The sequence below is a fragment of the Vigna unguiculata genome, chromosome 5 (genome assembly GCF_004118075.2).
Source record: "Vigna unguiculata cultivar IT97K-499-35 chromosome 5, ASM411807v1, whole genome shotgun sequence".
Taxonomy (NCBI): Eukaryota; Viridiplantae; Streptophyta; class Magnoliopsida; order Fabales; family Fabaceae; genus Vigna; species Vigna unguiculata.
In genome coordinates this window covers 39,057,639-39,127,186 of record NC_040283.1, presented here as the reverse complement: position 1 = coordinate 39,127,186, position 69,548 = coordinate 39,057,639, and the positions used below count along the sequence as shown (strand labels likewise).

The window sequence follows — 69,548 nt, the reverse complement described above, 5'->3', positions numbered from 1 at the left end:
TTTTTTTTTTGTTGGATTGCCCATGTGTTTCATCACTAAGAATAAAATAATTAGTTAAATATGTTTTAGGTTGGTGCACTTTTTTTTTTGTTTTGTTGAATTTTGTTTTTTTCTCCTTTATATTTTAAAATTTGACTAATTAGTTACCAAACTTAAAAAATATGTAAAGTTGATTTTTTCTATAAATTTTGAGTTAAAAGAAAGGAGAAAAAATGCTTGAAAATTTTTGTAAAAGTATAGAGTTTAAATATTCAATGTCCCGGATAAGTTAATTGCTATAAATTTGAAAAATCAAATTTTATATAAATAGTATGATAAGTTGTTACATAAGTTATAATTTTTTTTATAATAGATTTCAATTTCTTATGTGTAAACTTATTTAGAGTTTATATATATATATATATATATATATATATATATATATATATATATATATATATATATATATATATATATATATATATATATATATATATATATATATGGATACGGGTTTGGTTTGACCCCATATTTTTTATTTTTTGTTTTTAATAATTTTATTCATATGAAAAATGATTGGTATATTTTTATATATAGTAACGTTTAACGTAAATTTAAAAAAAATATCACCAAATGTTAAATTTAGTTTATCATATATTATACTAATTTAGTTCTTTTTGTAAATTTTATAAACTCAAACTAAATACTAAATTCAAATATAAATAAACTAAAAATAAATCTTTTAAAAGGTTACAAATTTAATTCTTCAATTTGAAAATACAAGGACAAAGAACAAATTTTTAAGAAAATACAAAAATCAAAAACATTTTTCGAGAAAAATAAAACGGAACAACAAATCTGAAGAAAGATAGAAATAGTTATGTGGAGGAAGTTTGTGTTATGAATAGTTCTAAGAATATTAAAAAGATGAAAGTTAAAATTAATTTCTATTCGACGCAAAACAAATTAAAAATTTTATATTAAAAATTTTCTACAAATTAACTTATATCTGGTCTTAATTTATGAAGAAAGTAATTTTAAATTCTTAGACATTTTAAAAATATTTATGAATAATTTATGTAAATATATCGAAGATTAAAATATAGTGAGTCAATGGAAAGATCACGTTGAATGATTTTATTTAATTTATTTCGTTTCTTTTCAATATTCAGCCTTAAAGACCTAAGTTAAATGTATTATAAAATCTTAAATACTTTTTAGTACATTACATCCTAATCCAAAATTGAAAATTTTATTTGATAATCTATCTATAATAAATTTTTGCATCGAATATAAAAAGTTAGGAACATAAATTTGGCAATGTAATTAAAATAATAATAAAGAAGCTAAAATATGAATTTTAGGTCAATGTCTTGGAATGGGAACACAGTGCCAGATCTCGTCTATCACAATTCCCGCACGTGATCATTTCATCGATGTTTCACATTTGTCGTTGTCACTTAAAATAATAATAATTCTTTTAAATTAATTTAAAATCAGTTCAAACTATTTTGATAGTTCTTTTTCTCTGGGGTCTGTTTATGTCCGCAGACAGAAGAGACTAATATAAGATCGACAAAGAATTAAACAAACCACATGCAAAACGAGAAACAATAAATATAAAAAATCATAAAATAATCCTTTTAAATCTTTTACACAAAAGAAAAAAAGGTTTGCTTATAAATAAGGTATATAATGAATTATGGATACTTACTATTTTATTAATGATTATGTTTTTAAATGATGAATTAAAGCAATAAATTAATTTAAATTTTCACAACATGTAAAGTAATTTATTTTAATATACTATCATTTAAAAATATTCACTTTGAATTACATTTTTAAAAGTTTAACATTTTCACATTAATTTTTTTTTTAACATTTTATTTCACAAATGTGATCTTTTTAATAAAAATGGGTTGATTTGTTTTGATCTATTTATTACAAAAATGAGTTAATTTATTAATTAAGTACATGGCAAAAACAATATACTAACGATTTGACTTTTTTTTTTTAACTTTTATATTATTTCTAAAGTTATAATATATATATATATATATATATATACTTATTTAAATAATTTTTTAATAATTTGATTAAATATTATTGTAAATTTATAATAAAATGTAATAATAAAATTTAAAATATTAAGTTTTAAAATATTAAAATTTCAATAAAATTTTATTTAAAATATTTTTAATCAAATTTTATTATTGTAAATTTTATAATAAAATGTAATAATAAAATTTAAAATATTAAGTTTTAAAATATCAAAATTTTAATAAAATTTTACTTAAAATATTTTTAATCAAATTTTATTGTTGTAAATTTTATAATAAAATGTAATAATAAAATTTAAAATATCAAAATTTTAATAAAAATTTATTTAAAATATTTTTATCTAATTATTAAAAATTTATTTTTAAAAAAATATATAAAAGTTTTAAAATTATATAAAAGTTAGAAAAAAAAATAGAGAAGTCATAGTAAACCTTTCTTGCAATATAATTAATTAGTAAACTTATCCATTTTCTAATAAATGGGTCAAAGTGACTATTTTTTAAAATAACCTACAAATGTCTTTCAAAATATATACTATTCAATTTATTATATTACATAAACATTTTTTATTTATCTTTTTTAATTCAAATAATTTTATTTATTTTTCACTTTCTCATCTATTCAATTAAGTGTTTAAGATATTACATTTCTGGATCCATAATTTTCAGTTTTTTTTTTCTTGAAAAATATGTAAGGGGTTGAAAAATATATAAGGGATTGCTAAGCGAGATATATTTATTTTTTTTAGGATGAAAGACTAAATAATAAGAATAACATGAAATTCTTCCTTTTACTTTTTTTCTTCTTCTATAAATAGTGCTAATATCAAAATATTGGGGTTGATTACAAGTGAAAGAAAAAAAAGTTCCCAAATACTTTTCTTATCTCTTAGTCTTCTATTGAAAAAAAGTATTTTATTACCTTCAATAAGTTATATCATTTAAGAGCTAAGACAAGATTAACATCATATACTTTTTTTTTTCTTAATTCACAGAAATACCTTACAAAAAGTAAATCGTGACGAAAACTTTGAAATTTGACCTACTTCACCCAAAAAAGTATCATCAATATCTTGTTATAGTCATTTTGAAAACACACATATCTCAATGCTCTCTTTATAAATTAGCAAGACTATTAAAAATATATGATAACATTACTTTTATAATTTTCCTTGACCGTTACATTGGAATTAAAAGGATTTGGATAATAAAGTGATTAACATTGGGTTTTATACTAATATGAAAGGATATTAAACCCTATTTAAGAATTTGGTGACGTGCTTATGGATTACCGACTCAACAGTGCAGAGTGTAGGCGAAATAGAAAAGCTGCGGAAAAGCACGTTTTGAAAATTTTGGGTCCCACGAATAAACAAAAGAAAAGACGAATAAATAGGAAAGATGCGTAGAATTAAAAAAAGCACGTGGAGTTAGGATTCACATTACTAATGAGTCCATTAAAAATTGAGATCTTAAGCTTATGGCTGTGGCCATTCCAACACTACACCCTCTATTCCATTCAATCAACCACTCAACCCTTTTTTGTCTTCTCATAATTAATTCTCTGTTTTTTTTATTTATTTCAATATTGGGAAAAATAAGGTATGCATCTGTTAAGTATTTTTTTATATTATAATCATTGAATTATAAAATAATATGAAAGGTGATTTTTTTTTTTCATTTGTATAATCATCTTATTAAAAGTTTGTGATAAGATGATTTTTAAATAGTTGGCCGTGTAACAAAATTATATTACTATTGTTTTAAAATAGGCTTTTTAGTACAAATGTTTTATTCTAGCCTGTGAATAATACCTTACTAGAATTTAATATTTATGCATTTAGTTTATTTTGATAACATTTAGCTTTTCTAGACTAAGAAGAATAATTTTAGTCAGAGAAAAGCTTATTATATATAGTTCTATAAATGCTGTTTGTGTCATTCTCCATTTCAAACTAAAGTTTCGTCTTTATAATAGGTGTAATGCTTTGATGCAATAGTTTTAATCGGAAAATAATACTTTGTAAGTTTTACCTCTTAGTTATTAATTGAAAAGAAAATGACAGGATTTGACCTTCTAAAGCAGTGAAAAGGTATATTTTAAGGGATAGTTAAATTATAAAACTATAAAAGAATATGTGATGATATATAAAGAAGATGAAAAGGCAAGATAACAACTATATCACCAAATTAATTCCTTAAGCTAATTATGAGTAGTTAATTTTTCTGAAACATAATAGAGATTCGTCTAAGTCAATTACTAAGATGAATTGATAGATTTTTTAGGGACGATTCATCATGAAGATATAATTAAGGGTAGTCCTTTTAAAAGATTCAAAGGAGTTTCGATTCTCCTAATGTTTTTATTTTTTTAAATTTATATATATTTTAAAATTATATTCATATATTATTTTATTATTTAAATTAATTTAGTTTAAAAATGCTTTTTCAAAATTTGAAAACTACGTTTTCTTTTTTTTCTTTAGTTGTTTATTGTTCTTTTTTATTTGGTTTCTCTCTTCTTTGTACCTCTTTTTCTCACATCTTCTTTCTATCTCAATTTTCAACTCAATTTCTCATCATTTTTAAAATCAAATTGCACAAAGGCGAAATTAAGGAGCTAAGAAACATTTTGCATTGAACAATTTCTTCTTTTGAGTAGGTTGATTTTTTACCTTTTTTTTTTGTTCGAAACAATATGTTTTCCTTTTATATGTGACTTTTCTACATTATAGGCAGGGATATCTATTTGTTACAGATGAGAAAATCATTATTAATCAAACTCTTCTTTGTGTAGATGGAGTTATTTTAGGTTTTGAAGTTGTGTAAGGGAAAAGATTGTGTAAGGGAAGAACAATATTAGGAATCTATTTAAAGTAAGGGAAGTTAATCATTTAAAGTTGTTAATTTTCTTAAAATATCAAGTTTTGGTTTTGGTTTTGAGATTTATGTTGGGGTATTCACAATTTTTTTTCCTAAATAGGTGTGAGGTGACAAATTCATATTAGAAAAATTATGATAAAGAGTAAAAAAAATTGATTTTTTTTTCAAGAAGAAGACTTGTGATGAAGATGAAAAAAATGTATCTACGTCAACTAAACTTGAGAAACTTTATGAGAAAATGACAAAAAGCTCTCTAAAGTTCCTAGAGTTACATATAATGAATTTAAAAATTCCTTAGAATGTGATTTGTGATTCGTAAGTCGGGGAAGCATCCTCAAATTTGACAATATCCACCAAATCAAATTGACAATGGACGAAGGACTTATATAAATTGAGGTCCATATTATGACTCAGTTTCTATAGCTACAACTGAAAGATATTTTTCTGCAATGAAAATAATCAAGAACAAGTTGAGAAATAAGATGAATGTTGAATTCTTAACAAGTAGTATGATAATCTATATTGAAAGGGATATTGTAACAAGTTTTAATTCTGATTCAATTATTTAAGATTTTAAGTTATTGAAATAACGTAAAGCAACACTATGATCAAAGGTGATTTGTTCTTTTTTTAATATATTCTTGTTGATGATAAACTTTATGTTTCACTTTCATACATATTATTGTATATTTTGTTGGATTCTATTATCATGTGTGTTTGTTTTAAGTAGAGAAAATGATGAGAGGAAATGAAAACTTCTTTTTTAATTAGAAAAAAATAATTTATAAATAAAAAATATAACTTGGCCCTTTAAATTTTTGCCCAAGTTCCGTCACTAGATATAATATCAATGAAATATGACTCATGAAAGATTGACATCATTTTCAACCCAAAAACATTAAAATAAGGGTTAAATATGATTTTGGTCTCTTAACTTTTAGTGAAAATTGAAATTAGTCCTTCTTGGAAACTTTGGTCCAATTTAGTTCTTCAACTTTAGAAAAACGTGGATTTAATCCTTTTAACCAAATTTTGTTAAATTTATTTGACGTTTTATGCATTTCATGATAATATTTGAGTTTATTTACACCATTTGACACATTTTCGCTTCAATGATGTTAGCTAAGAAACATATTTGAAACATCAAATAAACTTAAAAAAAATTGATTTGAAAGACTAAATCCATACATTTAAAAAGATAATGAACTAATTGGTTTAAAGTTTCCAAGAGGGACTAACTCCAATTTTCACTAAAAATTAAGAGACTAAAACATATTTAACCCTTAAAATAATCTGTTTATAGGTCTTCCTTTTATAAGGTACTCAACTTTTTCATCTCTGTCCAATACAAAACTTAGACTCAATTTTCAACAAAGTTATATGTTTTTTTAATCAATAATAAAAAATTAGGTTAAATATGTCTTAGTCCATAAACTTAGACGCAACATTGGAATTTGTCTTTGTCTCAAACTTTAATACAATTTAGTCCTCAAAATTTTAAAATTAATAAATATAGTCATTCTAATCCAATTGCACGAACCTTTTTTGATGTATTAAACGATGTTTGAGATTGACGTTTAAGTTGTTTACATTTGACACATTTTAACTCAAATGCAGGTTTGAAACACATTTTAACACGTAAAAAAAGTCAAAGTTATAAATTAAAATGACTGTATCCATTATTTTTTAAAATATGAGAACTAAAATATATCAAAATTTGGAATAGGAACAAATTCTAATTTTATGTCTAAATTTAAAAACTAAAAACATATTTATTTAATCATAAAAAGCTAATATAATATTAAGAGTAGACTTAATACCTAATTTGGTCCTTTAATTTTATTCGAATTTTTAAAAAGGCCCATAATTTTTCATTTGTTCAATTTAGTCCTCAAATTTCTTAAAAATGCTCAATGTAGTCCTTTCCATTAAATTGATGCCACATCCGTACATCGTGTTATTGTCACATGATAGTGTTTGTTTTCAATTTAGTCTCTTATTTATAATTTTGATCATCTCTTCTTTTAGAATGAAGAAATTTGGTCCTTCTTCAATTTGAGACCAAACTAATAATTAAACTTAATTACAACTTATATAAACATGTTAAAATATTTTTCAAACATTTATATAACAAATTATTCCACCTAAATATTCAAATTATTCCACCTAAAAAAAATCTCTATTTAAACTTATATATTTTTTTAAAATATTAAAAATATAAAAAGTGATACTTGTAATTTTTAAATGCTCAATGTGACAAATATTTTTAATTTGACAAATGACACTTTATATTTACATTTTTTAATATTTTTAAAATACTATAAGTTTAAATAGGATTATTTTTATGTAAAAATGTAATAATAAAATAATTTGAATTTAGATGGAGTGATTTGATATATAATTTTTTTTCAAAAAACTTAATATATATATATATATATATATATATATATATATATATATATATAAAAGTTGTAATTAAGTTTAATTACTAATTTGGTCTTAAATTTGAGAGAGATCAAATTATTTCATTTTAAGAAAAAAGATGACCAAATTGGAACAAGATTATAAATAAGGAGAAAAAATTATAAACAAACACCGTCAGCTGACAATAACATGATACATGACATTCTACGGACACGACGTTAACATCAATTTAACATAAAAGACTAAATTGAACATTAAAAAAAAATTAGAAAACTAACTTTTGAATAAATAAAAAATTAGAAATCTTTCTAAAAATTCGAGTAAAATTAGAGAAGATTAAGCTGCATATATCCTGACTCTACAAAACATATACCATTTAATTGTGAATAAACGATCTTTATACAGAAAATCAATATTGAGTTGTCTTATAACTCACCTACAGAAGAAATGTTACATTATGCATTTATTGAATTGATATGTAATGATGAAAACAATAAAAATCTCTACTATTATAATGATTAAAAGAAGTTAGACATGAAAATAATAAACGCCATTTCAATACATTTATAATTTGTTACACTTGGTTCTCCCATCAACAATTGAAATTGTTTTTATCTTTTTAAACTAGTTGCTTCAAAATGAGTTGCCCACTTTAACACAAAATGTAACATATATTTACCTAACTTCGTGATTCTTACAAATGAAAATTTCTACAAAATGAGTCGTACCCATATTACCCAATTTTAGTTTTTACATAAAGAGATTGAGTTATATACAATTCTCACACTATTTAATAAATTTTAATTAAACAATTTATTTCACAATCTATTGATAGGTTTCCTTTTTTTTTTAGAACATTACATCTATTTTTTTTCTTGGTTTAAATAGTTAGATGATACTCACTTTTATTTACATGTGTTAATTTGGTATACGCTTTTAAAAAGATATCAATTACATTCTAATTTTTTAAAAAGTGTCTCAACTAGGTCTGAATTGAAAGAAATATGTATATTATTAAAAATGATATACTCATATATTTTATTGAAAATGACGTCATAACATATTATATTTTTATAATTGTTAACCTATTTTTATTATTCATGATTTTTATCATTAAATTTTATTTTGAAAACAATTTAATTGAGATATTTTTTTAAAAGTTGGAATGTAATTAACACATCTTTAAAAACGAGTATCAATCTGACATATTTGAACAAAAATGATATCATACGCCAACTGATTAATTTTTTCTTTTTTATATAAATCATGTTCGCTGACGAAACTATGAATAAGATTCAAGCACATAACACTTATAATGGTTAATCCTTGTATTGATGCTTGCAAATAGCATAAAAAGCCACAGATTCGTACACATCCATTTGAGTTTAGATTTTAATGATGCTCATTCTTATCAAATACTCAACATTGTTCACATTTTTAATCACCATCACAATCATAATCTTTGCTTTTCCCTTTAGTAAAAATCTGATTATGAAACCACTAATTTCATTGGCACTGATGCCAAAAGCAAGATATGGTGATGCTAATCTCACCTTTTCAAAGTCCTTAGTTTAATTATTCTTAATGCATGCATCTGCGCCACTCCTTCCACGCGTTATAATTCATTTTCTTAATTCATTTCAAGACTTTTATGACATGTAATATTTTGTTTTCCATATTTGCATTCCTTTTTCTTCTCTTCATTATAGTTGTTAAATACAGATAAATGTTCACTTTTTTTCTTGATTGTGTACACGGAAACAAAATCACGATTTGACTTAAAAGAATAAAAAACACGTTTGGAATTTTCTGTACACAGATAACAAACAAAGCATCATGCTTTCAACATACAGAATGTACATTCAAATTTTAATGTACTTTCTCCAAAAGCCAAATTTCATCTCTAAATAAATGGACACGTTAGGACAAATCAAGCCACAATTTTTAGAGTAAATTTAGTTTGATAAGACTTATACTTTTGGATTTAATTTATGATAACAATATTAATAATATGTAATAAATAATTACATCAAATTATATATATATATAATAGCAAGTTAAATAATTTATTTTAATTTCATTTAATACAAAGTAAAAAGTAGTATGATCTACATTTATTAATATTTAAACTTATTTATCAATTAAATATTTAATAATTTACCGAAGCTGAAGGGCAAATTTGAAAAACTTCCGATATTACTTAGATTTAAGTATTTGTTTAAAATGCAAAATCAAACAGATGATCAAATATAATAAAAACATGTTTCGTAATCTATAACACATCTAAATTAAATTAATTATATTTTAAATTATTTTCATTTCCAAATATTTTGTATAAGAATACAATTCAAATTTTATATTTTGATTTTTTTTTCATTTATGTAAATTTTTACTTATTATCATTCACTGTAAAAATGTTATTTAAATATTAAATAATGGTTGATAATTTTAAAATATAAATATTAACGATTCTTTTAGTTTATTTGAGTTGACGTTATTTTTTGGTCAAAATTGTTAAGATTTTTTTTAATTGATTTTAATAAATGGTTTTTTTTTGTCAATGGTGTTTTATTGAGTTATATCGATTGCAATCATCTATAACAATATATGAAGATGATTCTTCTTTTTTGTTCACATTTCAAAATTCCAATTTTACCCTTTAAAATATAATTATTTATTAATTTTTTGAAAATTGATCATTATTTTTATAAATTTTTTATAAAATCGTCTATCTTTGCTTATTTTCTTTTTTCTTGTTATTCTCTTATCTTTTCTGATATATTTTGCTTTATTTTTAATAAATATAATTTAATTTTATATATTAATTTAATAACATTACGATATCATCACCTATTAATATAATATTACTCATATTTTTTTATAATATTACTCATATTTAAAAAATATGTACACAGACGAGTGCATGTGTTTAAGCTAGTTTAAACTAATTTCCATTGGAATTATTTTTATGATGCCGTTGATGGAGATTTGTTTTTAATCAATGTTAATTGCAAATTCTCCTTATACCAATTGACAAAAGAACAATCATAGTTGATATTAATCATAGATGAAAGGCATGAAAGTGTATTTTTCTTTTAACTTAACAAATTATTATACTTTTACTATACTTTATAATACAATGTAACACGAGTAAAATATCTCTTCCTTTTAGAAATATCTTATATTTTTATTACACATGTACATTTTATCTCTTTATGTTTGTCACACGAATTACTCACCAAATTATAAAATGTTATTCAAATAGAATATTTCTCCTTTGCTGGCTAAAATATCTTTGCTGCCATATAGTACTTCCTTTGAACGACATTAATTAAAGTTATGTTTACACTACAATATAAAATGCCAAATGTCCTCTTTTGTTTTTCTTCACAATTTACATGCTAAGCCATTTTATACTTGCAAATGTTCTAAATAAGTTTTTAAAGTTATGTGAAGATAAAATCTACATAAAAAATATTGGTCTTATACCATGATTTATTTGCATTGGATTTTACTCAATAATATCAGTCAAAAGCTATTTTATTGATTGATAAAATTGCAGTTATAGTAGAACATACGTAAAAATAAAAATAAAAATTCAGTAAAGTCAACATTAATAAACAAAAAGGACACTTTAACAGGTTTCACATGTGCCATATCAGCCGCCTTTATCCAAAACAGTAAATTTGTGAAATTTGAGAATCAAAAGGCATAGAACGGATCAGCCAAGAGCCGTGATCTGGTAGAAATAACGTAAAAAGTAAATATTTTATTTTAGATAAATATTTTTTTAATTCCTAAAAATTAAAATTCGTTTAAATTTGATATATTTTAGTTTTAAAATTTTAAAAATAAATAAATAAAGTTTATTTAATTTACTAATATTAATCTTTTTTACGTGTTAAAATGAAAAGAAATTAATATCATTAAATTAAAATTATTATATCAATTTAATTTTTAAAGTTGGACACCAAGTATATCAACATTTAGAAATCACAAATATATTTTACTCTTTATTTTTTTTTATGTAAAGGTAAATCAATGAAACTCCAACTTTTTTTCGTTTCCCGAATGGTTAATTTCAGAAATATCAAATATTATTATAATTGAAAATATGTTTAACAGCTGGCGATGACCAAGATTTAGCGGATAATTCGAATTGATATATGTGGGCCCGGGTCATTCAGATCCGAAAGTGTGGTGTGGGTTATACCCACAGGATTGGATATTAATGCGGTCCACGACCATAGAAAACCGTTGAAGGGAGCATGTGAGAGACTGCCACGTAAGCAAAGCAGTCAAATCATGGCTTCAGAAGCAGACACGTGTGTGACTGTGAGTGAGATTAGTGTTACGGGTATGGAGGCATTTCCGTCACGCGCTTTTCTACTGTTACAGCACCAAATACAATAAAAGTAATTTAATAATTTGATACAACGTCACCCATGAGTCATGTGGCGCGTGTGAACTCATCCTTGTTTAATGCGTTACTTCGTGCTCTTTGGACCAAGTCTTTCTTTCTTCATACAAAGCTCATCCTTTTCGCGATAACATTTACTAATTAATATTTTCTTTCATTTTATAATAATATGAAACGAACATCAAATTAGCATTTTGAATCAGCGGTAAGTAATAAAATTAAAATTAAATTAGTAGAATAATTGTGTGAGTTAATATCTAATTAATTATTTAATTAATTTATTAGTGAGGAGAGAGTGGAAGCAGGACCCGCGTGAGAAGAGAGTAGAAAAGCGAGGAATGTGGGACTACACTTTCCTAATGTGTGGTCGGCTCCGTTTAAAATACGCGCCGTGAGTAAACACTAATATTATGATGATATCATCGTAGACAACCGCCGTTACCGTCACCGTTGTTATCCGTACCAGTCTTCGGTCTTACCCAAACACTTGCTTCTTTCTCTATATAAAACATTCAGACACCCTCCTCAACTTCATCCAAACCAAAAAACACACACAACAACACAGTCGTCAATAAAACATCAACATCATCATCATCGAAGCTGCACAAATTCCCAACACTCAACAAAGCTCAATTTAGATTATCTTTTTTCAGGTAATTGCTTTAACATTCCTCAGTGAAATGGTTTTGTTTTCTGTTTCTAAAATGGGCATACCCATCCCTTGGTTTGTGTACGTTTCTGTTTTCCCTTTCTTAACCATTCTCGAATGTTTGAATTCAATACAACATGGGTGGTTCTGTGCAATAAACATGTCGATGTATCCGATTTTTTTTTTTTTTTTTTAATTTCTCTATCTTAAGAAAAAAACAAATAGTTCAGGTTTCAGCACTTGATTGTTTCTGGTCATGATTTCAGCGTTTGCTTCTTTAATTTGATTGCTTTTTTTAATGAAAAGATTACATCATGGATTTTTTTTACTACGATTTCATTGATATTAAACTATTTTTTTTATTTAATGAAGTTTTGGTTTGGATGTGATGTGAGTGATGGTAGAGGTTTGAATTAGGAGAATGATTCCTGGGTTTGGAACAATTTCTTTTGCTGTCATAGGTAGAAACCATTTTATTGTATATGCTGTATCGATATGAAAGAACAAATACGGATTATATTATTAATTTCGTAGAGGGTTTACTTCGATGTAATGATTTGGGTATAATCATCACGGAATTTTCACTTGCTGTTTGATAAATAACATGGGAGGGCCGTTGAAGTTGCTTTCTTTTGAACTTTTGATAAACTTGTGACAGTACTACGATTCCCAGTTCAGATGCTCTGCTAGTTTAACATTTTAAATACCAACAAGCTTAAACCTCTTGTTTTTGTTTTTGAGTGTTATATGTTCGTGTATGATCATTTTTCTTTTTCCTGTATGCATCACTGTAAACCCAGCCACACTCTACCTAGGCATTCCAGGCATAACTTCGATTACCTCTAGTGGTGGCAATTTTCAAACTTCATCAGCATACATTTTCTAGTGTTCGATCACTTTCTTTATTTCTTGTGTGAGCATGTCTTTATCTTCTCTACAAATTGCGGTTGCACTAGATTAGTGGTACAATGAAGCTATTATTAAAATACTCATTGGTGTCTGTCTATGTTGTTCTTGCAGGCTCATATTCTTATATTGAAACTGTTGGGGTTCCAGTCTGAAGCAAAGTTTTGAGAAGCTTGCAGAGGGTGGTGTTTTTCTGATTTGCTACTCAGATTAATAAACCTCCCCGTCACATAAATCAGCGGATGCCATCTTCATAGGATGGACTCACAACAGGTTTTCAGTTTTGGTGTTGCAAGTGCAGGATTACCTTACATACCATCTTTTCCCACTGTTCCATCCCTACCTAACAGGCTACTTGGATCCTTGAAATATGACACTGGAAACTCACCCAATTCACCCTTTTCCACTTATTTTGATTCTGACACTATTTCTGCATTGAGTGACAGCCAGGAGCAATACAGCCCCGGAGAAATCCTCTCTGGTGTCAGCTCCTCTTGTAACTCTTCACTGGAAGCCAACCAATATATGTATAAATCAATCTCTTCTGTGGATTTCATAGACAATTTCCCTCTATACTCTGCCTGGAACAACTCTCTTCCACAGAATGTGAATAGTAATCAGAAAATCCAACACGCTTTGCTAGAGCTAGAAACTGCTCTGATGGCCCCTGATGATGATCAAGTTACCACACCAAATACATTGGCTGAGAGCAGCAGACCAATGGCATCTGGCCACAGATACAGGTCCTGGAGGCATGAGAACGATGGAGCACAATATGCTCAGCCATCATATGCTCCCAGCAGTAGGCTGTCAAGTGAAGTTGTGCATGTAGAGAAACGCCAAAAGTTGATGGAGGAACCATCACTACAAGCTTTCCCACCAAACGATTTGAAGCAACTGCTGATTGCATGTGCCAAAACCCTTCATGAAAACAACCTCAAAGATTTTGATCAGTTGGTAGGAAAGGCTAGAGATGCTGTGTCCATCAATGGGGAGCCGATCCAGCGGCTTGGCGCTTACATGGTAGAAGGGCTTGTTGCAAGAAAGGAAGCGTCTGGGAAGAGCATCTATCATGCCCTTAGGTGCAGAGAGCCTGAAGGTGAAGAATTACTCTCTTACATGCAACTTCTGTTTGAGATTTGCCCCTACTTGAAATTTGGTTACATGGCTGCCAATGGAGCCATTGCGGAAGCCTGCAGAAACGAGGATCGCATACACATCATAGACTTCCAAATCGCTCAAGGATCTCAATGGATGACACTTCTTCAAGCCCTTGCAGCAAGACCAGGTGGTGCTCCACATGTTCGGATCACGGGGATTGATGATCCTGTTTCCAAATATGCACGTGGCGGCGACGGATTGGACATTGTTGGTAAAAGGTTGTCCTTGATGTCTGAGAAATTTGGCATCCCAGTTGAGTTTCATGGAGTGCCTGTTTTTGGTCCAGAAGTGACAAGGGAAATGCTAGATATTAGACCTGGAGAGGCTTTAGCAGTGAACTTTCCCTTGCAGCTTCATCACACAGCTGATGAGAGTGTTCATGTGAGTAATCCAAGGGATGGATTATTGAGATTGGTGAAGTCACTTTCTCCGAAGGTGACCACACTAGTGGAGCAGGAATCAAACACCAACACAACCCCTTTCTTCAACAGGTTTATCGAAACCTTGGATTACTACTTGGCAATCTTCGAGTCCATTGATGCTAGTCTCCTCCCAAGAGATAGCAAGGAAAGGATCAATGTGGAGCAACATTGTCTGGCCAGGGATATAGTGAATATCATTGCTTGTGAAGGCAAGGAAAGGGTTGAGAGACATGAACTATTGGGCAAGTGGAAATCCAGGTTAACAATGGCTGGATTCACTCAATCTCCTTTGAGCTCTTATGTGAATTCTGTCATAAGAATCCTTCTGAAATGTTATTCAGAACATTATACTCTGTTGGAGAAGGATGGAGCCATGTTGTTGGGGTGGAAGGATAGAAATTTGATATCAGCTTCAGCCTGGCATTGTTGAAACATAGCTGAAACATAGATAGGAAATACTGTGTAGTAGTAATGGTAGTAGAAGTATCATGATGATGTAAGCCACATGGTACTTGGAGGGGTTAAGCTTAAGGTTTATGTTCGCTTTCAGTGTCAGTGCTATGAATTTCATCATTGTTCTATAGGACTTTGCCGTACCTAAACATTTGTCCATATAAAGAGAGACCTAGTATATTGATTCTTTTATAAAATTTCAAGTATATCAATTGTTCTTGTTCTTTAGATATTTTGAACTTGCGCCTGAGTTTGAATTACTAATTATGGGAATCTCAAAATTTTGAACTGAGTAGCTTCACATATTTACGGATGGAAAATATTATTTAATATTTTATTCATGAATATTCACCGAATTTTATTTATATACTTTTTAAAATTTGAGTAATTAAAATAATATTATTAATTACAATATATTAATTATGAAAGAATTATTTAACAATTTAATTCTGATATATATATTTTTTGTTTAGATTTAGTAAATTAAAGTTATTTTATAAAAAAATGGTTTTTAAAATTTATATTTTAGTGTAATTTATTTAATTTTCTTTTTGTAAAAAAATTGGTATTAATATTTTATTAATAAATTTGTATTTAAATATTATTTTATCTAAACTTATATTTTAAAATTTATTTTTCGATAAATTTATTTAAATTTTAAAAATAAAATATAAAAATATTCAAATCTACAGATTTTGTTTTTCGAGTATTTAACAAGAAAAAAAAAAAACGGGTGACAAAATAAATTTTTCTAGAAAGAGCAGGTAACATACAGGCCCTATCATACAAAAAATCTACCAGTTGTCACCTTTACATATATTCTTAGGTCATACATTTGGGGTTCCTTCTTATCTTGAAAGATAAAATTGCCAGCATAACTAATGACGGTGATGTGTATCATTTTGACAGATTTTAAATTATGCTATATATATATATATATATTATTTATTTATGTTAACTGAAAATCACAACACCGAATGTCGTAAAGAATACAAACTAAAAGAAAAATGTGTCAGATATTGACATTATCGAATGTCAACATTACTTGAAAGTAAATCAGTTAGAAAGAAAAATTAAAAAATATTTTGGGTGCAGAAGAGTGTTTGGAAACGTAGGAAGAAGCCCCAATAATAATTACTTTATAAAGTGTTTGGAAATGTAGGAAGAAGGCCCAATATCACATGAGAGTAAAGCAAGCCGGCCCAATGCCAAGTCCATAACACGTCTTATAATTGGAACTTTCTTTATGCACCCCCTTTATCTTTCGTGCATACCCTAAATTAACATATTCCCATTTTACCTTTATAAATTTATATTTAAAGGTAAAATTCTTCAATTGCAGCGCCAAACCCTTTATTTCTGTTTCAGAAAAACCCAAATCATCTTAGACCCTATCACCACTAGAGAAGGTCTGGGACGAGAGCAAAAGTTGAAAAAGGTGACTTGAAGGTTAATTTTTCATATTTTATTATAAATTTATAAGGATATAATGGAATATGTTAATTTAGGTGTGTTGGAAAAAAAACCCTTCTAATGACATTGGAATTAGATAGGCCCAAAATCTCCAAGCCGTCACATTACATTGATCAGTGATAGGCCCTAAAGATAAAATAAAGGCAAAGACAGATTGATATAAAGGCATATATGAGTATGTTGGTAAATTAAAGTTATTCTATGATATATGTATATGTTTCCTTAATATACGAATATAAAAAATATTCATAAATGTTATCCGTAAACATTCATTTATAATATTGATTTTTGATTTGTGACGAGTTTTACATATAGATATTTACGGATATGATAATTTTTGACATTTTTAAGAAAGATAGATTAAAATGAGATTGTTTAGATTAAGAAAATGATACAAAGAAATGAAAAGATTTGAAATAAAAATTTATTAAAGTTGGCCAATGATATGATAAATTAAAATATATTTAAATTGATAAGAAACAAAAGAGTACCATTGATCATAAAAGTAATTTAAAATAAAATGTAATTAATATAAATTATATTAAAATGTAAATTGTTATTTAAAATAAAAAATTAAAATTAACGAAATTAAAACAACATTAGTAAATTTTAGTTAAAATAAATTATTATATATATATATATATATAATATAATAAATTAGATTTGAGTTTTTCTAACATATTTGAATCGGTCTTAAAAAAACATATCATAAGAGTGTAATAAATAAAAGAGATAATCAAAAACAAAAATAAATAGTTATAAAAAATATAACTACTCTAACATATTATTGAAAAGTTACATATAATAAAAATTTATGTGTTATATATGTATCTTCAAATACTTTTTATGCACCTCAATTTTTATTTATTTTTTTAAATTCTCACTTTACCTTACCCCTGAGTTAAAATTAATTACTTTTTTTCTTTAACCGATTCACCTCCAATTTTTGTTTTTCAATCAATGTCGACATATGGTAGTACGCTATTTTGTTTTATGGGTGTCCATATCTAGTATCTTTTACTTTTTAAGTTTTTGCCGTTATGAATATCAACATCTGATATTATGATTTCTTTTATTTGCGGATGCTCACACTAATTTATAATTTTGTTATACAAATGTGACATCTGGAACTATTTTTTTTATTATCAGTTTATATATATACATATATACTTTTTTCAATTTTAATTCTATCTTTTAATTTGATTTTTCTTATTTACTTATTTTTTACGGTTAATATTTTAAAAAATTATTTTTATTTTTAATTTTCAATTTTTCAATTTATATTTTAAGAATAAAATAAAGTATTATTATATATGTTTAATTTTATTTATATAATTTATAAAAACTAAACAATATTTCAAAAAAAATTAAAGTAAAAAACATAATTTTTAACAAAACTAATAGAAAAAAATAAAAGAGACAAGTTTTATATATATATATATATATATATATATATATATATATATAAATAAATAAATAAATATATATATATATATATATTTATATATATATATATATATATATATATATATATATATATATATATATATAAACTGATTTTGAAATCCGTTGTTATGTTTTTATTGGACGTCAAATTCAATATATATTATTATTTTTTAATTATTTTCTTTAATTTATTTTTTTACTGTTAATGTTTTTAATTTTTTAACTTATTTAAAAAATATATTAAAAATCAAATAAAATATTTATATATTTTATAACAAAAATAAAAGTAATTAAAAAGTAAAGTATATATATATATATATATATATATATATATATATATATATATATATATATATATATATAAATATAAAATTTTTTAAATAGATATTAACTGGATGTCGTCATCTAGTATATGAAAATTTTTAAATATATATTAATCCAAAATTTATAAATGAAGAAAATAAAAGGTTAAAATACCTTTTTTATTTCAATTTTCGTTAAATTTTTTTAAATAAGTTCTAATTTTGGTTTTGTGTTCAAATAGGTTACAATTTTCATCAATTTTGTTCAATTAATTCATTTTTTGCTAACACAGTTTAAATCATTAATGGCCATCAACAGTGACTGCCACGTGTCACTTCGTGGTTTTTTTGATTTTTATTATTTTAAATTTTTTTAAATTTTTTTTAAATCTGTACATGTCAACCCAATAGCGTGCCATAGGGGTTTATAAAAAATTAGTGGATTATGTGTTTCCTCATGCTGTGAAATACAAATGATGTAGAAAACACTTGAAAATATTTCGAACGGTGAAATACAAATGATATGGGAAACACTTGAAAATATTTCCAATTTTTAAGTACCATACACTTTGTCATTAATTGGCAAACACAGTACAATATTTTGCACACAAGGTTTCCCAAATGAAGATGCATAATTTACTCCAAAGTGTACTTTAGCTGTGTCACATGTTCAAGTGGGTTTATATAAATTTAATGGGTTGTGGATTCCCCATGCTGTGAAATACAAAAATGATGTAGAAAAAATACTTGAAAATATTTCGAATATTCAAATAACATACACATTGACATTAAGTGGCAAACGCAACACACATTTTGGCGCATAAGGTTAACCAAATCAAGAGAAAAAATTTATTTCAAAAGTGTATTTGACTTGGGTCACATGTCCATGGGGGTTTATAAAAATTTAGTGGGTTTTTGTGTTTCCCCATGTAGTGAAATACAAATGACGTGGAAAAAACACTAGAAAATATTTCCAATTTTTAAGTACCATACACATTCTCATTAAATGACAAACATAATACAAATGTTTGCACAAAAGGTTAACCATTTCAAAGTGTATTTGACTTGGACCACATGTCCTTGGGGGTTTATAAAAATTTAGTGGGTTTCTGTTTTTTCCCATGCTATGAAATAGAAATGATGTGGAAAAAACACTAGAAAATATTTCCTCTTTTGAAGTACTATACACTTTGTCATTAAGTGGCAAACACAATACATGTTTTGGCACATAGGGTTAACCAGATCAAGATGAACAATGACAAATAATTATGTGGTAGTTTTTTGAAGTTGACATGAGTTAATTAAAAAAGAAGCAATCAAATGTGTTCCAAGAACAAAGTTCCAAATATATTTTCAAAGTATTAGGTACCAAACATAGAATAATTATGTGGCAAACACAATATTACTTTTTCATAATTATAATAAATAAGTGGTTAAGTATGTTGTGTACGTTATGAACAACATTTACACGGTCATAATTGAATGATATTAAGAAAATGTGTAGGCGTGGACTCTTGCAATTGAGAAAAAAATAATTTAAAACCTATATTAACTATTTCTCTAAAGTATTAAGTATCAAACATAGAGTAATTATGTAACAAATGCAGTGTTACTTTTTTCATAATTATAATAAATTAGTGGTAAACTACTTTGTATACATTATGAAGAACTTTTTCGCATTCATAATTGAATGATATATACAAAATATGTAGACTTGAACTTTTGCAATTGGAAAAAAATTAATTTAAAAAATATAAATTAAATATTTTTTCCAAAGTATTAGGTACCAAACATAAGTAATTATGTGGCAAATGCAATATTACTTTTTTCATAATTATAATAAATAGGTGGTTAACTATCTTGTATACGTTATAAACAACTTTTACAAGGTCACACTTGAATGATATTTAGAAAAAGTGTAGGTTTGAACTCTTCCAATTGGGAAAAAAATAATTTAAAATATATATTTATTTTTCCAAGTATTAGGTATCAAACATAGAGTGTTAACTATATTTTCAATATGAATATGTTTAACGTGTTGTCCAAAAACTATAATTTTGTTTGCCACTTAATTATAACGTTTTTGGTACATAGTTATTGGAAATATTTTGGTATTTTTCTTGCACATGATTTTAATTTTAAATAATGGAGAAACCCACAACTTTTGTTGGATTCCACATGGATTTGTCACCTACCTCAAATACATTATGAAATATATTGTCAATATGAATATGTTTAACTTGTGCAAAAACTATAATTACGTTTGCCACTTAATTATAACATTTGTGGAACATAGTTATTGAAAATATTTTAGAGTTTTTCTTGCACATGATGTTAATTTCAGATCACAGGGGAATTCCACACCCCACAACCTTTGTTAGATTCCACATGGACTTGTCACCCACCTCAAATATAATGTAAAATATATTGTCAATATGAATCTGTTTAATCTGTTATGCAAAAACTCTAATTACATTTGCCACTTAATTACAATATGTTTAGTACATAGTTATTGAAAATATTTTGGAGTGTTCTTTTTTTCTTCACATCATTTTAATTGCATATCACAAGGAAACCCACACCCCAGACCTACCATATTTAGATGACTAACAACAAGAAGATTCTCATTTAACTGGTTTGTTTTTGTCTCTTCAAGGAGTTTAACAAAGTATTCATAGAAGACAAAAGACAGATCCAAAAACAACACTTCGTAAAAAAACCTAAAAAAAAAGTACAAAGAAAAAGGAAAACTTATCTATGATATCTTCCAAATATAAGACAAAAGTGCGATCCATAAAACAACACATCAAACTCTATAGAGAACCAATGCGAGAGAGACATAAAGCAACTTTACATGGAAGAGAAACATAAAAAGAACAAAAAAAAACTTGGGAGAAACGCGACAGAGAGAGTGGAGCGTGACAGTTGAAAAGAAAAATTGAGAAAAGACAATTTGGCAAGGGATTTCTTCCTTTCCTAGCATGGAAAATTTATTAAAATAAAAAGAATTAAAATTACTTAAATGTGACCGTCAACTTTATTAAAAGTTTGTCAAATAATGGTTTTCGAATCCTTTATTCTTCGTACACACCCTAAATTAACATATCCCCATTTTACCTTTATAAATTTATATTAAAAGGTCAAATTCTTCAATTGCTGCGCCTAACCTTTTCTGGTGGAGGTGGGGCGTGGAATTTCTCAAAACACTTCACTGAGTTAGTCAAAGGATACTAAAATAATTTTTTCACACTTTAAAAGAATTGATACGAAGAAATTAGAAAACAATACAGAAAGTACATTTCAGAAAATTTATTTCTGTTTCGGAAAACCCAAGTCAATGCTGAATAAATAATATTATTTTCTTCGGTTAGGATTTTTCTTATTTATTTTTCGACCATTTGATGATAAAACTACAATTCATTTTTATTAAAAAATGATTAATCTATTTTTTCATTTTTTAGAAGAAAAAATACTGACATTTGAATATTTATCAAGCCATCGAATTTGAATGAGACGATCCACACAATTAAGCACGTAATTTAAATACTTTTGATACAAATTCTCAACATTGAAGAATTGTAAACTATTTGTAATCTACATCATTGGAAGGTATATAGTAGAAAAACAAAGACTTTATTTTTTATTATAATAAAGATAATAGCTACTTGAGGTAATAGAAGATATAAAAAGTAACAAGTTACAGATAAAAAGAATGTAGGGTTATATGTGATTATATAAAGTGGAGCTTATGAAGCATTTGCATTTTGATAAAATTAGTGATACGAAAAATGATAGTATTATAATCAGAATATTGTCCTTACACAATCTTACAATGACATACCAACAACTTTCTCATTATTCTTCAGTTGGATCAGAGTCATCCGCAATTATCATTATTCTTATATATCTATAACACCAAACTCAGTTAACAAATGTAAGCATTCATATCTATGTTAATAAATTCATTACATAGAAGAAGTTCTCTAATTTAAAAAATACGTGATGTTCTCCCATTCAAACCATGCATGTAATGACACCTCATCATTATCCTGTTCTCACTTCTGCTGACATTAGTTGCATAAATTATATAAATTTTTCTACCTTCATCTCACATTATGGGTTGAATTAATCAAACTCTGATTCATATTTATGCTTTGTTTGTGTTTCATTAAAATTATACCTTGTATGATGCATGTAAATCTCATTTCTTTTATCAAAGCTATGACCATACTCCAAGACTCAATAGTACACAAATTTTAATCAACTTATCATATTTTTCACAAAAAATCTGGACATAATTTTTTATTGATGTCCAAGTGACATAAAATATACATAAGCATGTACCTCAAGATTAACGCAAAAAGCAAAGAACAAAAATTCATAAAATATATGAAATTTACATTATGACATATATGTAATAATCAATATTAAAAGGTGATCATAATCTTTTGAAATTGTCCAACTAGACAATTCAAGATTTATTAGTGCAATAATAGGTCAAACAGAACAACCGGCTACTTCTTTTAACATGATGAAATTGATCTTTGTAAGAACTTAACCATATAACCAATAATGTTATTTTTTATTGATTGATCACCAAACCAATCAAATTTCAATAATCAACCAATTAACCCTTTTTCTACTTCATTTTGTTAGGAAACAATACACTATATATACTCTAGTGTATCTTAGATGCATCTCAAAATTCTCTTTCTTATTCAACAACTGATTCTTTTTCATATTGAACATTTTTTCATATTGAACATATATCTACAAATTAATCCAACAAAGAAAGCAATATCAGATCTGCTGATGGGAAAAACAACAACACAAACAACATACCAGAGAATGCAACAGATATAATTTCCTCTAACTTGCAAGAATCAAAGAGCAGGAATAATAAATCACGAAAGGCACAAATAAAGACACCAAGATTTTTAATGTGGAAAACCCTTCAAATCAATGGTAAAAACCACGAGTCGTCCAGACAAAAAAAAAGCTCTACTATGATCAACAAGAGTACAAAAGAGTCTCCATCAACAATACAAATTAGTGCCAACACCCAACCAAATAACAAAGCAAAAAAACTTTCAAAATAGAGAAGAAAAAGGGAGGAAAACCTATAAAATCACTGCTGCAGTGCGAAATTAATATCTCTCAACTTAGATCTCGTATCAACGATCCGACCGGTCAGAATGAAGAGCAATGAGTTCCGAACCTGTTGTAAAAATTTCAGTCCGATCCAACGGGGAAAGAATCAACAGTGCCGAATTTACGGTGACAACTTTGTGAAAAAACGTGAACAAAATTTTCCCTCCCCACTAAGTTAAGTGAGACATGGACTTCTCAAGTTTTGGGCCTTTTCTCCACATAGGAAGGGAACCCAATACCCAACATCTGCCAACACAAGTACCTTAAACAACCAAACATTAACCCCTTTGTCACTATCACATGCAACTTCTAATCTCAAATTAAATTTTGCTGCTGTAGTAATTGAATTACATTCAATCATGCAAAATCTCTTTTCAACGCATTAGGTACATATTCTTTCATGTACAGCAATTTCCTCAATTATTCCCACAAACTTCATGCCTCGGAAATAAGCCAAATCTGTCGTATTAAAGTTGCCATAATCACAGCTGTGAATCTCCTTATTTATTCGTCAAGTCTTTCGATCACAAACATATCATCAACATATAGGTTAAGTAGGATAATAACATGTCCGGAGCCAAAATAAGTTGTACAACAAGAACTGATAGTAAGACCTCATATGAATAACAATGAAAATATACATTAATCACTTCCAACTAAAATATGGAATGCATTCAAACAAAATAGATGCAAAATAAATATGTAAATAGTTATGTATGATGAATATCACTTCTGTTACTTGTCCTCCTCCATGCTTATGGGATCCACAAGTAACGCAACAATGCAATCTTTCAATAGTTTCCCATTTGTGTATCTGTCCTCAAAGTTTTCATACACAATTTCCAGTATGCGGGCCATATTAAGAATACAATCAAGCACGGGCTTGAGGACAAGGTCTGACTTGAGATACTCTTCATTTATAACCTTCCACAAATCTTCAATCTCTTCTTTAATCAATTTGTACGCATCTTCCTCTGAAATCTCATATTGCTTCATACAACATTCAACTGCTGAAACCACGTTCGTTCTTTGCTGTTCAAACTACAAAACATCAATCACCATCAAATATGCCATACAATTTCCGTGTCTATGGAAATAAGCCAATAGATTTGAGTTACAATAAAATATATTGTACCTTATGTGAGGATATGTCATTGATTAGTCTGCCAATAAGTGAAACAGCTGCAATGATTGTTGGCTTACTCAAAATCCAATCAAACATGTCTTGGACTGAAGATTTTGCCAGGAGAAGAAATGACTTCATTATAATAAGACATGCAGAAGATATAACTCCATTATCCTTATACTCTTCATATGTTGGAACATAAACCTCATGCCTCCATTTTTCTTCATTCAAGTAGGCTCGGGCCAAGTTATAAAACTGGAAGTAACACATCTGATTATTAATCAATTACTTAATAAAACAAATGATGTAAAACAACATTAGTGGGCTAGTTTGAAAGTATATGAATGAAAAACCTACATCTTCTTGAACACATTGCACCACTATGCTTGATTTTTCACTCTCTAAGGTACTCAACCTTACTTCATCACACACTTCTACAATTGCATTAAACACTACTTTCATGCTATCTGGGAGAGATTGAATTGAATTACTATCCCATCTGAAATTCATACAAATAAAAGGAGGATTATGAAGGAATACTTAAGAACTACAAATTCATGAGTGTGAAGGATTTTCAAATCATAAATTTTTCCATTGTGGTATAGCATGATATAAAATTGATCGATCATATAATTTGGATTGAGATAAACCTTTGAATTGCCTGTGTGAAGAGTTCAAGTTCTTCTACTGTGCCGTAGGAATCATAAGTATCATCTAGAAGAGAGATACAACCAATCAATTTGCTCTCTATCTTTCTTGCAATACTATATTCAGCTTCGTGAGTCATGGTCACTGTCCACAAATAAAACTCAACTACCCTATCTCTTGCGTAAGGCACCTTTGTCGCAAATTCTGACATTTTCCACCATCTGCAATATACGAGAAACACAACTAATACCATATTAATAGTTATTATTTAATAGAAACTTAACTATTACAACTTTTATGATTTTAAAGTTTTGTTGTGTAAGCATATAGTTACGCATATAGTAAGTAATGGATGTTTCATTATTGTAAAGAATCCTATATTTCTGTCTAGAAATCCTTTTTTACACTACAAGAAAATGTCTTATTAATAAGCAATTTTAGTAACAAAAAAATGTTAGTTATTATAGTGATAAATTTAGATACCAATTTATAAAATAAAAAATTATTGATTACTGAAACAATCATCCTTATGAATAAAAAACTATAATTGATCTCTAAATTAGTTTCTAAAATTTAGTTACAAATGTTTTAGCTAACAAAGGAAATGAGTTATTAAACATTAGTTACCAATGTTTTTACTATCAAAGGGATTGATTTCTAAATTAGTATTTAATTAACTAGTGATCAATTTAATAACCAATTATAATTTTTTATTGATAATAGTGACTAATTTAATAATTAGTAATTTTTTATTTTGTAAATTAATATTTAAACTGGTTATTAGAGTAAATAACTACTTTTGGTGGTTACTAATTAAAAGTAGTTATAAATGAGGTATTTTTTTGTAGTATTAGTTTCTAAGAGAAAAACATCTGCAAAACACTCTTTACCTTCATCTCTTCTAATAAAACTTTTTATTCTAAAAGTACATCGGAACTTACCTGGTGATACTCCCGACTTCCATTTTGTGCAATTCTTGTAGCATATTGAAATCTAGTTTTGAAAATGTAAGAAGAACTTTGCAATGTGAAGGATTTTGTTCATAGAAGGAAATGTAACGTCTGGCCTCCAACCTAGGAATTCCCTTGTGAAGTGGTTTCCTTAAGCAATGACTTATTTGTGCAGCAAAGGATGCACTCATTTGATCAATCAAGGATTTGAGATGAATGTGTGTGAAATCAAGTGCTTCATCTAATATATCTTCCCCGTGAATCCTTAGCTGTGAAGCTTCGAACAAACTCCACAATCCTTGTACATCTTTGGCAATGTTTTGATCAAAGTCTCCTTTGTTGTTCTTGAATTTGTTGAATATATCTATTAGAATTCACCCACACATATGAGCTATATGGGATTTTAATCAATAATCTATGTATATAATAAGGTTCATGAATGTTAGATTTCTTGGGGACAAAGATGTTACATACCTGACGAAATATGATACCCTCTTTGCCTGAGCAAACGAAATAGTAACGCCAGATAGTGAAGACAACCTTCCTCTATTATCACATTATCATTTGTAGATGAGTTGTAGATTTCTTCTAATGCTTCATCAATTTCATGTTGAAAATGATAAGATATACCCAAACGTTGCAACGAATCAATGAAATTTAGTTTTTGTAAGATACTATTGTTTGAAGATAAAAACATCTTCTTCACTTCTTCCTTTTGCGTTTGAAATTGTTGCTTCGTATTGTCATCGATTTCCTGCATTCAGTTGGAGGGAAAAAAATTTGTAATGAAGATTTGAAGTTTAGAGGAACTGAAGAATGCACATGTAAGGTTACACAATAAAAGAACAATTGAAAAATGTTGTCTATAGTTTCTCTTTCTCTCTCATTTATCTGAAAGTATATTTTGTAAGTCCAGCTTTGAAGAAAAAAATCTTGCAGTTTGTTTGTAAAAAGAGTTTCAAACTCTGCATTCACACTCATCCAATATTTGCCAATATCATTAAAATTGATCAAAGTATATAATAAATAATACGTATGTGAGTGGATAAAAGTAAAAAACTGCAAATGCAAAAAAGATAGTACCAGTGAATCTGAATGATAGTGAAGGAAAGTATCTCCCCAAAAGCTTGGAGGAAAATTTGCAGAAGGTCGCGTGATGTGAGGTGGTGCATCTTGAGCCAAAAGAGGAAGAGAGGAAGATGCAAGAGACATGCTATTTTTCTTTCAGAGCTTTCTTTCTGAAAGATGAATGGTTTGGTCCGAGCCTAGGGTCTATTTAAATGATTTTACATGTGATTATATTAACAAATAATATAATTTATAATTAATATTAATCTATAATAATAAAATAGAAAATAATAATTTTATATAATAAAATTATATAAAATACGTACAAGTTGCGGATGACTTTGATAGAATTAAATACTTTTGATACAAATTCTCAACATCGAAGAATTGTAAACTATCTGTAATCTACGTCATTGGAAGGTGTATATATAGTAGGAAAAAAAAAACTTTGTTTTTTATTATAATAAAGATAATAGCTACTTGAGGTGATAGAAGATATAAAAAGTAACAAGTTAGAGATAAAAAAAGAATGTAGGGTTATATGTGATTATATAAAGTGGATTTTCATTTGTATTTAGATTGGAATTCAGCCAAGCACGTGGTTTGAAGGGGCTTCTATTATCAACTTGCAGTTGCATTTTCATAAAATTAGTGATGCCAACAGTGATAGTTTTATAATCAGAATATTGTCCGTACACAATCTTACAATGACATATCAACAACTTTGTCATTATTTTTCCATTCGATCAGAGTCATCCGCAAGTGTCATTTTCCTTATATATCTATAACATCAAACTCAATTGACAATTGTAAGTATTCCATTCGTATCTATGTTAAGAAATTCATTCCATAAAAGAAGTTCTCCAATTTAAAAAAATATGTGATGTTTTCCCATTCAAAGAATGCATGCAAATGACACCTCATCTTTATCCTGTTCTCACTTCTGCTGACATTAGTTACATAAATCATATAAATTCTTCTACCTTTATCTCACATAATTATTTATGTGTTGAATTAATCAAACTCTGATTCATATTTATGCTTTATTCATGGTTCATTAGAATTATATCTTGTATGATGCATGTAAATATCATTTCTTTTATCATAGGTACGACCATAATCCATTCAGAAAGGCTCATTAGTACATAAATTTTAATCAACTTATCATATATTTCACAAAATATTTGGACATAAATTTTCATTGATGTGCAAGTGACATGAAATGTACACAATAAAATATGTACCTGAAAATTAACACAAAATGCAAAGAACAAAAATTTCGTAAAATATATTAAATTTACATTCTGACACGCATTAATCAATATTAAAAAGTAATTATAATCTTTAGAAACAGTCAAATTAGACGATTCAAGATTTATTAGTGCAATTATTGCATTTTGCTACACGTAATATACTTTAGTATTACGGAAAACGTAGACTATGAAAACATGGTGACATTTTGGCAAAGAATAGTCTATAGTTCAGTAATAATCATTGCCTATACTCCATAAACCAGTATAAATGCTACAATTATCTTAAATAACCGTAGCTCATACTTTTGTAACCAAAAAATAATTACGATTTTACTAGCAACCATAGCCTATTCTTTAGCTACCATGGTACATGCTACGATTATTTAAGAGAACCGTAGCACATACCCTGGCTTTTATGGTAAAATTTGTGAAATTTTAATTGTCTGCCACTCCTTTTTCAATCTCACATCACTGTATTTGTTTTCTCGAACACTATGAACACTTCTCCATTTTCATCCATTCTTCTTCGCTTTTTAACACCCCATAAGGTTCGTTTTCCTCTTCCTCTTTTTTTTTTTTATTTATTGTTTTGATGTTCATTTAAAGTGATGTGGTGAGGGTGTTTATTTGCTTGCAAGTTCATTCGATGTGACACGGTGAGAGTGTTCAACATTTTTACTTGGCTCGTGCATAGCACTATTGCTTCATATATATATATATATATATATATATATGATTTTATTATAGCGTAAGTAGCGTAAGTTTATAATTAACATATTATAGCATTTTAATTATTTATTCTATTTGACACATTTCTATTTCAATGTTAGTTAAAAAATAAGTTTGAGATGTCAAATGATCTTAACAAAATCTGGTTAAAATATCTAAATTCACGTATTTCTAAAGACTAGAAGCTAAATTGGTTCAAAGTTTTAAAGAGGGTCTGATACGCTCCTATCTAGGAAAGAGTACGATCGTTTCTGAATTTGAATCCTCAAGAGGCATGACACGAATAAATCAGAGAAGAATATAAAATAAGACATAGATGAAGGATGCCACAATCTAGCAGATTGATAAGTCAAGTGAAGATTCGCCATAAAGATGTTAATCTTTGATAAGAACCAAAGGCCTAAGCCAAGAACAAAGAGAATTCTCTCTTTAGAAATCAAATTTAATATATGACTAAAAGTGTCTACATTAATTTTTGATACCTCTATATATAGACACACAAGTTTAAGAAAATCTAAGAACCCTACAAGAAGGCCCAAGCCTAAAAACATAAAAACATAAACTAATTTATAAAAGAAAGCCCAAAGCCCAAAAACATTGAACATAACTAATTTCTAAAAGAAAACTCAAACGTTCATCTTCAAGTTCTTCTTGTATGAAATCTTGGGATAATCATCTATTTTCTGGTTAAAGCAAGTGTGTGTGATAGCCTTGCTGTTTTTGGTTGTTAAAGCAAGTGTGTGTGATAGCCTTGCTATTTTTGTTTGTTGGAGCAAGTGTGTGGAAGTTTTGCATGTGTGTTCCTTTATCTTAGAATTTAGATTTATCAAGTGTATTTGTAAATCTTGAAATTATTGTGATATAGTGAATATCTCTAGTTGTGGTTTGCTAGATGAAACTGGATGTAGATTCTTAAGAATCAAACCAGTATAAAAATTTTGTGTGCTTTATCTCTTTCTCTCTATATTTTGTCATAGTATAAATGCTCCAAACATTAAGCATTAAACCACACTATTTCAATTGATTCAACAAGCAAAGGTTTTTATCAAAACAATTTCAAAAGTGCTAAAACTGGGCAAAATTTGTTAATACCAATTCACCCCCTCTTGGTTGTGAAATATTGGTGCACGAATTCTAACATCTGCATATTTCTTTGCTTTGTTTCGTGTTTATGATGCTTGTGTGCAATTGTGGTTACCTGGAAAATGTTAAAGTGTTGTTGGTTACGAATTTATGATTGTTGCACGCGTGAACAATGGAGAAAACCTGGTGTTTTTGCCTAGGCGAGCGAGTCTCGCACAAGCGAGAGCATAAAAAACTCTCCCTGGTTTCTACTCGAACTGTTGCTCAAGCGACACACCTTCGCTCATGAGTAATCTTGCTCAAGTGAGGGTATCTCGCCTAAGCGAGAAATCACAGAAACCCACTGTTCCACTATTCGAGCTCTCGCCTAGGCGAGAAGGGCTCACTTGAGCGAGAGAACCTCTCACGCCTGAGCGAGACTGGTGAAGGGTTGTGCTCTAGTTCCGTTTTATTCTCTGATGTGGTTGTTTGCCTGCATAATAGAGTATGTTACTGTAACCGCATGAAGTATGATGCCATGTATGTTGAATGAGATTAAATGAGAATGAGATTTTGTTATATTGAGTATGAAATGAAAAACATGAATTGTTTGGTTGGTAGTGGATTGGCATGAAAATTGAATGCTTGAGATGTCATGTGAATTTTGTTGGTAAAAGAGTTTCAAGGGAAACTCTTGGAGATGGTGTGGTTAGTGTATACCTTGATATAGGAGATGTCTAGATAAATGAATGTATCTTGAACTCTAATAATCGTTCACGCTCACATAGAACATAATGATTTAGGTGAGAGTGGCAGGAGGTCCTAGTCTTAGGACGTATTGGGCCTAAAATATTAGAGGATTAACCTTGTGTGTGATTGGGTAATAACCCCTTGTGTCTAGACTCTGCAGAGTTTAGAAACTAGCACATGCGCATACTTCCTTTAGAATTCTATATCAAGAGTATGATCTGGATAATCGAGTCAGAAAGGTCTTGCATTTGTTTGCCATCGTATGATTTGGGTGCCTACTGCTTTGTATGATTATAACCTGATTTAAATATTTACTTGCTCAATACCATGATCAAAAGTAAGAAACTACATGTAATGCCATATTCCATTAACCATCAATGGTGTATAATGATCTGAATTTTGATTTCTTTATGTGCAGGTTAACATTCAAACAACACTTAGGAGTTTGTTTCATGGAGAATTTTCCACTGGACAGTCCCAACAAATTAATCAAAACCCTCCTACATCATCTTCATCTTCTTTGAGATCAATATCCACAGGTAGCTCTGAATCATCTCTTCTTATCAGAATTCCAGACATTTCTTAATCCCACTTTCCTGAAACACTTGGAGGAGCAAGAGTGTTACCACCGATGCATCATATGATATCAAAAAGAAGAAGGCGTGAGAAACTAAACGAGCTTCTCACTTGAATCAAGTTCCCTTTTCATTTTTAGTATTTCATGATAGTTTTTGATAGATTTTCCTATAAAATTTGAATTTTAATGTTTGTATTTTTTATATTTTGGTATAAATTTAAAATTAGTTATCTATATATAACTTGTTAATTTGATGAGTGTTATATTTATTTAAGTATAACATCATCAAACATAAACAAATACTATATAAATAATTACAGTTGAAAAAGTACATTAGAATGCATAAACACGGTAAATGAATATAGCTAATTAATATTAATATTTTTAAAATCTGATACTTCACATAGGTTTTCAAATCTATAGTGTTTTACCGAGATTCTCAAATCTATGATATTTTATGGAGGTTTCTAAACCCATAATATTTTACGAAGGTTCTTAAATTTATGGTATTTTATGAAGGTTTTAAAATCCATAATTTTTTTACGGAGATTTCAAAACTTAAAGTTGTTAACTAAGGTTTTAAATCCATAAAACTCAACAAAGGTTTAAAAACCTCCACTAAATACAAAAGGATAAAAAGTCTAGTTAATGATTGATATTTCCTGAGATTCGTAAAAACTCAAACAAACACATTCTCCATGGGTGGTTAGCGATAGAAATCGAAACCCCGAGTAAATAATTTAGCAGAGGTTTTAACGTTGGATAGTGTAAAAACAAACCTCCGTTAAAATCACTTGTTTTTCGTGAGTTTTTGATATATATATATATATATATATATATATATATATATATATATATATATATATATATATATATATATATATATATATATATATATATATATATATATAACTTTAATAATTATTTTAATTATCAAATATTTTATTTATGATGATATTTAATTGTTAAAATATATAATTTAATATAATATTTTTTATAGTGAAGGTGGAACTTACAAAGCATTTGTATTTGGATTAAAATGTAAGTATCCAAGCAAGTGGTTATAAGTAGAGATGTCAAAAAAATCTGTACCCACTAGTATACGCGGATAAAATTCGGAACAAGTAGGAAATATGCACCAGTGCAGAAAGGGCTTTCTGCCCCAGTTATTTTTCACATTTTGCCTCGGGTCTGAAACCGAGGCATATTGGGGCGATGTCACCTTTTGGCCTCGGTTATCACCCGAAGCCATAGAACCAATTTTATGCCTCGATTATGGTTAAAACCGAGGCCATATGTGAGTTTTTTGCCTCGGTCTTGGTGAGAACCGAGGCACAATCCCAATTAAAATATTCTCATCGTTTATCACAGGTAAAAACTGAACAGGCGACGAAGGTGCCTCCATCTTCTTCATCGCCTCCACCGCCATAGCCTCCGGGCCAATAATTCTTGGATTCCTAACATCAATAAAAAAACCTCACTGTTATATACTCTTCTCCTCAACCAAGCATCAAACATAACTCGAATGCAGAATGATATGTATTACTGATACCATTCTCTGATCAAAATTGGAGTTTCCTCTTAGAATGGAAGAAAACACAACATCTGAGTATTGCTCTTTACCTATTTGTTTCTAGTGAATGACATTTACTGTGAAATTCTGTTCTGATTATGAGCTTTCTAGGTAGTATGTACGCATGTATTGATGTGATGATGATTGTTACCTGTTGCACATCTTCCCCATAGTGAGTTTGAAAATGGCTTCCCCACTGGCTCAGAGAGTGCGACGAAGATCACTGTCGGTGAACGTTCCAATCAGACGGTACCGGTCATCGATCACAAGGAGGCATTTGCATCCTTTACTCATCAGTTCCACAAGCTGGTCCATAATCAAATCCGATTCTCTGCAAATCGGAAGGTCGTCCTGATTCCTCATCACATCCTTCACCTGCAATTCAAATTCGCAATTCAAATTCCAATCAGACAACAACAAATTAGGGGAAAACAAATGTACATGCAAGGGAACGGAAAGATGACCTTGAAGATGAGACTCTTCCCGATCTTGCCGACTGGATGGTTCGCGGCGTACTCCTCCTTGGTGAGATTCCTGGCCTCCATGAGCACGATGGCCACGGTGTCCCCGAAAACCATCTGAATAGCGGTGGATGTGACCGGCGCAAGGTTGAACGGACAGAGCTCTCTCTGGAGAGGCAAATGCACGGCCATGTCGCACGCCACGGCCAGCGCGTTACCTTCGACGGAGGTGAGCGCGTTACCTTGAATGGGTTAATTTTTTATCAATTGGTTTTAAAAAATCTCTATTTATTTGTAAACTGTCATTCAACACTATTTAAATGAGTTATTTTCACTTTGTTTGAAATTTATAAATATTATGCTTTGTATTTTTATTTAAATTTATAATTAAAATATATTTTTAAATATTAAAATTTTCTTTTGTAAATATATGCAGATGCCCGTGGATATTAAAACAATATGCGGGTTGAGTATAGGTATTGATAAATATTTATTCACGATAGAGTACAAAGGAACTACTACCCGTATCTTACCCGTCCAACAGAATATTTAAAGTGATTACTAAAAGTCGAAAAAATAACAATTAAACATAAAAAGTAACATATATAACTAAAATTTAAAATTGTTAAAGTTACTCTAAAATTGTCTAAAGTCACCCACATAATTTCGTTTAGATATATTTTAAAGGTAAAATGGAATTCAATAATTGAGAAAGTAAGTAGTAGTTCGAACATCACAGTTAAGTGACATGATATGTCAACACAACATGTTGTCATTCTTGGTTGATTAGAAAGCAGTTTTTGGATGAATTTTTTCAATAAAAATGTTCATAAAACTAGAAACTATTTGTTTCATTGTAAGGTATTTTATACATTATTAAATTAGTTCTATGTAAGTTATATCCCTAGTAGTTTTGTACTATTTAAGGATTGAGATGAAAAGTGAAAGAAGAGAATTTGAAAAGTTATGAAGACCACCGATTGCTTGATTTGTATATGATTTTCAGAAGCAAGTTGTTTATTCTTGTGTTTATTGTGTAGGTTAATTTTGGTTTTAATTTTGTTATTTATAGAGGATATGTCTGCATTGTTTTACATTTATTTTCTACATGCAGACATAACCAAAATTTTGTTGACAAATTAAATAGTATATGGATTTATTAAGAAAAACACACACAGACTAGTTAGTCATTTAGCTTTAGTATCAGAACACATACCGATTAATTGATGAACATGAACACCGAAAAAACAAAAGAAGAATCTTGAAGAACTTAAAATTTGTTTAAGTGACCGTTCGATTTTCCACTTGAAACAATATATATTCTTGATATTTTACTTGAGACTGTAAAATAAAAGGATCACACATCCATTTAACAATAATTTTAAATAAGATTAGTATTAATATGGCGAATTTTCTAAAACTGTTACTTTTTACAAGACAATTGAACAACGGTCATATTTTTTTGTAAAATATGATATTTTTAAGCGGGAAACTATTAATTATTATACTATTATTTAAATGAATGAAAGTTTGAATTGCCATATTTTAATTAATCATTATTTATTCACTCAATCATATCTTTCTGGTATCTAATTTTCTAACTCATTGAATTATTTTTATGCAATTGGAATCCACGTGATTTGATAGGATAATGTGAAGGAGCTAGATGTAGTTTTCAAATTGAATTCATGGCATGGCAAACACGTTAGAGTTAGGAATTGAAAATTGATAAAACAGAATTCAGACCAATTGAATATAAAAATGGTGAATTATTTCACACACTACAATTAGAACTGAGATTGATTTCATCCACAAATTGTTCAGAGATTTTATCTACAGTTGAAAATCCTTTGATATCGATTTTGTGAAAATTCACTTAATCTTAAAGAGTCAAGAATTGAAAATTGAGTGCACGTGTTTGTTCTGGTCTTGGTGTATATTAGTGATTAAGGTGGTGTCTAATTACTTTATCATTTTTTCATTCTTGAGTAATTTGGCATTACAAGATAATTTTGAGTTAAAAAAAAATAGTTAGTTATTACAGTGATTAATTTATATATTAATTTATAAAATTAAAATTTTTTTATTGTTAAAATAATTTGAATAAAAATTATAATTAATTAGTGACTAATTTAGAAATTAATTTATTTGATAGTCAAAATCTTGATAGCTAATGTTTAGTGACTAATATATTTTAATAGTCAAAATCACGGGTAGCTAATTTTAAAAACTAATTTAGTGATTAATTATAATTTTTTATTCATAATAGTAACTATTTTATAATAATCAATAATTTTTAGTTTTGTAGATTGATATCTAATTTGATTATTATAATTACAAACAAGAATTTGTCACTAAAATTAGTTAGTATTTAGAAAAAAATTTGTGTCCATTAATTTCATTTTATTTCAGCTTCTTGTTCGTAATTTTGCTTTGAATTCTTATTTTTAATCGTGAGATATAGTCTCATGAGATAAATTGTTAAAAAGATACTAAGTTTTGAATTAAATTTAGAGATTACAAAATTAGGAGTTAAGTGTTAGTATCCATGTTTTGGAGAATTCTTTTAAACTTGAATTTAAGTCTGGAGAAATTAAAAAGCACAAATTAAAAAAATATATATATTGATGTTCTGTATTACCTTTAATAGAGTTATCTCTTAGATGCTCAAAAGTCGTCATATATGTCCAAAAATCATTTAAATAGATCCTAGACTTGGATCAAACTATTCATCTTTCACAAATCAGGAAAAGAAAGCTTTGAAAGAAAAATAGCATGTCTCTTGCACCTTCCTCTCTTCCTCTTCTGACTCAAGATGCAGCACCTTACATCACGCGACCTTCTGCAAATTTTCCTCCAAGCTTTTGGGGAGATACTTTCCTTCACTATCATTCAGATTCACTGGTACTATTTTTTATTTTTGCATTTGCAATTTTTTACTTTTATCTGCTTACATTCTTATTATTTATTAGTTTGTTCAATTTAATGATTATTGGCTTAGTCTAGCTAGTTCCTTTGCAACAGATTCACCATGAGTACAAATATGTAAATAAAAAAATTATAAAGGTTCAGCCATTAATAGGTGAGTGTGAAAGCAGAGCCTAAAACTTCTTTTCACAAACTGCGGCATCTTTTTCTTCGAAGCTGGATTTGTACAATATATAATATTGTATTAATATAAATGAAACAGAAAGAAACAGTAGAGTGGATGATTGAAAACATTGTTTTCTACTTTTTGTGCTTTCTACTTCACAAAGTCCTTGACTTCTACCAAATAAATCTAATCTAAATATCTTACATCGGAATAAATTCATACCGACAAGATAAGAAAAATAAAGTAAAAGTAAAAATTCAGATCAAATTTTTATTTTTCCCATATTCCTAGAAAATATATTGATTATTCTTTTATCTTTTTTCATTCTGTTTGGTGACTTATTTTCTTTGCCATTTAGGAGTTACAAGGTGACTTAATAATAAAAATGAAAAGGAAAATAAGAAAAGTTTTGGATTTAACTCCGCTCACAAGTATTTGGAAGGTATAAGGTTGGTTTGAAGGGAAAGTGAAAAAAGTTGTAAGTTCAACTCCATCTATTAACAAAATACTAACACTTCACAATTGTTGATAAAAAAAAAGATCTTTGTTATCTGTATGTATATGGAATCTCACTAATTATCTCTATGAATGTTTAAATCTCTTCATAAATGCAGACTTTGAATCTCATTCATATCATGATCGATAATCAACATGTATTAACATAAAGTTAGAGAATAATAAATTGTTTATTAAAAAATTTCTTAAAAAAAAATGCAATGATTAGGCTTTCCTCAACTAGTATCTCTCTAGCAGATTTTCTCAAGAGAGGCTCTATAGTTGGTTCAAAAGGAGCTAGTTTAGTTGTCTAATTAACTTGTGTCTCAGGGGTATCAACTACATCATCCAATTTACATTCACATCTTCCTATGATCAACAATCTAGAAGGAGGTTTTGGCTCAACACAAAGCACCCATGAGTAACCTATATTGACTTCTCTTTGTCAATATTTTCAATGGTTTAATCCTAAAGAAAAATAATATCCAAGCTTCTAACAATATTTTTATCAATTGAATCCCAAAATCTATAATAAAAATCATCATGACCATAATAAGAAAAATACAATGTTTACACTTTCCACCAAACTAAGATCTTTTATCTCTAGAGATGTGAATTAATGCTTTGCAGCCAAATACTATCAAATGACTATAGGAAACGTCTTTCCCCTTCCACGCCCTCACAAAGACATCACCATCAAGAGGAATAAAAGGAGAAAGGTTAATCAAATCTACTACAGTTCTGAATGCCCAGCCCGAAAAGCTTTAACAATTTGCATGAGAGACCATGTATATAATTCTATCATTAATTGTGGGGTTCATTCTCTCTACAACCCCAATTGTCTTTGGAACTGTCTTTTCAAACTTGATGCCATGCTCCTTGTAGTAATGCACAAAATGACCACTATATTTACCATCTTTATCTGCTCTAACACATTTCAACAACTTCTTTGTTTCTCTTTCAACACTTGCATGTAAATGCATAAACGCATCAAGTACATTGTATTTTGATTTCAAAACAAAAAGCCTAAACCTTTCTAAAATGGTCATCTATGAGTGACAAAATAAGAGCAATCACTAATTGATTTAGCATCCATAGTGTAAACATCAGTGTGAATTAAATCTAGGATATGTGATTTTTTTTGCATATAAATGCTAAGCAGTACAAGTTTCGAGAGATGAACATTTAAAAAAAAAACAACCCTTATCTTGAAATTGTAGCAAATCCCTTTCACTCAAGTAACCACATTGTTTATGTTATAGTTCTATGGAACAATCCTCAATTGCATTCACTTGAAGTATAGATAACTTTATTGATGTCCAATAAAATATTTTGCTTCTTTGCTTTTTCTACCACAATTTTTCCTTTAGTGCACTTCCATTTTCCATCACCAAAGGAATTATGATAACCATCTTCATCAAGTTCTTGTATAGAGATTAAGTTGAGGCAAATATTAGGGATGTGACTGACATTCTTCAAATGCTAATGACTAGTATTAGTCTCCAACCAGAGTTCTCCAAGTGGTGTAACATGAAATAAGATAGTGAAATCAATAATCCATTCATGTTCCTTGCTAATGAGATTAATAGAGTCATCTACATGAACAATAACAAACTTCACCATCAAACACAACTACACTAGTAATTTTACCTTTATCTACTCTTCTATTGTTATTATTTCTTATGTCTCTTGACCTCTCTCACTTGAGGATCTTGCACTCTTTAATCACATGTCCCATTTTATTACAATGGAAATGTGTGATGTCTTTCTTTGGCCCTGATTTCCCTCTTGACTTACTACGATCATTAAACCTTTGAGAATGGTTATTAAAATCTAAAAAGTTCTATACATATTTTTTTCTCTTAAATCTGTGACTAAAGCTTCATTTTAAGTAGAGGAGATAACCTGATTGTTATACCTTTCGTCTTAGTTTTGTCATTTAAGAGGTTATATATCTTTGACCATGTCAAAAGTTGGTTTCCTATCAGGAGCAAAGTTACTTAGAGATAGTACTTATGTATCCCAACTTTCTGATAATGAGTTAAGCAACATAATGTTAGTATAACTCACCATCTAACACAATCTCTATAGTGATCAACTGATTCATCATAATCTAAAAATTACTCAAGTGTTTAGCCACCAAGGAACCATCAATGTATTTCAAGTTTACTAGTTTCATATTAAGGAATGTCTTGTTCAAAGAATTTTCAGATTCAAACAATTCATTTAATCTCTTTCATAAGTATTTATATTGAGTCTCACGTGATACATGATAATAAATAGACTGATCTGATAGTAAAGAAGAAAATTCCAAATCAAATATTTCCTTCTCGACACATTTGCACGACATACATTGGTGTTACTCTTTTCTTTTACTTTATTCTCTCTCAGTGACTTCTTTTCTTTTTTTACCAGAGACACTTAGAATTACAATCTTTTTATCTCTTTCTAAAAAACTTGATGCGAAGGATAACATTATTTTAAATTGTATGATGGGATGATATATAGCCCAAAAAGAAAGAAATGTCTTCTACGTATTACTTCATTTTGTTTATATGCTAAATTTTTTTAGTCTTTTTAAGATTTTTTACCCTCTTAAATAGTTGTTCTCAAAATTTAAGTGTTTTATATATTACTTCATTCATTTTTGTTTCAGAATGCTTATTCATCTTATATCGGTTATGAACTTATGAGTCAATGTTAATGGTAATTTAAAATATACATTTTTCTTAAAACATCTTTTAAAAACAAAATTGTGAAAGTTCTAAAACAACTAATGTCTTTAGTGATTGACTATAACATCTCCAGCGACTTGAAGTCGATTTTAGGTTTTTCTTTTGGGCTTTTTTTTTTCTTGGCATTGGGTTGTTTCTGTTTTCTATCAAGTATTGGTTCATTTTCCTTCTTTTCTTTGTGTATAAATATTCGCCATTTGCATACAGGCAGATGCAATATATAGAAAAATTGAATCAAACAAAGTTTCTTCTTCTAACTGAAAGCTCTCTTATTTTGCTTTTCTTTCTGATTTTCATGAATTTGTTATGATGTCATAGCAGACTTATCCACAATATATAAAAGTTAACACAAGGATTTTTATCAATGACACATGTAAGATTGAAAATATCAAAAGAAATGAATAATATGAGTACTTACACATGAATAACTTACCCAAGTTTTAAACAAACAATGAATAGAATAATAGTAGAAAAAACTTAAAAGAAATTTAGAGTACACGTGATCATATCAGTAAAAGTCGTCATCGAGAAACATTTCTTCCATACTATTAGAAATGTGATTCCTAACAAAGGTTTTTTTTTTTTCTTTTTTAATTAATCTATTGTTCTAATTGTTATTGAGTTGTACTCTAATCTCAAATACGAAATGTACATAACTGGAATATGTTGGAAGTATTAGTATATAAATGAGTGTGAACTTTATTTGGTCTTTTAAGATTTGGTCTTTTAAGATTGAGTTTGACATAAAGTGAATTTCTTAACAATTTATCTTATATTTTTTTTCAATAATTTTTTATTGTTAACTCATACTTTAGTAATTATCACTATGTTTATTTCAAAAAATCAATATTAATATAAATTATCCTTGAAAGAAATATTACACTTAATAATTATTAAAAATTATTGATGACGTGAAATTATTGACATTGAAAGCCTTCTTTGTAGTGAAAAAGAGATGTATATATTAATGAATAAAACCAATATTTGAAAACCATCATCCAAATCTCCTTTAGGCATAAAATAGAATTGATGGAAAAACCCTGTCATGCACTGAAAGGAAGTATTTGTATTCCTTTTGGAATGTATTGCACGTTCATGGATTCGCTGTCTAAATCACAAAATAAAAAGTTTAACACTTTTTTTTTTATAAATTTAAAATTTAAAATTTAAAATATTTTTTTATGAAAATAAATTCATTTTTATTTTCTTTAATTTTTATTTTTTATTGTTTATCAACATTAATTGTGTGATGATAATTTTTATAATTTTTTATTTTGTTTTAGTTTTGTGGCTTAATGAAAATCATGCATGTATCCTTTTTTTTAATTATTTTTGTTTCAAAGAAAATAATTAATCAATGCTGAATAAATAATATTATTTTTTTCGGTTAGGATTTTTCTTATTTATTTTTCGACCATTTGATGATAAAACTACAATTCATTTTTATTAAAAAATTATTAATCTATTTTTTCATTTTTTAGAAGAAAAAATACTGACATTTGAATATTTATCAAGCCATCGAATTTGAATGAGACGATCCACACAATTAAGCACGTAATTTAAATACTTTTGATACAAATTCTCAACATCAAAGAATTGAAAACTATTTGTAATCTACATCATTGGAAGGTATATAATAGAAAAACAAAGACTTTATTTTTTATTATAATAAAGATAATAGCTACTTGAGGTAATAGAAAATATAAAAAGTAACAAGTTACAGATAAAAAAGAATGTAGGGTTATATGTGATTATATAAAGTGGAGCTTACGAAGTATTTGCATTTTGATAAAATTAGTGATGCGAAAAATGATAGTATTATAATCACAATATTGTCCTTACACAATCTTACAATGACATACCAACAACTTTCTCATTATTCTTCAGTTGGATCAGAGTCATCCGCAATTATCATTTTTCTTATATATCTATAACACCAAACACCAAAAACTATAAATTAATTCATTAATATATATATATAACCTAGCCTTGGCCCAAACCATTCATCTTTTCATAAATCAGGAGAAGAAAACCTTTGAAAGAAAATTAGCATGTCTCTTACACCTTCCTCTCTTCAGCTTTCGGCTAAACATGCACCACCTCACATCACGCGACCTTGTGCAAATTTTTCTCCTAGCTTTTGGGGCGATACTTTCCTTCAGTATCATTCAGCAGTACTATATGTTATTTTTGCATTTCCAATTTTTTACTTTATCCATTTACATACGTATTATTTGTTATAGTTTGTTAAATTTTAGTGATATTGGTTTAGTCTAGCTAGTTCCTGTGCATCAGACAAATATGTAATAAAAAAATTATACAGGGTTCAGCAGTTTTTCTCTTTACAAACAAATTACAGCGGTTTTTTTTCAAAGCTGGACTTACAATATATATACTTTCAAATAAATGAAAAAGAAGATAGTTACCATTTTTTACTTTATACCACACACACCAAACTAATCTACATGTATAAAATTGTTACCTAATCATAGAAAATGTCACAAATATATAAAATTGTTTTGTGACGGAGGATAGGCATATAAGTTCTAATCAAATCATGCCACTTTGATTGCTACAATTTTTTATAGAAAGAAATTACACCCTAATTATTAGCGATAATTTTTGGTTTAGTGATAAACACTCAATCCAATAATTGGTATCCAAAACTTTTGTCTTTGAGCAATAGTCATAATTGAAAAACTGTTGTCTAAACTTAAGGCCACTGTCATTTTAATTTAGGCAATTTTTTTAAGTGTTGTTTAAACTGAAAAATAGTGTAGTGAGTAGAGACGGTGGAGAACCTTGTTAAGTTGACTTATATTGGATGAGTATTTGGGTAGAAGTAACTAAGAAATATGCATTCTAGTGTAACTTAATTTGATTAGTTGATGATTGAAACATTACTTTCTACTCTTTTTTTCAGTATTTGTGCTTTCTGCTTTACCTAACTTCCTGCAAATTAATTAACGTTTCAGTGTAGATATCCTATCATTTCGAGTAAGACATCAACCAAGTGTTGGAACATATCTAAAACACTTCTATGAAAAATAACATCAGTGAAGATGACAATCATTCACATGTGTATTTATATGAACACAGTCCAATTGTTTATTCACATTATAATGACGATCAAAGTGTTTAAAGCTTTCTAAGTAGTATTCAAGACATTTTTTAAACTATATTTTTTTTTAAATGTGAATGCATGATTAAATCAATTTTAACCATTACAGCCTACTTAAGATCAATAAATGTCTTACGAAAAGTTTTAGAAAGATAGAAAATCCTCTTACATCAATTGTTTTATTTTTTCAGTGTGTAAGCTTAGTATATAGGTTTAACATTATCCACACGTTCATACCTCTTTCCATTACATATTCACTACAAAAACTTATTTCTTGCAACTGAGAATGCAGGAAATCGATGACAATATGAAGCAACAATTTCAAACGCGAAAGGAAGAAGTGAAGAAGATGTTTCTATCTTCAAACAATAGTATCTTACAAAAACTAAATTTCATTGATTCATTGCAACGTTTGGGTATATCTTATCATTTTCAACATGAAATTGATGAAGCATTAGAACAAATCTACAACTCATCTACAAATGATAATGTCATAATAGAGGAAGGTTGTCTTCACTATATGGCGTTACTATTTCGTTTGCTCAGGCAAAGAGGGTATCATATTTCGTCAGGTATGTAACATCTTTGTCCCCAAGAAATCTAACATTCATGAACCTTATTATATACATAGATTATTGATTAAAATCCCATATAACTCATATGTGTGGGTGAATTCTAATAGATATATTCAACAAATTCAAGAACAACAAAGGAGACTTTGATCAAAACATTGCCAAAGATGTACAAGGATTGTGGAGTTTGTTTGAAGCTTCACAGCTAAGGATTCACGGGGAAGATATATTAGATGAAGCACTTGATTTCACACACATTCATCTCAAATCCTTGATTGATCAAATGAGTGCATCCTTTGCTGCACAAATAAGTCATTGCTTAAGGAAACCACTTCACAAGGGAGTTCCTAGGTTGGAGGCCAAACGTTACATTTCCTTCTATGAACAAAATCCTTCCCACTGCCAAGTTCTTCTTTTATTTTCCAAAGTAGATTTCAATATGCTGCAGAAATTGCACAAAATAGAAGTTGGAAGTATCACCAAGTAAGTGCAGATAAATAACCATGTACTTTTAGAATAAACAATTTTGATATGAAGAACTAAGAAAGGTTTTTTGCCTTGACATATTGGATTGTTCACAATCAAAAGTAGTATATGCATTCATGATATTCAGTTATAACAAAACTTGTTATTAAGCAATCAACTATGAATATGACATTATAGCTGTGTTTTTTGTTTATACAGATGGTGGAAAGACTCAGAATTTGCGACAAAGGTCCCTTACGCAAGAGAAAGGGCAGTAGAGTGCTATTTATGGCCAATTGCCATGTCTTATGAAACTGAATATAGTATTCCAAGAAAGATAACTAGCAAATTGATTGTGTGTATCTCTCTTCTAGATGATACTTATGATGCCTACGGCACAATACAAGAACTTGAACTCCTCACACAAGCAATTCAGAGGTTTATCTTAATTCAAATTATATGATCGACCAATCTTATATCATGCTATACTACAGTGGAAAAATTAATGATTTGAAATCTTTCACACTCATAAATTTGTAGTTCTTAAGTATTCCTTCATAATCCTTCTTTTGTTTGTATGATTTTCAGATGGGATAATAGTTCCATTCAATCTCTTCCAGATAGCATGAAAGTAGTGTTTAATGCAATTGTAGAAGTGTGTGATGAAGTAAGGTTGAGTACCTTAGAGAGTGAAAAATCAAGCATAATAGTGCAATGTGTTAAAGAAGCTGTAGGTTTTTCATTCATATACTTTTAAATTGGTGAAATAATCAGGGTTTGCATCGTTTACTTGATCATATATATTCAGGTTATTTTACTTGCAGTTTTATAACTTGGCACGAGCGTACTTGACTGAAGCAAAATGGAGTGAAGAGATATGTGTTCCAACATATGAAGAATATAAGGATAATGGAGTTATATCTTCTACATACCCTCTTATGATAACGTCATTTCTTCTTCTAACAAAATTTTCAACTCAAATTGATTGGATTTTGAGTAATCCAGCAATCATCGAAGCTGTTTCACTTATTGGCAGACTTGGGAATGACATATGCTCGCATAAGGTACAATATATTTTAACATGTGTGTTAATTGATTGTAATATTATTTAATTTTAAAACTCATTAGAATTTGATACCATAAAAAAAAAAGCCGTAGGAAACAAATCAATTAATTGAAAAATATATTTGAACTGTTATTTCTAATTATGGAAAGTGGTTAAATTTACTTATAATTCATGATAAGCCATTTGATATTAATTTTGAACCAATACTTTATTAAATCTCTATTATTGCCCAATCATATCCACTTTGGTTTTCATATGTGTCCTATATCTAATGGTGGTTGATGTTTTGGATTTGCTTTGATTACTCGTAGTTTGAACAACAAAGAATGAACGTGGTTTCAGCAGTTGAATGTTGCATGAAACAATATGAGATTTCACAGGAAGATGCTTACAAATTGATTGAAAAAGAGATTGAAGATTTGTGGAAGGTTATAAATGAAGAGTATTTGAAGTTAGACCATGTTCCTACAGCCATGCTTGATTGTATTCTTAATGGAGCTCGCATAACTGAACTTGCCTATGAAAACTTCGAAGATAAATACACAGACGTAAAACTATGGAAGGATGACATTTTTGCATTACTTGTGAATCCCATAAGCATGGAGGAACCCAAGTAATAGAAGTAATATCCATTATAAATAACTATTTACATATTTATTTTGCACCGGTTCAATGCATTCCAGTATGCTATGTAATATTCATTTTCATTGTTCTATATAAAGTCTATCTATCAGTTCTAGTCTCAAATGGCTGTAATTAGTTTTTTTTTTTTTTTTACAAATTTATTAAAATGAGTAAACTTTTAAAGAATTACGTAAATCGACAAGTCCTGGTTTTAATAATACGTCTTTAAAATAAAAATAATTTGTGTTTTTCACAATTTTAGACTAAATAGAAAGAAAGAAATAGTATTTTGAAATATGATTTATTTTTTTGTTTTTTATGTTTTTTCAACTTTTATACAAACACGTTTTTTATTTTAATATTTTTTAATAATTTGATAATGAATTTTTAAAAAATTTTAAATTGTTATATAATTCTTTTTATTTTAGAAATATTTTTTAATATTTTGACTAATAAATTAAAGTTAAAAATTTATAATTCTTTTTAATCTTTAAAGGTTATTTTTATTTTTAACTTTTTATATAACAATTTTATTTATTTATTAATATTTAATTATTAAAATTTATATGGCATTATTAGTTTTTTTAATTATTATTATTATTATATATATAAATGTTTTGAAACAAATATGAAAAATATATTTTAATTTTTAAATTTACATTCATCAATTAAATAATTAATACAATCTTTTAATTTTAAGAAATACGTCATTGGCAAAAAGATAAAACACATTGTAAAACATATGATAAAAATTGAAGTTGTATGCTTCGGTTACAACTTCACTCAAAATAAAAGGTATAAAAAATAAAAATAAAAATAAAAATTGTATATTTAAATGACAACTCCGATTTAAATGTACATATGACGTCTATTGTAGGGATGGCAACGGGGCGGGGCGGGGACGGGTTTCGCTATCCCATACCCATCCCCGCATAAAAAATTCATCCCCATCCCCATACCCAAACCCAACGGGTATCAAACTTTTTTCCCATCCCCATCCCCACCGGGTAACGGGTATAATCTCGTACCCATACCCGTACCCGTGTTCTAACTACTTCAATATTAATTTTTATAAAAGAAAAAAAATTACGGTAAAGAAAACATAATATTATGAAATATTCAATATTAGGAGGATTTTCTTCGATGCCAAATACCTTAAAATAAATTATAATTGTTTACATTTTATATTAGAATACCAAATAAAATTTCATGTGAACCAAAACATTTGTTAAATTTGCAAACTACAACATTGATGAACTTAGTTGATAAAATTAAAAAATATTTCAAAAAAATATAAAAGGAAAACAAATATTTAAATTAAAATATATTTTAAATGTTTGTTTACTTCAATTTTTTAAATTCTAATGAATATCTTTTTTATACACTAATAAAAGTTATAATATATCACTTGATCAAAATGACACAAAGAATAAATAATAAACATAATAATAAAAGGAAAACAAATATTCAAATTAAAATATATTTTAAATGTTTGTTTACTTCAATTTTTTAAATTATAATGAATCTCTTTTTTATACACTAATAAAAGTTATAATACATCACTTGATCAAAATGACACAAAGAACAAATAATAAACATAATAATAAAATTTTGACATAGATTTTGTATCTTTTGAACTTCAATATATGTTGGATAGTGACAAAAAAATATTCATAGCAATTACATTAAATTTTTATATTGTAGTAAATAAAAGTTATTTATACAATTAAAGTGGAAAAAATTACAGTATGATTAATAGTGAGTTATAAAATAACAAATAATTAGATAGAATATATCGAAATATTATTCTACATGATGAAAATAAACAATAAATAAAAATATTAAAAGACTAACAAATGTGTGTTTTAGAAATAATTTGAGAGACTATCGAAAGAAATCGCACAAAGGAAATCAAATGTATAATTAAGGTATGATAAAATGAAAAATACCTTACAGAACTAATTATTAAATTATGTTTGAAGTGGTTAAAATTAAATAGAAATATCATTAGTGACCAAAAAATTTGTCATTAAATTACATATAAATTAGTAATTAAATTGGTCACTAAATCAAGTACAGATTCGATCATTGAATCGGTCACTAATTTAGTCATTGATTCAGACAATAAATCAACTACTACCACCAATGACGAAAAATAGTGACTGATATGGGTTACTGACTAAATCAGTCACCATTTCATGTTTTTCTTGTAGTGAATTATCATATACTATTCCTAAATATCATTATATATATATATATATATATATATATATATATATATATATATATATATATATATAAAATTTTAACCACTTCAAACAGAATTTAAAGTGAAAAAATTACATTATGATTAATAATGAGTTATAAAATAAAAAATAATTAGATAGAATATATCGAAATATTATTCTACATGATGAAAATAAAAAAAATAAATAAAAATATTAAAAAACTAACAAATGTGTGTTTTAGAAATAATTTGAGAGACTATCGAAAAAAATCACACAAAGGAAATCAAATGTATAACTAAGGTATGATAAGACGAAAAATATCTTAGAGAATTAAGAAAACTTTTCAAATATTAACATATAATTAATGGTTGAAAAATAACGAAAATTATTTTAATGAAACAAAAGAGTTCTTCAAATTAAACAAAAATTAATAATAATAATAAGTAAAGAATTTTTTTTATATTATCTTAAATTGAGAGTATAAACATTCTCATGTGAAAGAAAAATTTATAATAAATAAAAATATTAAAAAATAATATAAATATTCAAATGTGAGGCATAATTTTTTTTTAATTAACATACATCATTTTAACGTAATTACATAAAGGTTATGATAAGATAAAAAATATATTGGAGATGAGAATGAGTTTCATGACAAATGAAATAATTAAAAGAAATAAAAAATAGAAAAAAAAATATATATATATATATAGGGGTTACTTGATTAATTGTGAATATTTTAATAATTTAAACGAGAATGAAGATATGGCGGGGACGGGTATTATGGCGGGTATATGTACATCCCCATACCCATCCCCATACCCAACTGAAAAAGTCGGGGATTCCCCATACCCATACCCATACCCAGTCAATGCGGGGATTCCCCGTCAAAACGGGGACGAGTTCGGGCAATACCCACGGGGACGGGTTTATTTGCCATCTCTAGTCTCATGGTTTAAAAGCATGAATTACTTATCTGTGTAATTTTGAAAAGAAATTACACTGTACAATTTATTTAACGGAAATGATATTTAGACATTTATTTTTGACTCATTGTTGACAGTGAAGTGTCACGACAATAACGTTTTTCTAAATGAATTTTTTAATGTTAGTATGTGCGGTTGGTTCTTGAGGCAAAAACATTAAATTTTCGTCTCACTCATCGGCTCTCGTATTGAAGAGAGAAGAGAAAAACGAAAACAAATTTCGAACTTGAGAGGAGTGAAGATCAGGGGGTTCGTTGCCATCTATCACGATCATGGTGGATTGTGAGATTTCTTTTGTTCAGTGGCACACATAAACCATAATCCAAGCGTTGTTTGTTTCAGAATGGTGTTTTGTTTTTCTTCACCTCTTTTGAATCTATGTAAAAACCCACTTCAGATCTAGAATCCGAAAAAAAAAAGTTTATGGGCAACTCTCTTTTCCCTTTAATTTATCAAAACATAATTTTTCTTATTTAGTTGTTGTTATGGTGTAGTTTACAGTGTTAAATTTGCTTTCGGGGCGAGAAAAAAAAAAGGCAAAATCAAATTTGTGCATTAAGTGGACACGATGAACAAATCAGTGGAAATTTACGTATTATTTTTTTATAACTTTTTAAAACTTACTAATCAATTTTTTTTGTCTTACAAATGAGATGTATTTTGTATGTACCATGAATTCCATTATAAGTCACAAAAATCACACTTTTTGCTTGCATTGGGTGACTAATTTGAAAAAAAAAAACAGGACAAATCAAATCTTCAACATAAGTGGGACACAATGAACAAATAAATGGGAGTTGCGTATTAATTTTTGTAGAAATTTGTAAAACTTATCAATCAACTTTTTTTGTCATCCAATGGAATGTACTTCTTATGTACCACGAATTTAGTTACAAGTCACAAAATCAGTCCTTATTGGTTGCATTGGGTGATTGGCTTGAAGAAAACAAAACAAGAAAAATCAAATGTGAAACATAAGTGGACATGATGAAAAAATAAGTGATGAGTTGCGTATTACTTTTTGTACGATTTAAAAAATATTACCAATCAATGTTTTTTTGTCATCCAAATAGGATGTACTTCCTATGTACCATGAATTCCAATACAAGTCACAAAAATCAACACTTATTGCTTGTATGGGATGACTAACTTAAAAAACAAAACAGGACAAATAAATATACAATATAAGTGGGACACAATGAACAAATAAGTGGGAGCTACGTATTACTTTTTGTACAACTTTTTAGAACAATCAATCCTTATTGCTTGAATTTGGTGACTGGTTTGGAGAAAAAAAAAACAGGAAAAATCAAATCTGCAACATAAGTGGAGACAATAAACAAAGTGGAGAGCTGGTATTACTTTTTGTACAATTTCTTAAAAGTTACCAATCAATTTTTTTTTGTCATCCAAATGGAATGTACATTAATGTTAGATCCGTGATCCGTTTTGGACTTCATGGAGAAAAAAAATGCTCTTTAAGATACATGTTTAGGATCATCAATTTTCATTTCTCAAATGACAATTTGTCTTTTACAACAAGTGATCGTAATTAACATAAACTTTAAACTCCAACTTACATACAAAGTTATTTACAATAATAAATTACATTTCCTACAATACATGACTATATTTGAATATATAAATCATAGTCTTGATGCACTAAGCAACTAATCACGTATATATTTCCGTTTAATTTGTTGTAGATCTTCCTGAAAAAAAAATGAATATGTCATATCACAGCTACCTATCTGAAAAATTCACACAACCATATACACATACACGCACTATCCTGATTAATGATAATATATCATTTATAAATGCTGAGAATTCTAATAAAGAACTTTGAAAGTTAGGTTATGTCAAATGTGATTGACACATAGGGATCAAAGCATTTAGAGTTGTCAAAACAGGTCACCCGACCCAACCCGGCTCGGCCCGCAACGGGTTGGTCACTTAGTGGGTCAACCCAACCTGACTCACTTATTAGCGAACCAACAAAATTAGAACCCGACCTGACCCACCACGGGTTGGCGGATTAAACGGGTTGGCTTACTGGCTTACTTAATTAAAAAAAAACACACAATTTTTTTTCTTCAATCCCAAAAAAACTAAATTATAATTCTGATTAAAATCTAAATAAACTTCAATACAATCCAAATAAAATCTCAAATTATGTTAAACTCCAAATACAAACCAAAATCACAAAAAACATAAATTACTATCTAACATCAAATCATTCTTGTCACTTATCAAACTATAGTATTAGAGTCTTCAATGGATAAATCCACAACATTTTCATCTCTTGAAGCATCTTCTTTATCCCCATCTACAATAAAACAAGAAAAAAATAATGTTAATTAATAATATTAAAAGATTAAGTATTAAATGATTAAATTAATTTTAGAGTACAATAATATTCAAGACATGTGCACGACACCTTACATGAAAGTAATCACCATTACATATCAAACTATTTTGCAAACTCAATTACTCACGCAACATTTTTTGCAACCCCTTATTGGCACTAGCATTGTCTAATGTAATAGAAAAAACCTTCCTATCTATTCCCCAATCAAGCAACAAAGAAAAAATTTTTTGTGCCAAATCATGACCCGTATGTGGAGGTTCCATTTTACAAAAGGCAATAATCTTACTCTTCAACCTCCAAATCAGATAAACAAAATGAGCACTCAAACAAATAAACCCTTCTTGATTTATAGAAGTCCAACAATCAGATGTTAAACAAATTCGGCTATGAGATTTACGTATTGCGAGTTTCACCCTCTCTTTGTGTTCATAAAATTTCTTTGAAATATTAGACACAACTGTATTCCTACTTGGAACTCTTACTTCTGGATTTAGATATACAAGCAATTCTTTAATCCACTTATATTCAACAAAATTATATGGAAGCCCATGTTGAATAATAGTCATTGAAATAAGGTTATCTACAACTTTTTTGTCAATTTCCCTAGATCTTAATTTTCCAGTATGATAAATTATCATATTTCCCACGTCAAGTCTTTTCATTTCTTTAGGACCGTACACTTTGACAAATGACGTAACATTGTTGAGGTTCCTATATTTGAACCACCAGAAACATACTCTGCACCACATGCATTACATTTTGCCTTTTCTTTACCTTCTTTTATACAAATTTTTGTAAAATGATCCCAAACCTTAGAAGAAGTAGTTCCCCTAGGTCTCTTACTTTCTCTACCAAAATTTGTACCCTCATTATCAATCTCTTTTACGGTTGGTGGCAAAGAATAATTCAAATTATCATTAACACGTTGATCATCTACTATTTCAGAATTCATTTTGTTCTGTAATCACCACAAACATTAACTATATAAACAAACACCCAAAAATATCAAGTAGCATAAATTTAAAACAAAATAAAATATGAAGTGAAAGTAAAGAAAAAGGATAAAGGATAGAAATTAGAACTATGAAAATGATAAAAATAATATGAAGTCCAAAAGCAACGAATTCAAGACGATGGCAACAAACTAAAAGATAATGATAAATTAAAAAGAATAGCAAACTAGGTTTGAATTTTACTTTTTAATATTATATATATATATATATATATATAATATATATACATATATTTCATGTATATTATATACGTGTGTGTGTGTATATATATATATATATATATATATATATATATATATATATATATATATATATATATATATATATATATATATATATATATATATATATATATATATATATATATATATATATATATATATATATATATATATATATATATATATATATATATATATATATATATATATAAATATGATCCAATATTTTTTGCCCTAAATTAAAAGGGTTGTCCCATGTGAGTTGGGCTTAAGTGTTGGCCCAAAGGGAAACAAACCCTAAGTCTGCCCTAAACCTCATTCCTCTCACTTTGTTGAAACAGATTTCCTAACTCCCTTGGAGTAGTCGTCACCCTTTCCGATAGGATTCAGTCTTGGAGCTTCGTCGCACTTGTTCGAGCCGGTTTCGTTCCACATAAGTTGTATCCCATCCCATACCTCTCTTGTTTAGCATAGTTGCTTCGAGTTCCAACTAGGGTCGTACTAAGTGGCTTCATGTCCTTCTGTTCTTTTGTTTCCAGCTCGCTAAACCGCTCTAGGAGTTGCTGCCTTTATCTGTTTAAACCCAAGAACCCAACTGTTGGCCTTTTTTCAGGTAAGGGAAGCTAGAACCCTTTGGTTGTGTGATGTGTTTTCTGTGGTTGTGTGTTTGTATCGGGATTAGTTGAGATTGCATGTTATTGTGAACGTATGAGATAGCTGGAAATATTATTGGGTGCGAATGTATAGCTGATGCAGGTTGAACAATGGCGTAGTCTGTTGATCTCACCCAAGCGACTTGGTCTCGCCTAGGCGAGACTTGCAGAGAACCAATCCCAGCTCACACTCGAGCTCTCGCTCAGGCGGAGGGTCTTAGTTTTGAGCGAGCTTGCGTGAGAGTTCGAGGATGGGTCGCTGCAGTTGCAGCCCAGACGAGGGGCCTCACTTTTGGGCGAGGAGCGGACTCGCTCAAGCGAGGGAGGATTCACCTAAGCAAGTACGCGAGAAACACCCGTTCACCTCTGTCGCATTCTCGCCTAACCGAGGCCCTGTCGCTTAAGCGAGAGGACCCCTCTCACCTGAGCGAGGGCCTCTGGCCTAAGCGAGGGTTGGGCGAGAGAATGTGTGGGTACTGTTTGGAATCCTTATTTGAGGTATTAAATACATGCTTGGTTGTATTGCTATGTTAAAATATGAAATGAATGAGTATACATGAAATGGGAGGGCGTACGAGTTGTGATTTATGAGCTCTAACTTGATGTGAGTATGATATATGTATGAGATGATTCATGGAATTTAAATGATGAGTTTGGTATGAGTTCGACATGAGACATGAAAGGGGTTGGTATCAATGTGGCATGATAATGATATGAGACAGAGTTCCATATTCATGGTTCAAGAATAATGAGTTGGTATGGTTTGGCTGGGAATACGCAAGACGTGAATTATGAGAAACTGTATATGATGTATATGTATATATGTGTGTATGTATGCTGAATCTATTTGATTGATTAAGAATGTTGGTCCGTGTCAGTGCGTAATTCCTTGGGATCTTTAGGTGAGATTTTCAGGGTCGTGCTTCAGTGGTCGGGATGTAATCCCATGGCCCTTGTTAGTGGGTGCCTATGGTGGTGCCCCATCTGTATAACTAGGTAAGGATTCAAGGTAAGGTTGCATCCTGACACTCTAAGGAGTCAATTAGTCTCACCTAGAGCGGACTGACTCCTGTGGTAAGAGTAGCAGGAGGCCTGAAATTCATTAAGGGCTAACCTTGTGGTGAGAGAAAATTGATTCATTGTAACACTTGTAACACATAGCTCGGGGTGAACAGAGGTATCCACCACAAGTGCAAGCATCCGCTGAATCCGACCAGGTTATATGTATCCGGATGAGTCGAGTCTTAGTGTATTGTTTTGGAAGGTCATAACATGCTTGAGTGATGTATGTATAATTGACTGTGAAAGCATATCTGATTGCATGATAAAACCACTTTTGGCTCTAGCTTACCCTTCTGTTTTTGTTGTGTGTCCTGCTGTGTGGTACTCTCTTTTGCAATGATCATCAACTTGTTGATGTGAGTAGATGCGAGGAACACTTGCCACTACAAAAAATCATGTATATTATGATAATTTTAATATGACGATTGTTTAAAACTATCACTTTTTACGATATAATATGACATTTGAACAACTGTTAATTTTACGAGTAAAATATGGCAGTTTACGGTAAAATATGACGTTTTAAATGTCATTTTTTAATTAATGTTGATACTTTCCCTCTCACTTTTTACTTACCCTCTCGGTGCTTAAAATTTGTCAACTTTTAACCTTGCCTCCCACAATTGTTTTTCCCGCACCTCTTTCCTACTCACCAAACCCTCTCAAAAACGCTTCACTCCAAACCCACATTTCCAAATTCACATTTTGTAGACTTAGTCATTGACGATTACGTTCAATTCACTCTCAGTTTCCCAGAACCTCCCCTCCACAGTCGCCACTAGTGCCGCCCCTTCCTCTACCTCACCCACGTCGGAACCCTAAACATTGACTTCTTCTCCAACAACAATGACGGTGACCACTCCCTCTTCGGCTGCATCTATAAATCCCCCGCCAATGCCACCCTTCTCGCCCTCTTCCCTTTCACCTACCTCCACCTTCTATAATATCTTCATCTTATCACTGAGTTAGGGTTTCTCAATTCATCCGCTCAGGAACTACCTTCAACACCCAAGGATTGTTTTCCCTATCGTCGTCGCAGGAGAAGCTAAACAATAGTGCAAGAAGGAGGGCGTGGATTTGCATCTTTTTCGTGAAGGGGATCGTGGTGGGTCGTCAGGACACAACGACACAATTTTTTCTTGTGAGTTTCCTCTTCATTTCTTGTGAATATATGAATTAGAAGGCACTTGTGAAGTAATGATGATGTCAATGTATAATCAAGCCTTCTGGATAATGGGTGTTTAGTTTTTGTTTTTCTTGTGCAATTAGGGAAAAGTTCTTCACTTTCTGTTGAGGCAGAATACGAATACCATTTGAAAAGTAGAAGAAAGCACAACTATATTTAAACATCTGCATACATAAACTCAAATATATCCTTTGGAACATAAAGGCAGTGCCTTAAAGAGACAACTTTGTAGTGAGTAATTATGTTGAATCCACAAAATACACATTCTAAAGGTTTGAATTTCTACCCAATTATTGTGTGTTGAATCTTATGTTTTATGCTTTTTATAGTTAATGCATATATTTTTTTTTCAAATTATACTGTTGTATGAGGTAAGGAAGAACAAGTTTGTTGAGATTCTTCCTATTAGCGTTGGTTGTTTAGGTGTTTGCACTTATTCTAAGAGAAAGCATGCTCGGGGTCGACTAGGAAGTTATACAATTCATAGCCTTATAAGTAATATGACAATAATTTATAATGTGTGTTCATGTTCCTTTTCTATTTCAGTTTGCTTATGTGTGTATGTATGTATTAATTTGGTAGGCTTGCAGGTTGGGTGTGTAAAGAGATATGGCTTATTGTATGAATTTCAATTAATTTGACTTCCCATTTCCTTTTCAAAAGGTGGTGTGACAAAGACCCCTGTTCATACAAGTGTTTATGAGATAGATATATCACATGCTAAACTTTTCTTTCTTTTCTTCTCTTCTTTGTTTCTTATATATATATATATATATATATATATATATATATATATATATATATATATATATATATATATATATATATGAGTCGTATGTATATAACTTCTAAAGAATTTACTGTTGTTTTGTGCAGATACGCAATCTGTGAGCAAGAATTTTAACTAAAGAAAGGTTAGTTTTCATAACTATATATGTTCTGCTTCTCAATGAGGTAGTTTATGCTACCTGCATATTCCCTATTTCAAAAGCTTGAAAAATAACAAAAGGTATGCATTTCAATTCTCATAACTCCTAAAGTTTTGGGTTTTTCACGTGACTTCTTAATTCTTTCTTGTATGACCTATACATTGAGAATCTTATTATGTTAATTAGATGTTGATGGGATTATATATGTAGTGTAATAAAACTAAATACTTAGCAACTTTTTCCCTTAATTCCATAAAGAGACCGTGTTATATTTAATCTGATAATGTTAAATTAGTATATTCAAATGCTAACCTTGTTCGGTTATGGTGCGTGTAGGGGTATTGCCTCACCATTTTCAATATGTCTAAAAGTTCATATTTCAAAATGAGAAATACTAGCAACTCACCCATATCTAACACTTCTCTTGAATTTGTTCAAATTTGTTTTATACTTTTATGAAAAGTTATATTTTAAAGGATTTAAGGTCTATATGTTAAATGTCGTAGTTGTTTGTTATGTTTTTTTAGCCAAGTATGATGTTTAAGAAGATAAAATGCTTAAAACTTATAAAATACATTTTTGACATTTATTTTATATGTGTGCAGAATATATATATATATATATATATATATATATATATATATATATATATATATATATATATATATATATATAATTTTATATTTGTTTTGAATGAATATTTTGGTTAACTAATTATTTTAGTTAACTATTTCATTTAATTGTTTTCAGAATAGAACATCTTTATTTAATTATTTTGGCATTTAATTGTATGGATCTCTTAATTTATTTGAATTTTACTTATTCATATGTATTTATATTCTTTCTTCATTGTAGGCACCAAATGTTAGAAGTGGTGTGCCATCTCCACACGATATATGAAGAAGATCAAGTGGTGGAAGCAAAACAACTTAGAATTAGCATTGCAAGTTTTATAATTGTCTTATGAAATTTTAATGTTTTTTTTGGATGATTGAATATTTTTGTACTTTGGTGTAATTATATTATGTTGGTAATAAAATAATTTAGTCTATTAATTTCTTTTTTTATAGTAATATAATTTTTTATATATTTTAAATTATCATAAAAAATAAATTATATTAAATTATGAAAGTATGGTGGAAAATAATAAATAATTAAATATTAAAATTATGACATTTGATAATGACGTAATTTATCTGGTGACAATTAAAAAAGTCATAATATAATGATAATAGTGTCAGTTTAAAGTGTCGTTTTTCACATTATATTTGTCATCCAGTAAAAATATTACGTCAGCTTTAACTGACGTTTTTTTGCCTCTTTAAACCGTCACTTTATACGTTGTATAAAATGATGGTTGTTGCGGCGGTTCATCTATAACCGCCGTATTATACTTTGTGACGGCAAGAATTACGATATTTCAGGAAACCGTCGCTCAAGTAAATAACGACAGTTAAAAATGACGTAAATTACAAAAATAAACGTCGGTATTTACATGTTTTTTTGTAGTGTGTGGTTAACAAGGAGGTGATGGTTCCGCTGCTTAGTCTTTGGGTTGACTTCTACCTTTGGGCTCTTCATTTAGGGCTAAGACCTATGTATTGTTTTCTCCGGAAATTTGTTTAATTCATTTTCATTCTCTTACTTTATTTTGTACCCAGCATCGTGGTGTATCTCTTTTATTCGTCCTCTAAGTAATTGGGATATCTGTAGGAGTGACGTTATACTCTTTTATCCTCGCTTCTTATATTATATTGTGTGACATATCCTTTATTTAGCTTTATTAAATAAATGGGGTGTTACAATATACATAATATATATATATATATATATATATATATATTATTTTAATATTTAAAATTTATTGGCGGATTGGTGAGCCAACTCGGCTCATCACAGGTTCAACCCGAATGAGCCGGGTTTTTAACGGGTTGGGTTCAATTTTAACCCATACTGAAATTTGTAATTTTTTTTCAACTCAACCCGACCTGAACCCGTGGGTTGGCTCGCAGGTTATAACCCATTTTGATGGCTCTAGAAGCAATTAATGATAAAAAAGTTAAATATATTTTTATTTCATTTATTTTAATTAAATTGAATTTTGATTTTGTTTAAAATTTTAATATATTTTGGTTCTTAAACTTTAAAAATAAATAGATATAGTTCTTTTAATCTAATTACGTCAATTAGTTTTTACGTGTAAAATGTGTTTTTCACCCGATATTAAAAAAAAAACATATCAAATAATATAAACAACTTAAATGATAGTATGAAACGCGTTTTACACGTTAATCTTTTTTAACATAATTAGATTAAAAAAATTATATATTTCTCTTTATTAAAGTTTGAAAAACAAATTAGCATATCAAAGTTATATATATATATATATATATATATATATATATATATATATATATATATATATATATATATATATATATAAATTTCAATTTCACACGTAAAAGTTCAAAGACTAAACATATATATTTTTGGTGGAGACTAAACCTATCTGTTTGAGATCCCAAAAATATAATGGTGCAGAGATTTGTTTTGCCTTAATAGTTGAACTGAAATATGAAAAACTACTTGACTTCTGCTCGTTATGTCATGTAATTGGTCAGTCATTAGCCACGTGAAGCATAATGGCCATGGAGGCAAGACACAAAAGACAAGCTATGGATAAAATATCAAAAAGAAGAGTAATGCCAAAACCACAAAGGAAAAGGAGGAAACACTTTGTACTCATCAAGATAAAGTGAATGCTGACAACAAAAACAGCAACAATCTGCCAAGAGTGGATGAAACTGAAAGTTCAAATTGCAATAGAGGGGCACAATTCTCATATGCAATTATAGAGAAGGATCCCATTGAGCACTTCATAGTGGAATGAGATTCCTTAGAGGAACAACAACAAAATCCTCTTATGCAGCAAATAGTAGAATCAGAAAAGAAAACACATATACAGCACAATCATGGTAATATGAATGAAGATGGAGAAGTAAGAGATGGTACCAAAAAATCAACCTTGAGTCGCCTTCGTACAACCACATCACATATAGTCTGGTTATATGTATCTATATTTGGTGCCATTAACCGGATTTCACAATTTGATTCTCCTCGTATCGGAACAAAAATCCTACACCCCTCCACTGCAATTTCACAGCCTAAAAATCCTTACATAAACTCTTACCCTAGTCAATGTCAAAAGGTTTATTTGACAATTTAAAAAAATTAGGGGTGCAGGAAAAAAAATGAGCTGCAAGAAGTTCCCAAATTTCATCGTTCGCTCTTTTTTTATTTAGCCTGCAATTAGGAAAGGAATGGTCTTTGGTGTCAAATATTTGTATCTTTAATAGGCAAGAATACCTTGTCAAGACAGATTAAATTTAACTATTGTTTTTAAATTGGCTTGAAAAAGAACACCATAGAACTTACATCCCTCTATTTCTGCTTGTTGTGATTTATCGTCATTAATGATGAATAAAAATGAAGATGTACCTACCAAGTTTTTGTTTTCCTTCCGAGTCCACTGTTGTTGAATGGTAGAATGTTTTCACAAGCAAGGACCTATGTATCATGGAGGATTCTTTATAATATATTGCTTATTGATTTTGCACTAAAATAAATTATGCATATAATGACAGTTTTTTGAAACTCTAGTTTTTTACCGTATAAGTTTTTAATTAGTGATGTCAACGGGTGGATACGAGTAATAATTCTCTCATCTTTTATTCGCAGGATAAATATCTGTCTCCTTACATGTACTTATATTCCTGCGACTATTTGTGTCTCTTATCCGTACTTATATTTCTGCGGGTATTTGTTATGCAGGTATCCGCACATTTTTTTTAATATTCACAGATATCTATGGGTATCCGCGAATAATCACAAAAGAAAAATTTATTATTTAATAACAAATTTTAACGATAAAGTCAAATAAAATGCATAACATTTATACATCTCAAACAAAGTGAAAATAACCTATTTCAATAATGTTGAATGACAATTTACAAATAAATGAAGATTTTTGATAAAAAATAACTCATTTAAAATCAATGTGTTAATGTTTTTAATAATTTTTTTTTAATTTAAATGAGAGTATAATGGATACAAGTAGTGACAAATATATATATATATATATATATATATATATATATATATATATATATATATATATATATATATATATATATATATATTATGATATTTGGACCCATCCCATTAACAAGTGAATATAAAAAATACATGTACCCATTTTTCGCGAGTGTCTTTTTTCAATATCCATTTTTTATCCGTTGTAGATTTTATCTATGGATACAAATTTTTTTACACTCATATGTATTCCATTTTGAATTGCTATATTTTAGTTAATCATTATTTTTTTTCACTCGACCATTAATTTCTGGGTATCTAATTTTCTAATTTACTGATTTTTTTTTTGGGCAATTGCAATCCGTGATTTGATTGATAATGTGGATAATTGAAGGAGCTAGTTGTAGCTTCCAAATTGAATTCATGGCATAGTAAACACATTAACCGGATACATTGAACAATGCATGGAAATTTGATAAAACAGAATATAAAAATGGTGAATTGAATTCATCACACACTACGGTTAGAATTGAATTTGGTTTCATCCCCAAATTATTTACAGATTTGATCTACAGTGGGGCCCATGATTTGGAAATGTTTGATTTCGATTTTTGTGAAAATTCACTGAAGTATTTCTTTCATATTTGCATGAACAAATATCTCGAAAATTATAATATTTTATTTATAATAATAACTATTTTAGTAATCTTTTATTTTGTAAATTGATATTAAATTAACTATTTTTTATTTTTAAAATTGGTTTTTACTAGAAAAATTTTCTTGTACTGAAAAATCCGTATCCATAAATATCCTTTGACGAAACCCGCAACAGGTAGTGAATAGATATATTATAAATGGATACTCGTGGGTAATGAATATTTTTTATACCGTATGTTAACCCGTACTCGTGATACTCTTATTCGCTATACTCTAATTGAAATTAAAAAAAAAATATGACTAAAATATTAACACATTGATTTTGAATGAGTTGTTTTTTATCAATTGATTTTAAAAAATATTTTTTCTTTGTAAATTGTCAATCAACATTAAGGGTTATTTGAACTTTATTTGAAATTTATGAATGTTATGTATTATATTTTATTTGAATTTATGTTTCAAATATTTTAAATATTTTTTAAAAAATTTATAAATATTTGCAAGTACATGTGGATATTAAAAAATTATGCAGGTATTCACATGAATATGAAGACGGACATAGGACAAATGTTTATCAAGCAGGTAGGGTACGAAAAACTATTACCCGTACTTTACCCTTCCCGTTAACATTCTTGTGCATGAAGGAGTAACAAAATAAAAATTGACTGCATGTGTTTGTTCGGTCTTGGTGTACTGGTTTGTCCTTTTAAACTTGAATTTAAGTATGGAGAAATTAAAAAGCACAAATTAAAAAAGTATATATTGATGTTCTATACTACCTTTAATATAGTTTTTTTCTTAGATGCTCAAAAGTTCGTCATGTTGACACAAATAGATATAATCTTAATATTGATTTTAGCTATCAATCATAAATATGATTCCATACCCATAAACATGCTGTAAACTGAGTGAGAAAGCGTACTTGAATATGACATAATGATAATACCGTTAGAGCACATTTAATTCTTTGATCTTCCTTCTGTAGAGCACCTATATTTTCTTATAGGTTTTCTCTCCTGATGGAGATAGAGAGAAAGGAACAGGAATAGAAACTTAAGTTTTATGTGTGCTCTCATAAGGAGACCCTGACCCTTTAAATAACCTAATTAGGTTACTTTAAGATTCAATATTTCTAATTTGACCTTCATCAAATTAGAAATTACTCTATGGTCTTTACACAATTTTTCTTTTCATGACGTATGCTTTAGTCAAAACACTAATTTAGTCGGATCACTTTATTAATTGGATTAATATATAATGGCTCTAACACATTTAAATATGTATCATATATATGTATGATCTAAAATTACCAATAATTTCTCACTCGTCACAAATATATATGTTCTAACAACCTTATAAATGTGTTAGACTTTTATGAGTTCAAAATTGTCATTATATTCCTTGAGCATATTCCAAAAGTCTCATCCATTGATTACATCAGAATATAGAACTAAACCGATTTTTCATTGCATCAGTCACAACTAAAACCAACAATGATCACTAATCCTGACACGTAATATGTTCAAAAATCATTTAAACAGACACTAACCTTGGCCCAAACCATCCATGATTCATAAATCAGGAACGATTCAGAATCACTGGTACTATATTTTATTTTTTCATTTATAAATATGTAAACAAAAATGTTATATAAGATTCAGCCATAACTAGGTGAAGTGTTAATGTAGAGTTTGATGTGCTTAATAATTTGAATCCCTTCATCTGTGGGTGATTGTGCACATGCGCTCTTCTAGCCTCTCATACAACATAACTTTTGCCTTAAAGAAAACATCATTCCCTTATTATTTTGATTCTCCTCAACGTTCAACTTGTTCTACCGATCAAAAAACCTGCTTCAAATATGTTTAACCAGCATCCTGATATTATTTCTCTCCTTTTCATTCCTTTTCATTTTGGTTTCTTAAAATTTGAGTCCTCCAAAATGCTATTTAGGTGTCTTCACTAATATTTCACATTCAAAATATGTTCTTAAGAAGTTATATTCAATATTATGTTTCGAAGTTTTGAAAAAATCGATCAAAACGTCCGACGAAGAATGAACACCAAAGGAGCCAAAAATGGCTTTGAAACAGTGAAAAATGATGGAAGTATATTGTACGTCAACAATTTAAACACTAGAAGTATTTTCCTCCAAACATGTAAGGAGATTTTTTCCTTCAATATCATTCAGAATCATTCGTACTAATATTTTATATTTACATATTCAACTTTTTGCTGTCCCTTCACATACCTTCCTTCAATGATAGTAGATTGTTTTGATCTTTAATTAGTCTACCTAGGTGAGTGTGCTATTATAAATATACATATATATAAATTCAACGTAAAGTAGTTTGGTAGAAATTGATAACTTCTACAATTTATCTAAGTTCACAATACCTGCAAAATGTAAATTCAAAACTTTATTAAATGCATTGTAATGCAACTGAATTGTAGGAAGTCAATGACAATACGAAGCAACTAGCTGAAAAACTGAAAGAGGAAGTGAAAATGATGTTCCAATCATCAAACAAAGATGTCAAGCAAAAACTAGAACTGATTGATTCACTCCAACGTTTCATTCAGTGTATCCTATCTTTTTCAACAAGAAATTAATAATGTATTGGAACAAATTTACGACAGTTTTACAAAAGATAACACCATCATTGAAGATAACAATTATCACTCTCTTGCTCTACTCTTTCGTTTGCTTAGACAACAGGGGTATCAAATTTCATCAGGTACGTGTATACTTTTTCGTTACAATTTCTATACGTATAATGTTCATAGAGAATCAAAATCAAATTAACTCCCTATTACACATGTATTCAACTAAATGAGCAGATATATTCAAGACTCTGAAAGATGAGGAAGGAAACTTGAATGAAAGACTTGAGAATGATATTGAAGGGTTGTGTAGCTTGTATGAAGCTGCACAAATGAGAACTCATGGAGATGACATGCTGGATGAAATATGTGACTTCTCAAAGACTAAACTTAAATCCTTGGTCAACCAACTGAAACCATCTCCTGTTGCACAAGTCAACCATTGCTTAAACCACCCTATTAATAAGAGCGTACCAAGGTTTGAGGCAAAGTATCACATGTCTGTCTATGAACAAGATTGTTCCCATGATGAAACTCTTCTGACATTCGCAAAATTAGAATTCAATATTCTTCAAAGAATGCATCGAAAAGAAATTGGCACTATCACCAAGTAAGTCTTTTACCTTCAAATCTTCTCAATAGTAACCTCATATTCATATCCAACTATATCATGAAACTAAAAATTTTAGATCACCTTTACGGGATAGTCTAACTTATCTCAAATAAAAGTAAAATTAAACAATCTCGTCTTAAATGATTGATGCAATTAATAAGATTGTATCACTCATCTTTAAGCACGTAAAAAATGATATTGTTGTTTAATCATATTTTTATTTAGAGTTCAAGATAATTTATAATAGACCATGTTTAAATTTTGAAGGTCTTATTCATTTATTTTTAGGTGGTGGAAAAAGTCAAACTTTGAGAAAAAGGTTCCTCACGGTAGAGACAGCATGGTTGAGTGTTATCTTTGGTCGTTGAGCATGTCGCACCTGCCTGAATATAGTAATGCAAGAATCACTTTAGGGAAATTGGCCGCTGTTATTGCTCTTTTGGATGATACTTATGACGCTTATGGCACTGTTGAGGAACTTCAACTTTTCACAGAAGCATTTCAGAGGTTGATGTGTTTTAAAACTTATAGTCAATAATGAGAAAAAGATTTCAAAACAATGAATTGGTACAAGGTTCATCACATTTTGATTTTTTTTTTATATAATAAATCTTTGTTTTTCAAATTTCAGATGGGATATCAGACTCACCGAATCCGTTCCACAATCCATGAAAGTAATATTTGATACAATTGTAGAACTGTGAAGAAATAGAAGTGTTGACAAGTGAGAGTGGAAACTCAAGCTTTGTGGTGCCACGTTTCAAACAAATTGTATGTCTATTCCAACTTTGTTTATATTTGTTTTCAAGATTAAGTTTATCTCATTTAGAGGTGTCAATTTGGCCCTGGCCCATGTGGGCCAGGGTCAAAAAAGCCCACATTAAAAAAAAGTTCCCAACAAAGAAATTTACAAGACCAAAAACACTACAAAAGCTCTGTGGGCCAGGGCCAACCCATGGGCTTTCATCTTCCACATGAAAAATATATTATTTTTTAAAATATATTATTATTTGTGAGACAAGCCCAACGAATCGGACAAGCACGACGACCCGAATAGATTGAACGACCCGGACCTGCCAGACGACCTCGACATAAACGACGACTAGAACGAGCCTGATGATCCAAACGGGCCCGACTATCCGGAAGGGCCTGACGACCTAGATGACCCGGACAGGCCCGACAACCAGGACAAACCCGACAACACGGACGGGCTCGACGACATGGACGACCCTGACGACCCAAACGGACCCGACGACATGGACAGGCCCTACGACCTAAACAAGCCTGATGACGTAAAGGGGCCCGACGACTCGGACGGACCCGGCGACTCGGACGGGCCTGACGACCCGTATGGACTCGACAACCCGGATGGTCCCTACGACCCAAACGTGCCCGACAACCCAGACGAGCCCTACGACCTAGACGGGCCCAACGACCTGGACGGATCCCACGACCCGGATGGGCCTGACGACCCGAACATGCCCTATAACCTAGATGGGCCCAACGACCCGAACAGATCCAACGACCCGGACGAGCCCGATGACCTGAACGGGCCCAACAGGCCTAACGACCCGAATGGTACTGACGACCCGTATGGACCCGACGACCCAAACGGGCCCTAAGACCCATACGAGCCCTACGACCCATACGGGCTAGACGACATGGACATGCCCGTCGACCCGGATGGGCCCTATGACCCATACGAGACCGATGACCCAGATGGGCCCAATGACCCGAACGAGCCTGATGATCCAATCAGGCTCAACGAGCCAAACGAGCCCAACGAACCGGATGGACCCGACGACCTGGATGGGACCGACGACACGGACGGGCCCGATGATCCATACGAGCCCAACGATCCGAACAGAATCCTCCGTGTCATTGGGCTCGTCCGTGTCGCTGGGCCGGTTTGAGTCATCGGGCCAATTCTGGTTGTCTGGGTCGTAAGGTCGTCCGAGTTGTCGGGCCCGTTCTGATCATTAGGTTTGTCCGCATCGTAGGGCCTGTCCGGGTCATCAGGCCCATCCAGCTCATCGAGCCCTTCCGGGTCATTGGTCCTATTCGAGTCGTTGGGCCTGTCTAGGTTGTAATAATAATAGGATTAAATAATTAATATTTAAATATGACATTGACACAAGTGACTAGTGATGTATAATAAAATACACTATAAAAAAAACATGAAATAGTGATCAAAATTTCAGTCGCTAAATGACTAAAATCGATCACTGACTAATATAATAATCAATTAACTCGATCATTATTTTCTTGGTTACTAGTTCATAGTGACTGAATCAATGACCAATTCAGTGATTGAATTAGTAATCGATTAGTGACTGATTTAGTAATTAAAATTTATTATCAATTTTGATTTAGTCAGTAATTTAACTCTAATTTAGATGCCACATTTTTAGCAACTAATAATATTATTCTTTAATTTTTAATGGCTTTCGGAAAAATAAGATGCTTAGTATTATATAGTATAAACTTTAACTGTAATTTAGATGCCACTTTTTTAGTAAATAATAATATTATTCTTTAATTTTAACCGCTTTCGGAAAAATAAGATGCTTAGTATTATATAGTATAAAATTAATCAATGAAAACGTTAACATGTACGTACTTATAAAGTACAAATAAACATTAAAAGTTAAATAAACTTTAAATATGTAAACTAGTTATTTAGACAAGTAGAAATTATCCTTAAACATGAAATGTATTGACAATATAATTCCAATATTGCCTTTAAGAACAATACATTTTGAATTTGGTAAAACTACAAATATAACAGGTTTTGCCTTCGTTTTGTTGAGGATGATGTCATCAACAAAGTTTTCAAAGACTTAATAGCCAATGAGAGCAACAAGGTTACCACTAAGTATGTCACAAAAACTATTTAGATAGCATCTTTTGAGTGGTTCACTAGTTTTCCATTTTTACAGAAAAAATTGTTAAAATTTAATAGTTAAAATATCATTGTTCTTTTTACACACAAGATTATGGTATCTGTCAAACCTTTTCCCAAACACCACCTCATGCATCTCAACCATTTGCCACAGTATACAAAGTGATTATCCATGACAACACAAGATAACCACACCAAGACCCCTATCCCACCATATTTAAATCAGTCCAACCAAGTTCACAACACCAACTTTACTTGGTCAAACAAAAATGGGTGTGTATTAGTACAATAGCATTTATGGAATACGCCAAAAATCTATCCATTAAGTTAGGATGGGTGCAAAACTGCGTATATGTAGCAACAAATTACTAGTATGGGTCTGCTATATCAAGAACCAAAAAAGAAGCATATCTTATTGTGAACCAACATGCAAAAAGAACTCCTATGAAATTCACGATAATAATAATAGTTATTACCATTGTAATATTCTTTTAGAATCTACCTACTGTTCTTGTGATAACCATGGAACCTGTGGATCCAACAATAAATGTGACCCTATGAACTTTGAGGAATTTCGGTTACTTGTCTGCTTGGGTTTGAACCCAAATCCACACGAGTGGTATGATAGCAGAGATGGGTAAGGAGGGATCGTGAGGAAGCAAGATGTATCCCTTTGTGGGAATGGAGAGGGATTGTTAAACTTTAAGGCTTGAAGCTTCTTGAGGCAACTGCCAAAGAGGGTTGTAGTATGGAAGAGTGTGAGGAGGATTTGGCCTAGCCCACAGGGTTTGATCCTGATCCATGTGGACTACGGCAAAAAAAGTTCACATTGAAAAAAAGTTCCATCAAAAAAATTTAGAGGGCCAAAAATCTTATAAAAGACCTGTAGACCAGGACTAATCTATGAGCTTTCATCTTCTACATAAAAAATATATTATTATTTGTGAGACAGGTCCAACGAACCAAACAAACACGATGATCCAAATAGATTAAACAATCCGGACCTGCCCAATAATCTTAACAAGAAAGATGATTCGAAATAGGTCAACTAACTATTTTTTTGTCTTAACTCAAAATTATATTGTAATGCGAAATTACTCCAGAATGAAAAAATGATAAAGCAATTATGCACCACCTTAATCACTAATATACACCAAGACCACAACAAACACGTGCACTCAATGAAATCAATCTCAGTTCTAACTGTAGTGTGTGAAATAATTCACCATTTTTATATTCAATTGGCCTGAATTCTGTTTTATCAATTTTCAATTCCTAACTCTAACGTGTTTGCCATGCCATGAATTCAATTTGAAAACTACATCTAGCTCAATAATTCAATGAGTTAGAAAATTAGATACCAGAAAGATATGATTGAGTGAATAAATAATGATTAATTAAAATATGGCAATTCAAACTTTCATGCATTTAAATAATAGTATAACAATTAATAGTTTCACGCTTAAAAATATCATATTTTACATAAAAATATGACCGTTGCTGAAAAATCGAACGGTCACTTAAACAATGTTTAAGTCTTTCAAGTTTTTCTTTTTAATAAATCCTTATACTATTTAATTTGTCAACAAAATTTTGGTTATTTCTTCATGAAGAAAATAAATGTAAAAAAATGCAGACATATCCTCTATAAATAACAAAATTAAAACCAAAATTAACCTACACAATAAACACAAGAATAAGCAACTTGTTTCTTCTGAAAACCATATACAAATCAAGCAATTGGTGGTCTTCATAACTTTTCAAATTCTCTTCTTTCACTTGTTCATCTCAATCCTTAAATAGTACAAAACTACTAGGGATATAACTTACATAGAACTAATTTAATAATGTATAAAATACCTTACAATGAAACAAATAGTTTCTAGTTTTATGAACATTTTTATTGAAAAAATTCATCCAAAAACTGCTTTCT

General features: G+C 29.3%; 3 protein-coding genes and 1 pseudogene across 4 annotated transcripts; 2 read left to right on the top strand and 2 right to left on the bottom strand.

Moving 5' to 3' along the window:
- The first annotated feature begins 12,170 nt into the window (after nucleotides 1–12,170).
- Nucleotides 12,171–15,563, top strand: LOC114183910 (scarecrow-like protein 21). Its single transcript, XM_028071089.1, has 2 exons — nucleotides 12,171–12,419; nucleotides 13,436–15,563. Exon 2 carries the CDS (start codon nucleotides 13,580–13,582, stop codon nucleotides 15,332–15,334), a length of 1,755 nt encoding a protein of 584 aa, XP_027926890.1. The 5' UTR covers nucleotides 12,171–12,419; nucleotides 13,436–13,579; the 3' UTR covers nucleotides 15,335–15,563.
- Nucleotides 15,564–24,213: 8,650 nt separating this feature from the next.
- LOC114183647 ((-)-germacrene D synthase-like) lies at nucleotides 24,214–27,709 on the bottom strand. Its single transcript, XM_028070729.1, has 7 exons — nucleotides 27,537–27,709; nucleotides 26,928–27,207; nucleotides 26,445–26,817; nucleotides 25,506–25,724; nucleotides 25,213–25,354; nucleotides 24,865–25,110; nucleotides 24,214–24,770 (listed from the first exon to the last, which is right to left on the bottom strand). Exons 1-7 carry the CDS (start codon nucleotides 27,663–27,665, stop codon nucleotides 24,465–24,467), a joined length of 1,695 nt encoding a protein of 564 aa, XP_027926530.1. The 5' UTR covers nucleotides 27,666–27,709; the 3' UTR covers nucleotides 24,214–24,464.
- Nucleotides 27,710–30,937: 3,228 nt separating this feature from the next.
- Nucleotides 30,938–36,607, bottom strand: LOC114184697 (annotated as a pseudogene).
- A 94-nt stretch (nucleotides 36,608–36,701) lies between these two features.
- On the top strand, nucleotides 36,702–46,221 carry LOC114185022 ((-)-germacrene D synthase-like). Of its 2 annotated transcripts, none has more exons than XM_028072504.1 (7): nucleotides 36,702–36,830; nucleotides 43,664–43,943; nucleotides 44,054–44,426; nucleotides 44,628–44,846; nucleotides 44,997–45,138; nucleotides 45,233–45,472; nucleotides 45,786–46,221. In XM_028072504.1, the coding sequence occupies exons 1-7, from the start codon at nucleotides 36,702–36,704 to the stop codon at nucleotides 46,089–46,091; spliced, it is 1,689 nt and encodes a 562-aa protein (XP_027928305.1). In that variant the 3' UTR covers nucleotides 46,092–46,221. The 2 variants fall into 2 exon arrangements, with proteins under 2 accessions (XP_027928305.1, XP_027928306.1); XM_028072505.1 differs by lacking the exon at nucleotides 36,702–36,830 and adding an exon at nucleotides 42,248–42,424.
- Nucleotides 46,222–69,548: the final 23,327 nt, after the last annotated feature.

Coding starts and splice junctions, on each gene's coding strand:
- LOC114183910 (XM_028071089.1), top strand. CDS start 13,580: ATGGACTCACAACAGGTTTTCAGTTTTGGTGTTGCAAGTGCAGGATTA.
- LOC114183647 (XM_028070729.1), bottom strand. CDS start 27,665: ATGTCTCTTGCATCTTCCTCTCTTCCTCTTTTGGCTCAAGATGCACCA. Junction 25,725..26,444: donor GAAGTCGGGAGTATCACCAG/GTAAGTTCCGAT, acceptor CGTATATTGCAG/ATGGTGGAAAATGTCAGAAT. Junction 25,111..25,212: donor TGCAATGTGTTCAAGAAGAT/GTAGGTTTTTCA, acceptor TGTTACTTCCAG/TTTTATAACTTGGCCCGAGC.
- LOC114185022 (XM_028072504.1), top strand. CDS start 36,702: ATGTCTCTTGCACCTTCCTCTCTTCCTCTTCTGACTCAAGATGCAGCA. Junction 43,944..44,053: donor AGGGTATCATATTTCGTCAG/GTATGTAACATC, acceptor GAATTCTAATAG/ATATATTCAACAAATTCAAG. Junction 45,139..45,232: donor TGCAATGTGTTAAAGAAGCT/GTAGGTTTTTCA, acceptor TTTTACTTGCAG/TTTTATAACTTGGCACGAGC.